The sequence below is a fragment of the Tachyglossus aculeatus genome, chromosome 3 (assembly GCF_015852505.1).
Source record: "Tachyglossus aculeatus isolate mTacAcu1 chromosome 3, mTacAcu1.pri, whole genome shotgun sequence".
Classification (NCBI taxonomy): domain Eukaryota; kingdom Metazoa; phylum Chordata; class Mammalia; order Monotremata; family Tachyglossidae; genus Tachyglossus; species Tachyglossus aculeatus.
Window position 1 is genome coordinate 76,618,125 of NC_052068.1, and position 62,132 is coordinate 76,680,256.

General features: G+C 43.7%; 1 protein-coding gene and 1 non-coding gene across 2 annotated transcripts; both read right to left on the reverse strand.

Annotated features, from left to right (window-relative positions):
• Positions 1-22,796: 22,796 nt before the first annotated feature.
• LOC119926024 lies at positions 22,797-22,967 on the reverse strand. Its single transcript, XR_005449943.1, has one exon. It is a non-coding gene; the product is annotated as a U1 spliceosomal RNA (small nuclear RNA).
• Positions 22,968-34,456: 11,489 nt separating this feature from the next.
• SUB1 (SUB1 regulator of transcription) lies at positions 34,457-60,605 on the reverse strand. Its single transcript, XM_038743862.1, has 5 exons — positions 60,530-60,605; positions 53,889-53,961; positions 51,042-51,158; positions 39,069-39,177; positions 34,457-35,422 (listed from the first exon to the last, which is right to left on the reverse strand). The coding sequence occupies exons 2-5, from the start codon at positions 53,958-53,960 to the stop codon at positions 35,343-35,345; spliced, it is 378 nt and encodes a 125-aa protein (XP_038599790.1). The 5' UTR covers position 53,961; positions 60,530-60,605; the 3' UTR covers positions 34,457-35,342.
• Between the last annotated feature and the right edge of the window lie 1,527 nt (positions 60,606-62,132).

A 62,132-nucleotide genomic window follows, 5' to 3' on the forward strand; every position in this document is an offset into this window, starting at 1 on the left:
ATTAGAGTCCCCTGATAGGGTGGCCACCTTCTCCTAGGAGCCATTTGGGGGATCAGAATGCCAACCTTGAGGACTACCTGAGATATAAGGCTGTGGCCCAAGTAGTGGTGTGGTTTAGTGGGTAGGCTTGGAATCAGAAGTACCTGGTTTCTAACCCCAGTTCTTTCCAATGGTCTGATGTGAGACCTTAGGCAAGTTGTTTCACTTCCCTGGGCCTCAGTTACTTCATCTGAAAAATGGGGATTATGACTGCAAGCCCTATGTAGGACAGGGACTGTGTCCAACCCAATTATCTTGTATCTACTCCTGTGCTTAATACAGTCCTGGCACATAGTAAGCACTTAAATACCACAACTATTATTATTATTATTCGGGCTGGAGCCCCATATCTCCCAGGACAAGGCGGGTATACATTCTGTACATTTGGGGATGGCCACTGCTGAATGAGAGCTTTTTTAATGGAATTTATAAGTGCTTATCATGTGCCAGGCACTGTACTAAGCGCTAGGGTAGATATGAGCTAATCAGGTTGGACATAGTTCATGTTTCACATGGGGCAGTCTTAATCCCCATTTTAGAGATGAGGAAACTGAAGCACAGAGAAATGAAGTGACCTGCCCAGACACACAGCAGACAAGTGACAAAGCCACAATTAGAACCCAGATCCTTAGACTCCCAAGTCCGTGCTCTATCCACTAGGCCGCACTGCTTCTTGCTGCTTTTCCCTGACAACTCACCTTTGCAAAACGTAGTCAATTCTACAACCTGGAGGTTATCGTCTCCAAATACCACACAGAAAAGAAAAATTGCACTGTAATCAATCAATCGATGGTATTTCTTGAGTGCTTACTGTAGGCAGAGCACTATGCTAAGTGCTTGAGAAGCAGCGTGGCTCAGTGGAAAGAGCACGGGCTTTGGAGTCAGAGGTCATGGGTTCAAATTCCGGCTCTGCCAACTGTCAGCTGTGTGACTTTGGGCAACTCACTTAACTTCTCTGTGCCTCAGTTACCTCATCTGTAAAATGGGGATGAAGACTGTGAGCCCCACGAGGGACAACCTGCTCACCCTGTAACCTCCCCAGCACTTAGAACAGTGCTTTGCACATAGTAAGTGCTTAACAAATACCATCATTATAATTATTATTATTATTATTATTGGGTGAGTACAATTTAACAGTGTTGGTAGACATGTTCTCTGCCCACAAGTTGACAATTTAGAGTACTCATGTCCGGACCTCTGTTTAATAATAATAATAATAAAAATGGCATTTATTAAGTGCTTACTATGTGCAAAGCACTGTTCTAAGCACTGGGGAGGTTACAAGGTGATCAGGTTGTCCCACGGGGGGCTCACAGTCTTAATCCCCATTTTACAGATGAAGTGAGGCCCAGAGAAGTTAAGTGACTTGCCCAAATTCACACAGCTGACAATTGGCAGAGCTGGGATTTGAACCCATGATCTCTGACTCCAAAGCCCAGGCTCTTTCCACTGAGCCACGCTGCTGTTTCTTCCATTGTGTCCAGACAAGCATCCATCGTGGGAAGAACTTTCCCTCATTTCCCAATAGCATTCTTGGCAAACTGTATAATGAAAATATGAGGCATGACAGAACCGACTATGCACTACTATTGCTAATTTCTTTTCTCATCCCCCTTTCTGCCTGCCGGCCTTCCCTCACCCCAGCTTCCTTGGAACTATAGAAGAGGCCAGCCTGAGGAAAGATGCCACAAGAATCCCAGGCTTCCTGAACCTTGGGTTGCTCTTTTTCTGGAGCCCCTTGGAGTGACCCTGAAGGCCCTAAAGCTCCCAGAGTCGGGCTTACCCTTTGAAACGGGAGCGGGGTTTGAAGATGTTCGGGCGACCCCAGCCAAAATCAATGGGAATCTTTGAGATGCTACAGGCCTGCCATTGAGGGCTGTCTGCCTCTCTGAGCCACGCGCTGATACGATCTCAGCAGAACCTGTGAGAAACAGGGTAGGGTCCTTCCAGCCTAGCTGGCATCCCTCCAGGAACTGATCTGATCAAGACAGAACTCTATAGGAAAGTACAACAGCTGATCTCCCCTTCTTGGAAGTCTGGAGAAAACTCATTCAATACCCCTCTGTTTTCCCCTTCAGAATCAACGTGCCCCAGAAACACTGGAGAGCACAGTGGGAAACTTATTGCAGGGGGGTCGGAGGAACAATTCAGTGTCTTCCTTAATGGAGATTGAATTCTCAAACTACTTTTACATTTCCAAACATGCAGTTCTGACTAACTGTCCAATAGTCTCTCGGTAAAATTCATTTGATTATTTTTCCACATTATAAGCATTTTGCATAAAACTTTGAAAGAGGATTCAGGCCCTTGGTGAGTATTTTAAACTGTGAACCCACTGTTTTAGACTGTGAACCCACTGTTGGGTAGGGACTGTCTCTATATGTTGCCAATTTGTACTTCCCAAGCGCTTAGCACAGTGCTCTGCACATAGTAAGTGCTCAATAAATACGATTGATGATGGAGATAAATGAAATTGAATTCTCAAACTACTTTTACATTTCCAAACATGCAGTTCTGACTAACTGTCCAATAGTCTCTCGTTAAAATTCATTTGATTATTTTTCCACATTATAAGCATTTTGCATAAAACTTTGAAAGAGGATTCAGGCCCTTGGTGAGTATTTTAGACTGTGAACCCACTGTTTTAGACTGTGAACCCACTGTTGGGTAGGGACTGTCTCTATATGTTGCCAATTTGTACTTCCCAAGCGCTTAGTACAGTGCTCTGCACATAGTAAGCGCTCAATAAATACGATTGATGATGTAGATAAATGAAATTGAATTCTCAAACTACTTTTACATTTCCAAACATGCAGTTCTGCGTAACTGTCCAATAGTCTCTCGTTAAAATTCATTTGATTATTTTTCCACATTATAAGCATTTTGCATAAAACTTTGAAAGAGGATTCAGGCCCTTGGTGAGTATTAAAAATCATAAAACAGGCTGGGAGGGATATTTAATTACCATCTCTATTGTCAGAGTTCTCATTCCAGCCGTGTTTTAAATACTAATTATTGTGATTCTGTTTCTCTTTTCTTTTGTTTTTAGTCTAAATGTTTTTGACACATTTAACCCAGGTAAATTAACAAGAACTAAAGCAACTTAAATCGTAAAATTGTTGGAGATTTTTTTTCAGGGATTACTGCTTTACTAGCTGTAATAAGAGGTAGGTAAAAGACTGATAACACTAAGCCTTGAACAAAGAAAATCGCTGTGTGCACTGGCACAGAAATAATAATAAAAATACCTTGAATTCGTAGAATCCTCTTAATTTTCCAAAGTGCTTTGGTATTTTTTAATGGTATTTGTTAAGCATTTATTGTGCGCCAAGCAATGTACTGAGAGCTGAAGTATACACAAAATAATCTGGTTGTACACAGTGTTCTCCCAGTTTACCCTCACAACATTCCCGTGAGGTAAGGAGGGGTGGGTATTATAATTTCTGTTTTCCAGGGGTGAAAATTGAGGCTCAAAGAGGTTATTCATTCATTCATTCAATCATATTTATTGAGCGCTTACTCTGTGCAAAACACTGTACTAAGCACTTGGGAGGACAATACAACAAAAAACAGCCTCGTTCCCTGCCCACAGAGAGCTCACAGTGACTTGCCCAAGGTCCCACAGGAGACAAGAGGCAGAGCTGGGATAAGAACTCAACGTGGCTCAGTGGAAAGAGCACGGGCTTTGGAGTCAGAGGTCATGGGTTCAAATGCCGGCTCCGCCACTTGTCAGCTGTGTGACTTTGGGCAAGTCATTTCACTTCTCTGTGCCTCAGTTCCCTCATCTGTAAAATGGGGATTAAGACTGTGAGCCCCCTGTGGGACAACCTGATCACCTTGTAACCTCCCCAGCGCTTAGAACAGTGCTTTGCACATAATAAGCACTTAATAAATGCCATTATTATTATTAAAGCTCTTGATTCCCTCAACCATGCCTTGTCCTCCAGGCCCGATGTCCTTGTAATCTCCCCCCCCCCGCCGCCCCCCAAATTCAATATCTGGGGTCCTCAGGGGGTGATTTGCTATTGCAGAAGGGAAGTCAACCTCTCCCAACAATTTTGAGCAGGATGCCATGGACTGGAGCGGTGAAGCGCTGTTTTCATTTAGTAGAATTGTAACCTGCTGTTTCCTGCATGCGTGTCTTCCTCCCTCCTCGCACTATGAACCAATGTGAGCTGCGGGCCAGGAGCCGTGCCTGAATCCCTGTCCAAGGATCCTCCAGAGGGCTGGATGGCACTGAACACACTCAAAGCTCGTAATGAATGTTATTAATGATTGATTAGCGGAGAGCGAAATGAGGGAAAAATTAATAGATGCATTTTTTGTCTTTCTACCCCACACCAAGACTGAAACAATCCTACCCACATTGAAGACCAAAGAAAAAATACTTTCTCCCAAGCTGCAAGTCTGTGTTCCGAGATTCGCAACCAAAAAGGAGGTTTGGGGACAAGTTATAGAAAATGTCATTCTTTTACTCACCAGCCAGTACCATCATTATTACTAAAACTTCACATTTTGGGTTTATTTTCATTGGTTGAATATGTTTCCTCCTTTTCCTCAAATGTAAAATGGGGATTCAAAACTTGTTTCCCCCACCCACCTGCCTTAGACTGTGAGACCTGTGAAGGAAAGAGTGTGTTCAACCTGATTATCTTGTGTTTACCCCTTGGCTTAGTACAGTGTTTGGCATATAGTAAGCACTTAATAAATACCGCAGTTACTACCATTATTATTAAATACTAAAATTACTATATCGGTATTAATTCTCCATCATCTCAATGAGAACATTTAATCTCCAAGATCCTTTCTAAATAAATCAGGAACTAGAACCCACAGAGCCTTTATATAACCATCAGTTATTTACCTCTGACCAAACATCGTCCATAACCGTGAGACCTTTGGCTTTCTCCACTGGAAATTATTTGCTCCTCTTGACACTTTCCAGAAGCAAAACACATTTCCCTCAGAATTTAAGGAAAGCCTTATCACATTTGTGAAAAATATTATCTTCTGGTAAATGACTCTGGGACTGAGAACAAGTTCCAGTCTTGAGGAAAATCTTTCACATCCAAGTTACCACAGCCTGACCAACAAAACACATAACCAGAATGCTGACATTACTATCCCCAAAAGAACATGAACAGTGCCACTCTAATGTAATCAAAGTATGAGGAGAAATAAAATGATAAAACGCATTGTTCCAGCAATAGACAAGAAAACATAAGATTCCCACATTGAAATAAACATTTACTGGTATTTACGAGGTTCCACTAACCAGAACGATTTTGCAAAAACATGAGGGGACCTGAGGGATTGTAGAAATTCAGTTTGGACTGAATGACTATGCAATTTTCCTCATTCAAATATGAGAAACACCAAGAGTCACAGGCCAAGGTAGCCAAGTTTTTGGCTCCTTTCCTTTCCTCCCTCTCTGAAACCCAAGTTCACAAAGGGGTTTGACATGAGGGTGACACTGATCAAATGGAGTCTGCATGAATCCCAAACAGTCATTTTCACCTCGCTATTAGTATCATAATTGAATCATTAAAAAGTCTCTCTCTAATTATATCCAGGAGCTCAAGAAAAATGGATCCATTGATTTTTATTTCTATTCTTAATCAAATGTACCAAGTTTCTTGTGGATCTATCCACACATGTAAAGATCTTCAGTAGGGCGATCCAAAGCTCATAATAATAATAATAGCAGCATTTGTCAAGTGCTTACTATGTGTGTAGCACTGTTCTAAGCGCTGGGAGTGATACAAGGTAATCAGGTTGTCCCACGTGGGGCTCACAATCTTAATCCCCATTTTACAGATGAGGGAATTGAGGCACAGAGAAATAAAGTGACTTGCCCAAAGTCACACAGCTGACAAGCGGTGGAGCAGGGATTTGAACCCATGACCTCTGACTCCAAAGCCCGTGCTCTTTCCACTGAGCCACGCTGGTTCTCTAATAATCTGCAACCTCATTTCCTAAGGTAGTGGGCCTAAATGCAAATAACACCACCACATGAAATACATCTCTGTCCAAAAAAGATAAGCACATCTACACTGATTACCTCATTTATCCACCTAACATCTCCAGGTAATAGGAAGGGTTACCTGTTGTTATCCTCATTTTTGCAAAATAAGACTGATGCATAGAGGGTTTAAGTAACTTACCCAGTAACACAGAGCCCCTTAACCCAGGTCTTCTGATTTCTGAGTCCTTGATATATAATGTTGGCATTCGTTAAGTGCTTACTATGTACCAAGCACTGTTCTAAGCACTGGGGAGGTTACAAGGTGATCAGGTTGTCCCACGTGGGGCTCAGTCTTAATCCCCATTTTACAGATGAGGTGACTGAGGCCCAGAGAAGTTAAGTGACTTGCCCAAAGTCATACAGCTGACAAGTGGCGGAGCCGGGATTTGAATTCATGACCTCTGACTCTGACTTGATATATTCACAAAAGTACACCTGTGTTGAAGGTGAAACCAATGGCCTCTAGAAATGGAGCATACTGTTATGAGGTTATTTAGATCCAATTAAAATATTCAAATGTTGCCGGAGCTAGATCATCCTGAAACAGTGTCCTCTTCTACTCTTATTTCTGAGCATTCATTCATTCATTCAACCGTATTTATTGAGTGCTTACTGTGTGCAGAGCACTGTACTAAGCGCTTGGTAAGTACAAATCGGTAACATACAGAGACAGTCCTTACCTAACAACCGCCTCCCAGTCATCACATACTAATCCCAGAACAGGCCAGGATTCTTTGGGGGTCTGATTCTTCCATTCTCGAAGAATCAGCAGTTTCTCTACCATGAAAAATAACCATAAGTTTAGCACTTTCTAGGTTATAGTTAGCTCAAACATAAGATTTAACCCTCCTAAAGTCTTGTTAGCAAACTATTTGGTACCAAGTAGAGCTTTAAATGTTATTTTCGTTTAAAATATCTGGGGCAATACTGACATCTAATGGCTTAAAAGTACAATATCTACAAGGGTATCTATCCTTCAATGCATGTCAACGTGAGTATTAAAAATCATCTGAAAAATGAAAAATCATCATTTTTAGACTGTGAGCCCACTGTCGGGTAGGGTCTGTCTCTATATGTTGCCAACTTGTACTTCCCAAGCGCTTAGTACAGTGCTCTGCACACAGTAAGCGCTCAATAAATACGATTGATGATGATCTGAATGTGATCTTTGTAAACAGCAAGAATGGAAGCGGCAGAGCCATAAGAGAACCAAAGTATTTTCAGTGACACAGAGATTATCAATTTATCATTTAGTTTGCCAAAGATACACTACATCATATTGATGACTGCTTTTTCAAAAGCAAAACTGTGAATCTCCCATACTCGTTGCAAAGAATGTTTCCATCACATACATGCCTTGTTAACGACTCGAACTTAAGTGAGGAGCATTGGAAATTTTTATTTGGGGGCTGTGGACAGTGGGTACTGTGCTGAGAAAAAACAGAGATCAAGCAGGATATAATTGCGGAATTTATTATCAGTCAATGGTATTTATTGCCTCCCCCTCCTCCCCCTTTCCATCCCCCCCCGCCTTACCTCCTTCCCTTCCCCACAGCACCTGTATATATGTATATATGTTTGTGTGTATTTATTACTGTATTTTACTTGTACATATTTATTCTGTTTATTTTATTCTGTTAATATGTTTTGTTTTGTTCTCTGTCTCCCCCTTCTAGACTGTGAGCCCACTGTTGGGTAGGGACCGTCTCTATATGTTGCCAACTTGTATTTCCCAAGCGCTTAGTACAGTGCTCTGTACACAGTAAGTGCTCAATAAATATGATTGAATGAATGAATGAATGAATTTATTGAGCGCTTATTGGGTGTAGAGCACCGTATTAAGCCCTGGGGAAACACAGCACAGAGTTGGAAGACACGTTCACTCCCAATAAGTAGCTTACAGTGTAAAGAACTATTATTCACTTAGTATGTGCTGAGCTCTGGAGTAGATATATGTTAATCTTATAGAACATAAGCCCTATCCCACAAAGGGTCTCGGACTAAGAAGGATGGAAAGCAGGTATTTTATCCCCATTTTGCAGATGAGAAAACTGAGGCACAGAGAGGGTAAGTGACTTTCCCTTGGTCAACTCACCAGGCAAGTGGCAGAGCAGGGATTGGAAGAGAGATTTCCTGACTCCCAATCTCGTGCCCTTTCTACTAGAACACCCTGTTCGCCGATTCAGTGTTAGATCTCCTCCTCTATGAAAAGGTGGTTTTAAATATCGCTCCAACAACTAGCTGAATGCAAAAATAAAAATTCCAGGTGTTCGTTATGATAGAATCTCAATTTATCAGCTGACCCAACAGAGTTTCATCTCCCAGTTGACTCCCTGGCTCACAGAGAAGGGGAAAGGCAATTTCCCCAGTTATGCAACTAGAGCTGAACTTGGAATCAGCTCTTAGGCAGCTCCAGAGAGTCACCTGAAGGCCCAGATGAGCTTTGTGACAGTGCCTATTCTTCTTATCCGCTCACTCTTTGCCTTCAAATATGTCCACGTCTTGCCTCCTCTGGATCCCATGGCACAATCCAGCTATCGCCCTCACCTCTCTCCTCCTATTCCTGCCCAAAATCCTCACACAGGCTGAAGATGCCCACTACTCCCAATTCCTTTCCTCTAGCTCTCTTATTCATCTTCTGCTATCCAGTTTCCAACCTCTTTACTCCACTGAGACTGTCCTCTCCAAAAATCACCAAATCAATCATATGTCAATCATATCAATCACCTTCTAGACTGTGAGCCCACTGTTGGGTAGGGACTGTCTCTATATGTTGCCAACTTGTACTTCCCAAGTGCTTAGTACAGTGCTCTGCACACAGTAAGTGCTCAATAAATACGATTGATTGATTGATTGATTAAGCATGCATGCAGTGCAGTGTAATTAATTAATCAATTGTGGTATTTGTTAAGCACTTACTATGTGCCAGCAATGTTCTAAGCACTGGGGTAGATACCAGGTAATCAGGTTGTCCCACTTGGGGCTCACGGCCTTAATCCCCATTTTACAGATGAAGTAAGTGAGGCACAGAAAAGTTAAGTGGTTTGCTCAAGGTCACACAGCAGACAAGTGACGGGGACAGAATTAGAACCCACATCCCCTGACTCCCAAGCCCATGCTCTTTCCACTAAGCCATGCTACTTCTCAGTGTACTTAGTGCTAGGGAGAGTTCAATATAACAGACAAATTCCCTACCCACAAGTCTTCAGCGCTTAGAACAGGGCTTCACACATAGTAAGTGCTTCACAAATGCCATTATTATTATTATTATTATTATTATTATTGACAGATCTAGTATACTCTACTCTGTCCTAATTCTCTTTGACCTCTTGACTACCTTTGACACTGAGGACCACTCCCTTCTTCTGGAAATGCTACCCAATCCTGATTTTTCTGATTTTCTCTCCTGGTTCCCTTACTTCTCTAGCCAATATTTCTTGATCTCTTTCACTGGCTTTTTCTCTGTTTCTCACTTCTTCATCTGTGGATGTCCCTCAGGATCTCTTCTGGGTCCCTTTCTGTTCTCAATTTACACTCACTCCCTTGGGGAGCTCGTCTGCTCTCATGGCTTCAACTACCACCTCTGTGCCGATGATTCCCACATCTATCTCGTCAGCCCTGACCCCTCCTCTCCTTTACAATTTCATATTGCATTTCCTTCTGCCTTCAGAACATCTACTACATGGGTGTCCCGCCTGCACCTCTAGCTTAGTATATCCAAAACTGAACTCATCCCCTCGTGCCCGACAAATCCTCTCCTCCACCTCACTTTCCCATCACAGTTGACACCACCACTATCCTAGGTTATGGGTTCTGATCCCGCTCTGCCACATGTCTGCTGTGTGACCTTAGGCAAGGCACTTCACTTCTCTCAGCCTCAGTTACCTCATCCCTAAAATGGGGATCCCTAGGTGGGACAAGGACTGTGTCCAACCTAACTTGTATCTACCCCAGCACTTAGAACAGTGCTTGGCATATAGTGAGTGTTCAACATGTATCATAATTATAATAATAATTATTATTACCACCACCATCCCCATCTCTCCAGGCTATAACCTTTATATTATCCTGCACTACTCCCTCTTTGTCAACCCCCATATACACACAATCCACTACCACAATATTTTTCACCACAATATTTCCAGGATCCACCCTCCCTCTTCAAGGAGAGGGAGGTACTTGTCAGCCTTTTCACTGATTTCCCCGTCTCCATCTCTCCTCTCCAGGACATACTTCACTCTGCTGCCTGAATCATTTCTCTAGAAAGACTAGAGAAGCAGCATGGTGTAGTGGATAGAGCACAGACCAGAGAGTCAGAAAGTCATGGGTTCTAAACCTGGCTCTGCCACCTGTCTGCTGTGTGTCCCTGGGGGAGTCACTTCACTTCCCTGGGCCTCAGTTACCTCATCAGTGGGATATAGACCGAGTCAAACCCAAATTGCTTGTATCCACCCCAACGCTTAGTACAGTGCCTGGCACATAGGAAGCACTTAAATACCACAATCATTATTATTATTATTACTATTAGATCATTCTGCACCCTCTTTCCACTCATCAAAAACCTCCAAATCTTGCCCATTCCTATCTGCATGAAGCAGAAAATCCTGACCAATGGCCATACAGCTCTCAAGCAGCTCTCTCCCTCCTATTTATCCACTCTTTTTTAATGGCATTTAAATGCTTACTATGTGCCAGGCACTGTACTTAGCGCTGGGATAGAGACAAGCTACTCAAATTGATACAGTCCATGTTCCACATTGGCTCGCAGCCTTAATCCCCACTTTAAAGATGAGGTAACAGGCACAGAGAAGTGAAGTGGCTTGTCTAAGGCCACACAGCAGACAAATGGTGGAACTGGGATTAGAACCCAGGTTCTTCCAACTCCCAGGCCCAGGCTTTACCCACTAGGCTACACTGCACTCTTCTCCCACTATAGCCCAAATCACAATCTTCATTCCTTTTCAGCTAACCTACCCACTGTGCCTCATTCTCACCTCTCACAATTAAGATCTCTTTCTCACATGCTTCCACCCTGGAGGTCTTCCCCGAGTATCCCTCATCTCCCCACTTCCTATTTCTCCGGTTGCCACTTTCAGCCTTTCTGGGCCACCGAGGTACTTAGGTATCATAAAACTTACATATTCTACTACTTCCCCTATCTGTACTTGATTTAATTGTCCTCCCCACTAGACTGTAAGTTCCCTGAGGGCAAGGATCATATCTTCTAACCCACTGGTATTCTTCCAAGGGCTTAGTGAAGCCCTCTGCACACAGTAGGAACTCAATAAAGGCAATTGATTGAAGAAATACAATTAAGAATTACATTGATGAAATAATGTTCCCCTGCTCCTGTCCCCAATATGGTTTGCCTGTGATGAAAAGCAGGGCTGTGGAAAGAAAAAGGTACAGAGAGGGAAGAAGCATTTTGAAAGGTTTCTATAGCATTTGTCTCCTTGGTTTTACTATGTTTTACAGAACTATCATATGGAAGACATTCAAATATAACATCTGTGGCATGTCAACTATGCATTACACTTCTACATTAAAACATTCCCCACCCTAGCCCAGGAGATGAACAAACAGAGACTGGGAAGTGGCGGGGGTAAGCTTCTAAGACAAATGGGAATCATTAAGAGGGTCTTCCGTGAACAAAATTTGGGTAAAATCTTGAGATAACAAGAGGTTACAACATTCAGAAAAATGTTGTCTGTAGGGAGTATTCACAGTTTCCAAAGATCACTGAAAGAAGGTTGGTTAAAGTTTGTGTGAAGTTAGTTTACGTTCTTGGTAATCCCCACTTGAAGAAAAACTCAAATGATAATATTTATATCTTGACTAACGCCACACACTTAATCACAACCATTTCTTCCAACATCACGTCATATTCTATCCAGATACACCTTGTCAAAAGAACGTTTTTCTAATTCCAAACCCATGGAAAACATTCTAGTACTGAAAATATACACTATAGGAGGACTGGGCACATAAAGGTTCTAGGACTCCCTATATCAGTAATTTATTATAGTGTCTCTCTCTCTCTAGACTCCCTATAGAGAAGCAGTGTGTCTTAGTGGATAGAGCACAGGCCTAGGAGTCAAAAGGACCTGGGTTCTAATCCCAGCTCCGCCACATGTCTGCTGTGTGGCCTAGGGTAAGTCACTTAACTTCCCTATGCCTCAGTTACCTCATCAGTAAAACGGGAATTAAGCATGTGAGCCCCACGTAGGATAGGGACTGCGTCAATCCCAATTTGCTTGTATCCACCCCACCATTTACTACAGTGCCTGGCACATAGTAAGTGCATAACAAATACCATAATATATTTATCGATATAGATATAGTAGACTAAGTACTTGTGTGTAGGAATCTTGTCTACCAACTCTATTGTAGTGTACTTTCCCAAGTTCTTAGTCCAGTGTTCTTCAAACAGTAAGTGTTCAATAAATACCTTTTGCTAAATTGATATCTAAAAAGAACTCTTTCCCCTCAACCCACTTTTCCATCTCAGTTGACATCACTGTCCTTCCCAGCCCAGAAGGCCGCAACATCAGTGTTGTCCTCGACTCTATTCTGTCATTCACCTCTATCACATCAGTCACCTCTCACATTCAAGCTACCAATTAATCCTGCTGCTTCATCCTCCAAGACATTTCCCACATCTGCCCAATCATTTCCACCCAAGCTTTTGACATACCTTCATATATTTGTTTAGCTCCCTCATGTCACGTAAGTAGTAGCAGTAGTCTCCCTCTCGTCCCCCTCTCCACACCCCCGTCTTACCTCCTTCCCTTCCCCACAGCACCTGTATATGTTTGTACATATTTATTACTCTATTTATTTATTTATTTTACTTGTACATATCTATTCTATTTATATTCTTTTGTTAATATGTTTGGTTTTGTTCTCTGTCTCCCCCTTCTAGACTGTGAGCCCACTGTTGGGTAGGGACTGTCTCTACATGTTGCCAACTTGTACTTCCCAAGCGCTTAGTACAGTGCTCTGCACACAGTAAGTGCTCAATAAATGCGATTGATTGATAGTAGTATCAATAGTTCAGTAGTATTTATCGAGCGCTTACTGTGTAGAGAACATGGTACTGAGCGCTTAGGGGAGCACAATGCAACATACTTGGTAGTCATGTTCCCTGCCCACAAGAAACTTACAGTCTAGAGGGGGAGACAGACATTAATATAAATACAGACTTGCATGGCCTAGTGGCTAGAGCATGAGAGTCAGAAGGTCATGGGTAAGTGTGGCTCAATGGAAAGAGCCCGGGCTTTGGAGTCAGAGGTCATGGGTTCAAATCTCAGCTCTGCCAATTGTCAGCTGTGTGACTTTGGGCAAGTCACTTAACTTCTCTGTGCCTCAGTTACCTCATCTGTAAAATGGGGATGAAGACTGTGAGCCCCCCGTGGGACAACCTGATCACCTTGTAACCTCTCCAGTGCTTAGAACAGTGCTTTGCACATAGTAAGCGCTTAATAAATGCCATTATTATTATTATTATTCTAATCCCAGCTCCAACACTTGTCTGCTGTACAACTTTGGGTAAGTCACTTCACTTCTCTGTGCCTCAGTTACTTCATCTGTAAAATGGGGATGAAGACTGTGAGCCCCACATGGGACAACCTGATTACCTTGTATCTACCCCAGCACTTAGAACAGTGCTTGGTACATAGTAAGGGCTTAATACCATAATTATTATTATTAATATATATTTTATAGAACTGTACATAAATGCTGTGGGGCCAAGGGTGAGGTGAATACCAGATGTCCAAAGGTCAGATCCAAGTGCATAGATGACAAAGGAGGAAGAGGGAGCAGCGGTAAAGAATGCTTAATCAGAGAAGACCTCTTGGAGGAGATGTTTCCTTAATAATGCTTTGAAGGTTGGGAGAGTGGTGGTCTGGCATATCTGAAAGGGGAGGGAGTACCAGGCCAGTGGGAGGATATGGGAAAGAGGTTGGCAGCAAGATAGAAGAATATTATAGTAATATTTATTAAGAACTTACTGTGTGCAGAGCATTCATTCAATCATATTTTTTGAGCAGTTACTGTGTGCAGAGCACTGTACTAAGTGTTGGAAGAGTGCAATACAACAATAGACAGTCCCTGCCAGCACCGTCTACACGCACTGCCTCGAATTCCTCAACACCAACTCTCTCCTCGACCCCCTCCAATCTGGCTTCCCTTCCCTACATTCCATGGAAACTGCCCTCTCAAAAGTCACCAATGACCTCCTGCTTGCCAAATCCAACTCTATCCTAATCCTCCTCGAACTCTCAGCTGCCTTCGACACTGTGGACCACCCCCTTCTCCTCAACACGCTATCCAACCTTGGCTTCACAGACTCTGTCCTCTCCTGGTTCTCCTCTTATCTCTCCAGCCATTCATTCTCAGTCTCTTTTGGGGGCTCCTCCTCCCCCTCCCATCCCCTTACTGTAGGGGTTCCTCCAGGGTCAGTTCTCGGTCCCCTTCTGTTCTCTATCTACACTCACTCCCTTGGTGAACTCATTCACTCCCATGGCTTCAGCTATCATCTCTACACTGATGACACCCAAATCTACATCTCTGCCCCTGCTCTCTCTCCCTCCCTTCAGGCTCGTGTCTCCTCCTGCCTTCAAGACATCTCCATCTGGATGTCTGCCCGCCATCTAACACTCAATATGTCCAAGACTGAACTCCTTATCTTCCCTCCCAAACCCTGCCCTCTCCCTGACTTTCCCATCACCGTTGATGGCACTACCATCCTTCCCGTCTCACAAACCCGCAAACTTGGTGTCATCCTCGACTCCGCTCTCTCATTCACCCCTCACATCCAATCCGTCACCAAAACCTGCCGGTCTCACCTCCGCAACATCGCCAAGATCCGCCCTTTCCTCTCCATCCAAACTGCTACCCTGCTGGTTCAGTCTCTCATCCTATCCTGACTGGATTACTGCATCAGCCTCCTCTCTGATCTCCCATCCTCCTGTCTTTCCCCACTTCAATCCATACTTCACGCTGCTGCCCGGATCATCTTTGTGCAGAAACTCTCTGGGCATGTTACTCCCCTCCTCAAAAATCTGCAGTGGCTACCAATCAACCTACGCATCAGGCAAAAACTCCTCACTCTCAGCTTCAAGGCTGTCCATTACCTCACCCCCTCCTACCTCACTTCCCTTCTTTCCTTCTCCAGCCCAGCCCGCACCCTCCGCTCCTCTGCCGCTAACCTCCTCACTGTGCCTCGTTCTTGCCTGTCCCGCTGTTGACCCCCAGCCCACGTCCTCCCCCTGGCCTGGAATGGCCTCCCTCTGCCCATCCACCAAGCTAGCTCTCTTCCTCCCTTCAAAGCCCTACTGAGAGCTCACCTCCTCCAGGAGGCCTTCCCAGACTGAGCCCCTTCCTTCCTCTCCCCCTCGTTCCCCTCCCCATCCCCCCGCCTTACCGCCTTCCCCTCCCCACAGCTCCTGTATATATGTTTGTACGTATATATTACTCTACTTTACTTGTACATATTTACTGTTCTATTTATTTTATTTTGTTAATATGTTTTGTTTTGTTGTCTGTCTCCCCCTTCTAGACTGTGATCCCGCTGTTGGGTAGGGACCGTCTCTATATGTTGCCAACTTGTACTTCCCAAGTGTTTAGTACAATGCTCTGCACGCAGTAAGTGCTCAATAAATATGAATGAATGAATGAACTAAGCACTGTGAAAAAATACACAGCTGGGAATTAGACTCGTATCTTGCCCCTCCAGGGGCTCACAGTTTATAAGAGCGGGAGAGAGATCTGGAAATAGACATCAGAAGTGATGAAACAAAGCACTAAAACAGCATAAAAGGCAAGGACAAGTACATGAGTTTGAAATTGAGAATACACGAGATTGAGAAGCAGCATGGCTTAGTGGAGAGACACGGGCCTGGAAGCCGATAGGATGTGGGTTCTAATCCTGGCTCCGACAACTTGTCTGCTGTGTGACTTTCTTGTAGTATTTTTTAAATGCTTACTATATGCTTACTATGCTTAGTACAGTGCTCTGCACATAGTAAGCGCTCAATAAATATGATTGAATGAATGAATTAGCTTTTATCTACCCCAGTGTCTAGTACAGCACCTGGCACATAGTAAATGCTTAACACCATTAATACAATAAAATAAATAAGATAATAAAGTAGATAGGGATATAGAATAAAGACACCTGGTCCCTGAAGTTGAGAAAGAAAGCTTTCTCAAACGGGCAAGTTGGAAAGTGGTGTGAAAAAGAATCCGAACATGGCCTTCTGTAAGAATTGTATAAATGAAAAAGACTACCACTTCCCTCAGCAAAAGGCACTGCCACCTGCAAAAAAATGACTGCAGCAGGCCTGCACTTCGAGCTGTGAGTTTGGGGCACAGTCTCTGCTTCCCGTCCTTCCATTTTCCTAACTTTCAATCTTCTGGCTTCACAGATCTCAATCACGTCCACGTTTTTCAACTTCTGTCTGAGAGACCCGTCGGCGAGCCCACAGGTCAATCGAATTCTCTGCGGCACATAGCAGTGTAGACATCACAGGAGTCTGGACCAGCTTCCTTGGTTTACATTCTTACGTTTAATGTCTACTAGGAAGACAATTTACAGCAGCGCATTCCGATCCCTGGTCTTCGTGTACTTTGGCCAATGGCCTAGAGCAGAAGGTGAACGGGGAGGCTCCCTACTACTTCAAACCAACCCGAATACCTGTTTTCCCTCCCCCAGATTGTGAGCCCCATGAGGGACAGAGACTGTGTCTCATCAGACTACCTTGAATAATAATGATGGCATTTGTTAAGCGCTTACTATGTGCAAAGCACTGTTCTAAGCGCTGGGGAGGTTTCGAGGTGATCAGGTTGTCCCACTTGGGGCTCACAGTCTTCATCCCCATTTTACAGATGAGGTAATTGAAGCCCAGAGAAGGAAGTGACTTGCCCAAAGTCACACAGCTGACAATTGGCAGAGCTGAGATTTGAACCCATGACCTCTGACTCCCAAGCCCGGGCTCTTTCCACCGAGCCACGCTGCTTCTCTGTGCCAGTTTTCAGCACATAGTAGCACTTGTTAGAAGCAGCGTGGCTCAGTGGTTACAGCACAACCCTGGGAGTCAGCAGGTCGTGAGTTCTACTCCCAGCTCTACCACTTGTCTGCTGTGTGACTTGAGGCAAGTCACTTAACTTCTCTGGGCCTCAGTTATTTCATCTGTAAAATGGGGATTAAGACTGTGAGCCCCAAGCAGGACAAGGACTGTGTTCAACCCGATTTGCTTGTACCCACCCCGGCACTTAGTAGAGCAATTGGCAGCTAGTAAGCGCTTAGAGAAGCAGCGTGGCTCAGTGGAAAGAGCCCGGGCTTGGGAGTCAGAGGTCATGGGTTCTAATTCCGACTCCGCCACTTATCGGCTGTGTGACTTATGTTGCCAACTTGTTGCCAACTTGTACTTCCCAAGCGCTTAGTACAGTGCTCTGCACACAGTAAACACTCAATAAATACAATTGATGATGATGATGATGTGTGACTTCGGGCAAGTCACTTCACTTCTCTGTGCTTCAGTTACCTCATCTGTAAAATGGGGGTTAAGACTGTGAGCCCCACATGGGGCAAACTGATTACCTTGTATCTCCCCCAGCACTTAGAACAGTGCTTTGCACATAGTAAGCGCTTAATAAATGCCATTATTGTTATAACTATTATTATTATTAGCACCTAAATACCACAGTAATTATTATTAATATTTTTCTTTGATACCTTCTCAGCTTGAGCGGGAAGCCAGGGCATTTCACTCAGCTTTGCTTTGCTGGCCTTCGTCTATACTGCTTTTGAGGGGAAGCTAGTGTAGGCCTCAGGAGAAATGAACCTCATTAGGTTAAATGGGAAAGGGGAGACAATCACTGGGATTTATTGAGTGCTTACTTTTTGCGAAACACTGGCTTAGTGGACAGAACACCAGCCTGAGAGTCAGAAGGACTTGGGTTGTAATCCCAGCTCTGCCACTTGTATGTTGCATTACCCTGGGCAAGTCACTTCACTGGACCTCAGTTACCTCATCTGTAAAATAGGGATTAAGACTGTGAGCCCCATGCTGGACAGGGATTGTGTCTGTCTGATTACTTTTGATCTCCCCCCCCCACCCCCTCCCCACCGTGCTTATAACAGTGCCTGGAGCATAGTAAGCACTTGACAGATACCATTAAAAAAAGTAAAAAAAACAAAACAAAACTAAGGACTTGGGAGAGTATATTACAGTTGCTAGACACAATCCCCGCCCTCAGGGACCTTACAGTCCAGTGGAAGAGATTCAGTCCAGTGGTACAATTGCTCCAAAAAAAAACTAAGGACTTGGTTGAGTATAATACAGTTGCTAGACACAATCCCTGCCCTCAGGGACCTTACAGTCCAGTGGAAGAGATTCAGTCTAGATGCTCCAGTGCTATTTGAATGGGTTCTGAAGTATTATTCAGCTATGGCATGAGAAAGTAGGATCATAGCTGATGGAGACCAGTTAATTCAACAACTGTTTGCCGATGAGTATATCTGGTTGGTGAAGGACTCATTCAATCAATCAATCAATCAATTGTATTTATTGAGCACTTACTGTGTGCAGAGCACTGTACTAAGCGCTTGGGAAGTACAAGTTGGCAACATATAGAGACAGACCCTACTCAACAGTGGGCTCACAGTCTAAAAGGGGGAGACAGAGAACAAAACCAAACATACTAACAAAATAAAATAAATAGAATAGATATTCATTCATCCATTTGGTCAATAGCATTTATTAAGCACTTCTGTGTAAGGAACAGTGCTTGGCACATAGTAAGTGCTTAACAAGTACAATAATAATAATAATAATAATGATAGGCACAGAACTAGGTGCTTGGAAAATTAAATAGAAGGAAAAGACACAATCCTTGCCCTCAAGGACACTGCAATATAATAGGAAAGACAGATAGTCACAAAGTCTACTTTCAGACAAGGAATAGGGGGAAAATAATTGGTAGTAGTAAGAAAATATAAAGAATAAGTATTTAAATGAACAGAATACACAGAGTAACATGCATATAAATGCTAATGATGTCTATGGGATAACACAATCCAGGGTGGTGGAAATCAATAAATACGATTGAGTGAATGAATGAATGAGTGAAGGGGGTGGAAGTTAGGTTGGAGAGGATCCGGGAGAGAATGTGGAGAGTATGGGGGTAAGACAACTTCCTCAAGGAGTTTGGAGAGAAATGTTATGAGGGAGATGGGGCAATAACTGGAGGGATTTTTTTTTCAGGTCAGTGGAAGATACGAGCCCATTTGAAAGCCATGAGGAAAAAGAGTGAACAGTTGATGACGGCAGTCAGGGAGGAAAGAAAGGAGTGGGCAAGAACTGTGCTAAGGTACAAAGCGATGGGGTTGGAGGCGAAGGTGGAAAGGGTGGATTCTGAGAGAAGACAGGAAATCTCTTGACATACTGCTGGGAAAGATGGGAGAGTTGAAGAAGGGGCAAGAGGGAGCGAGCAAGACTAAGCTAGTTGTGAGCAGGAAATATATCTGTTTACTGTTATATTGTACTTTCCCAAATGCTTAGTACAGTGCTCTGCACACAGTAAGCGCTCAATAAATACTATTGAATGAATGAATTGAAGGGAGGGACTGATCAAGAGCAGGGGAGATTTTAGGGAGATAATGCCTGATTTTCCTTGTACATATTTACTACTCTATTTGTTTTGTTAATGATGTGCATCTAGCTTTATTTCTATTTATTGTGATGACTTGACACCTGTCCACATGTTTTGTTTTATTGTCTGTCTCCCCCTTCTAGACTGTAAGCCTGTTGTTGGGTAGGGACCGTCTCTGTATGTTGCCAACTTGTACTTCCCAAGCACTTAGTACAGTGCTCTGCACACAGTAAGTGCTCAATAAATACGATTGAATGAATGATGGTTTCAATTTTCCCAAAGTATGTGGTTAGGTCATTAGGGGTAAGAGAAGGGGGAGATGAGGAGAAGGAGGTTTGAAGAGGGAGTTAAATATCTGAAATACCTGGCAAGGGCAATGTGCATCCAAGTCAGTAAGGCTAGAGAAATAATATTGCCAGATAGAGGAGAACCCAGAGTTAAAACAGACAAGGATGGATGTGAGGTGGACGAGGTTGGCCTGATCTCTGGATTTCTGCCAGCAGTGCTTTGTTGCTCACACACAGGAGCCAAAGAAGCAGACCGTATCGGATATGAAGAGGGAGAGCATTCCAGGCCAGAGGCAGGACATGGGAGAGAGGTCGGCGGCGAGATAGACAAGATCGAGGTACGGTGAGAAGGTTAGCATTAGAGGAGCCAGGTGTGTGGACACACACACTGGGTTGTAGTTAGGAGAGTAGCAAGGTGATGTAGGAGGGGACAAGGTGATTGAGTGCTTTAAAGTCAATAGTAAGGAGTTTCTGTTTGATGCAGAGGTGGATGGGCAACCGCTGGAGGTTCTTGAGGAGTGAATATGGACCTGAATGTTTTTGTAGGAAAATGGCCTTGGAAGCAGAGTGAAGTGGAGACTGGACTGGGGAGACAGGGGTCAGGGAGATCAGCAAGGATACAATAATCAAGGTGGGATAGGATAAGTGCTTGGATTAACGTGGTAGTGGTTTGGAAGGACGGATTTTAGGAAAGGACAGATTTTAGCGATGTGAGGGTTGAACGTGCAGACGGAATGAGTTGAATGAGAGAGAGGAATCAAGGATAATACCTCCCCATTAAACAGAATCTCCTAACCATAGGCTTTAACACTCGACTTTGCTCCCCCCACCCCCCACCCCCCATACACACCCCTTACTTCTCTGATTTCCTGCTACAGCCCAGCCCACACACTTCTTTCTCTCGTCTAATGCCAACCTACTAACTCCATTTCATCTACCTCACTGCTGACCTTGCCCAAGTCCTGTATCTGGCCTTGAACCTCCCTCTTTTTATGACAGACCATCACTTTCCCACCCTCGAAGCCTTATTGAAAGCATATCTCCTCCAAGAGGCCTTCCCTGACTAAGCCCTAATTTCCTCTTCTCTCCATTCCTTTCTCTGTTGCCCTTGTATTTGGATCTGCACCCTTCATTCACCCCTCCCTCAGTACTTATGAACACATCCAAAATTTATTTTCCTATTAATGTCTATCTCCCTATCTAGACTGTAAACTCATAATGGGCTGGAAAGATGTCTACCAACTCTGTTATAATGCCCTCTCCCAAGCTCTTAGTACAGTGCTCTGCACACAATAAGCACTCAAATATGATTGACTGATTGAATGAAGACCTCCTGGAAGGCTTTGAAGATAGGGAAAACAGTGGTCTTGGAGCAATAAAGAATGTGGGACTTCCAGAAATGAGGAATACATTTTAGCTGTAGCTTATATTTGGACAAATTCATTCATTCGATAGTATTTATTGAGTGCTTACTGTGTGCAGAGCACTGTACTTAACGCTTGGGAAGTACAGGTCGGCAACATATAGAGACGGTCCCAACCCAACAATGGGCTCACAGTCTAGAAGGGGAAGACAGAAAACAAAACAAACCAAAACATGTAGACGGGTGTCAAAATCGTCAGAACAAATAGAACTACAGCCATATGCACATCAACAACAAAATAAATAGAATAGTATCACACTACCCACCTGTTCTCTTGCTCTGGGCCTGTTAGACAGATAAGTGCTCATTTAGGAGCAAACAAACCTTCATAAAGCTGGACTGAGCTACATATATTTAAACATTTTACAACACCGAGTGCAGTCCATTTCAACAGCTGGCATTAAAAGGGGGGAAAGGTTGGCTACTCAAACATCCTGAAGTGGTCTGGGGATGTAAGTGCGATTGAATGATTACACAACCAGTTGCCCTTTATTAGCACACAAATTACAACTTTCATATATTAGTTTATTGCATCATCCCGATTGCTTCGCTGTTCCCCTAAAATTCTACGTCTAAATCGACTGTGATTTATGGAAATGTCATCGGGATTACAACAGCGATTCTGTACTTCATAAAAGTCGGGGTACCGAGGAACTGGACAGATGTACTTCCCAAGCGCTTAGGACAGTGCTCTGCACACTGTAAGTGCTCAATAAATACGATTGAATTTAGGTTACTTTGATGATGACAATAATAATAATAATTGTGATATTTGTTAAGCACTTATTCTGTGCCAAGCACTGGGGTATGTACAAGTTAAGTCAGACACTGTCCCTGTCCCAAACGGGGCTCCCAGGCTAAGTAGGAGGGAGAATAGGGATGGAATCCCCATTTCCCAGTTGAAGAAACTGAGGCCCAGAGTCTTTAAGTGATAAATGACAATTAAAGAAGCTATTGTCTGGACAAATTTGCAGAAATGTGAAATGTTTACAATAATACTAATAATGGTATTTGTTATCTGGGATGTTCAAAAAGAAAGGCACCACACATCATATACAGACCACATCATATACAGGGGAAGCAGAGTGGCTTAATAGAAAGAGAGTCAGGCTTGGGAGTCAGAGGTCACGGGTTCTTATCCCGCCTCTGCCACTTGTCAACCGTGTGACTTTGGGCAAGTCACTTAACTTCTCTGTGCCTCAGTTCCCTCATCTGTAAAATGGGGGTTAAGACTGTGAGCCCCAGGTGGGACAATCTGAGAACCTTGTATCTACCCCAGTGTTTAGAACAGTGCTTGGCACAGAGTAAGCGCTTAATACCATCATTATTATTATTGTTACCACTTTCCCTCAGACAGGAATGCCAGAGGAAACCGTGAACGTGGGGCCCCTCTATCACAAATTGCACAGCCCAGCCTCCTGCATTTGGAGAAATGGCAGAGGTGAGCGCATCCAGAGTGAAACAGATGAGTCTTTCCCTGAGAAAACCCCCTTCTCTGAGAAAAATCACCAGATCTCCTCTTTCGGGGAAGACACCAGGGAGCTGGAATGGAGCTATAACAAGTTCAATAGAATTTGCACAAAACTAACCATGCATACTAATCACGCATTGAATAGCTTGAAAATGTGGATGTGAAACAGTGCTGTTCAAATTAAAGTTAGCAGCCTTGAATGCCAGCCGAGGGGGAAGGGCAGAGTAGGGCCATGACAGCAGCATTCATTCATTCAATCACATTTACTGGGTGCTTACTGTGTGCAGAGCACTGTACTAAGCGCTTGGAAAGTATAATTCGGCAACAAATAGAGGCAGTCCCTACCCAACAACGGGCCCACAGTCTAGAAGGAACAGCTACTATTCATTCATATTTACTGAGTGTTTACTGTGTACAAAGCACTGTACTAAGTGCTTGGGAGAGTAGAATAGAACAATAAACGGACACATTCCCCACCCAGAACAAGCTTACAGTCTAGATGGGGGAGACAGACATTAATATAAATAAATTACACCATGAAGCAACCTTCCCAGATGTGACCCTGACATTCCCATGTTCACTGTAATAATAATTGTGGTATTTGTTAAGCACTTACCGTGTGCTAGGCACTGTACTAAGCATTCTGGGGACTCCAAGCAAATAGTCTGGGACACAGTCCCTGTTTCACATGGGGTTCACGGTCTAAATCCCCATTTTACAAATGAGGTAACTGAGGCACAGAGAAGTTAAGTCACTTGCCCAATGTCACAGCAGGTAGGTGGAACCAACCTTGATTTCCAAGATCAATTCCACTGTGCCCTGAGTCCAGACAACTCAGGGAGGCAATAACAGAAATAACCTCAGAAGTCAAGACCAGCAGTGGATGCAGGGATGTGGTAGCAGTAGATGAGAAGCAGAAGCAGCGTGGCTCAGTGCAAGAGCCTGCGCTTGGGAGTCAGAGGTCATGGGTTCTAATCCGGGCTCTGTCTCTTGTCAGCTGTGTGACTTTGGACAAGTCACTTAACTTCTCTGTGCCTCAGTTCCCTCATCTGTAAAATGGGGATTAAGACTGTGAGCCCCATGTGGGACAACCTTGATTACCTTGTATTCCCCCCCCCCCCCCCAGTGCTTAGAACAGTGCTTGGCATATAGTAAGTGCTTAACAAATACCAATATTATTATTATTATTATGAGAAGCAATAACAGATACCCCAGTTATGGATATTCAATTTTTCCTGCTACTACCACTGCCACTGCTCTGAAAAACAAGCTGTTGGTTACAGTAAGGATAGAGCTTTCTTCCTGTGGACCTTACAGGATTCCGTATAATAATAATAATAATGATAGCATTTATTAAGCGCTATGTGCCAAGCACTGTTCTAAGCACTGGGGGGGGATACAAGGTAATCAGGTTGTCCCACGTGGGGCTCACAGTCTTAATCCCCATTTTACAGATGAGGGAACTGAGGCACAGAGAAGTTAAGTGACTTGCCCAAAGTCACACATCTGACAATTGGCGGAGTCAGGATTTGAACCCATGACCTCTGACTCCAAAGCCCAGGCTCTTTCCACTGAGCCATGCTACTTCTCTATATAACATTCCTATATAACACTCCTATCGTGTTCTTTCTGTGAACTGTCAATAAACACTGCTGACTGATGGGGTAGTGGGAGTAATAGGCGTCTTTCCTAAAAAAAAAAAAAAATCTGTTCCCTAATGTTTATCTCTATGGCAAGCAACTCGACTTCTAATTTGTTTCAGCCTTCATTCATCTATTTGTTTTTTTTTCCCCCTTAGGTTAAAAGGAGAGTTTAGCTAAAAAGTCAGTACTTGAGGTTTTATTTGCGCTTTCATTTTTGATACACATACACCTGCATGACAAATATTTCTTCAGTAGCAGCATATTTCCAGATTTTGAAAATGACACAAATGACTAATCGAAAGATCAAAATCAGTTACCAGTTTCAGGCATCCAGCAGTGTTAACTTGCCCAAGCCCTGGTGTCAGACTCCAGCATCAATCCTAAACTTAACAATATCCCAATCCCGGTTTTAAGGTGAGGGCCCTATACCGGAGGGAGAAGAATGAATACAAATAGTATCAAAACACAAACTGGCAAAGCTCCTAGTGTGGCTCAGTGGAAAGAGCCCGGGCTTTGGAGTCAGAGGTCATGGGTTCAAATCCCATCTCTGCCAATTCTCATCTGTGTGACTTTGGGCTAACTTCTTTGTTACCTCATCTGTAAAATGGGGATTAAGACTGTGAGCCCGCCTTGGGACAACCTGATCACCTTGTAATCTCCCCAGTGCTTAGAACAGTGTTTTGCACATAGTAAGCGCTTAATAAATGCCATTATTATTATTATTATTACCTAAGGAAGCTCTAGGCACCTTGCGGAGTGGATAGGAAGGAAATCTCCGCGGGGGGGGGGGGGGGGGGGGGGGGGGGGAGTACAAAGCATTTGAAAATGTCTAAATCTTCCATTGTCCACACCATCAGTGTTGTATTGATCACCTACTGTGTGTGGAGTACTATACCAGTGCTTAGTACAGTGCTTTGCACACAGTAAGCACTCAATAAATGCAATTGAATGAATCATCATCATCATCAATCGTATTTATTGAGCGCTTACTATGTGCAGAGCACTGTACTAAGCGCTTGGGAAGTACAAATTGGCAACATATAGGGACAGTCCCTACCCAACAGTGGGCTCACAGTCTAAAAGGGGGAGACAGAGAACAAAACCAAACATACTAACAAAATAAAATAAATAGAATAGATATGTACAAGTAAAATAGAGTAATAAATATGTACAAACATATATACATATATACAGGTGCTGTGGGGAAGGGAAGGAGGTAAGATGGGGGGATGGAGAGGGGGACGAGGGGGAGAGGAAGGAAGGGGCTCAGTCTGGGAAGGCCTCCTGGAGGAGGTGAGCTCTCAGCAGGGCCTTGAAGGGAGGAAGAGAGCGAGCTTGGTGGACGGGCAGAGGGAGGGCATTCCAGGCCCGGGGGATGACGTGGGCCGGGGGTCGATGGCGGGACAGGCGAGAACGAGGTACGGTGAGGAGATTAGCGGCAGAGGAGCGGAGGGTGCGGGCTGGGCTGGAGAAGGAGAGAAGGGAGGTGAGGTAGGAGGGGGCGAGGTGATGGACAGCCTTGAAGCCCAGGGTGAGGAGTTTCTGCCTGATGCGCAGATTGATTGGTAGCCACTGGAGATTTTTGAGGAGGGGAGTAATATGCCCAGAGCATTTCTGGACAAAGATAAGCCGGGCAGCAGCATGAAGTATGGATTGAAGTGGAGAGAGACACGAGGATGGGAGATCAGAGAGAAGGCTGGTGCAGTAGTCCAGACGGGATAGGATGAGAGCTTGAATGAGCAGGGTAGCGGTTTGGAGGGAGAGGAAAGGGCGGATCTTGGCAATGTTGCGGAGCTGAGACCGGCAGGTTTTGGTGACGGCTTGGATGTGAGGGGTGAATGAGAGAGCGGAGTCGAGGATGACACCAAGGTTGCGGGCTTGTGAGACGGGAAGGATGGTAGTGCCGTCAACAGAGATGGGAAAGTCAGGGAGAGGACAAGGTTTGGGAGGGAAGACAAGGAGTTCAGTCTTCGACATGTTGAGCTTTAGGTGGCAGGCAGACATCCAGATGGAGATGTCCTGAAGGCAGGAGGAGATGCAAGCCTGGAGAGAGGGGGAGAGAGCAGGGGCAGAGATGTAGATCTGGGTGTCATCAGCGTAGAGATGATAGTTGAAGCCGTGGGAGCAAATGAGGTCACCAAGGGAGTGAGTGTAGATTGAATGAATGAATTGGGTGCCTATTATGTGTACAGCACTGCACAAGGCACTTGGGAGCAAACACAATTTCTGGCCCGATTCGTCCTCAGCTTCCTGATCATGTCATCACATTTGCAATTATTTTTTTAAAGTTTGTTAAATCCTTGCTGTGTCACACACTATACTGAACCCTGAGGTAGAGCCCTTAGAACAGTGCTTGAAGAGTTTGAAATCTACTGGATGAGTACGTTGACTGCATTAGCAAGAGCTAGTTGACAATTCATCACACAAATGAACTCCAACTCAAGAAGCAGTGTGGCCTACTGGAAGAGCACGGACCTGGGAACCAAAGCCCCCCCAAATCGACACCCTCATAAATTGTGTTGAGCAAGAATCCATCCATTCGCACTGCAGAGTTCTGAGCACATCTACAGCACTTAGAACAGTGCTTTGCACATAGTAAGTGCTTAATAAATGCCATTATTATTATTATTATTATTATTACAGCTGAGCGTTCCCAGAGGACCTGGGTCCTAATCCTGACTCAACTATGTGTCTGCTGTATGACCTTGGGCAAGTCACTTAGTTTCTCTGTGCCTCAGTTATTCCATCTGTAAAATGGGGATTAAGACTGTAAGCCCCATGTGGAACATGGATTGGGCTCAATCTGATTGTCTCCTATCTACCCCAGCTGTTAGTACAGTTCCTTCCAAATGGTAAGTGCTTAATACTATAAAAAAAAACAGGCTACATGCTAATTAGGATGGATTTGTAGTCAGTCAGTGGTATTTACTGAGTGCATACTATGTGCAGAGCATTGGAGTAAGCACTTGGGAGAGTACAATATAACAACAAACACATTCTCCACCCACAAGGAGCTAGGTTGTCAGTTGTCAGTAAAATAATAATAAAAGCTTAACAAAAGCACTCACAAAAAAATTAACTTTTGAAGGGGTGAGGGTTTAACCCTGATGTTTTAAAAAATAGGGGGTAGAAATCAAACCAGACCAGTTTAAACTGGGGAAAGCCCCCCCAAATCTACACCCTCATAAATTGTTGAGCAAGAATCCATCCATTCGCACTGCAGAGTCCTGAGCACATTTACAGCTGAGCGTTCCCATCTGAACCTACCTCTGTTGTGCAAAAAATGTCAAACATGCTTTCCCACTCCACCACGCAAGCATGCCTGGGAATGAAGCCATCTGGACTAAGATGACAAGTTCCAAGCAGAAAGAATCACAAACTATTCAAAACACTTTAAAAGCCCCTACAAGAAGCACTGCAAAAGAGGAATGAATAAATGATGTGTTCCCCATGTCATCCAGGCAACACGAGAGAGAAAAGGTGGCAGGAAGGAACAAGTAAACATTCTACAGGAGTCAGCCAAAGGGCATCCCACTAACTTGACAAATTAGGCCTCCTTAAATTAACTTTTTTGTTTTAAATGGGTAGGGTCACTGGGGGCATGGGTGGATTTTAAAACTTCAGGAAGAGATGAACAAGGCAGGAACATTAGAAAAACGATGGCCTTCAAACAACTGAAGGATCATTATTAGAGATGCATGACCCGCTGTCCTCCAACTTCACTGAAGGCAAAATGACAATTCATTCACTCCTTCAATCATCTTCTTTGAACATTTAATGTGTACAGGGCACTGTACCAAATGCTTGCGAGAGTACAGTTCAACAATACAAAACAAGAAAACAGTTGGGTTATACTTAGAGAAAATTTCCCCACTCTAAGGGTTGGGAAGCACGAAAGCAAGCAACTGCAGTTTCTGGCACCTCCTTTCCTGGAAATCTTTATGAATATGATAGTTTCTTATTCCGAATAGCTTAATGCTACCTTGCCTAGAGATTGAAAGTTGATCAAGATGACATTTGGCTTTTAGGGCAGAAGAATGGAAATTCTTAAAACAGCAGTGGGCTTTAGAAGGGAGCAGTCAATACTGCAGGTCTAAAATACATGTAAAAGAACGTTTTTAAGACTCCAAGAGTCTAACCAAAGTACTTGAGCAACTTGAGTTGTTAGATATAAATCAGTTGCTTCTAAAGAAAAGCTGCCTAAGGCCACTTGATTTTCTCTGACAGGGTAGACATCTCCTAAGCCTCCAAATTGGTTGAATCAAATTATTCTAGAGTTCTTCACACTTCATCACCACCTCCCTGAGGCATCCAAGACATTTTTTTATACTAAATGTTAAACTCTATAAAAACATGCAGGTTCACTTCCGATCTCCATTTAACTTGGAGGATAGTAAATTTTTTTCTTCATTGTGTTACTTCTTCTGGCCTATTTTAATCACCAAACCATTCCTGAACCACTCACAGCCACCTGCTTAGGATCAATTTAACTCTAAATTAAATGTGATCATTAACTGTATTATCTACTTATCCAAATGAAGTTTAAAAGGTTAAAGTATTATATGGCTCTCACCTAGCAAGTAAAACAACTTTAAAATGGAACATGAAACTTTCTAATCCCACACTGCTCACACCTCTCCCATCTGTAGGGGAGCCTCTCTCTCTACCCCCAAATCTGCCAAAGCACATCCTTCTATACCTTCAGAACCCTCTTAAAAAAGTCACTTCCCTCAAGAGGCATTGGCCTGATTCATCCTCAGCTTCCTGATCATGTCATCACATTTGCAATTATTTTTGCAATTTTTTTTTAAGTTTGTTAAATTCTTGCTGTGTCACACACTATACTAAACCCTGGGGTAGAGCCCTTAGAACAGTGCTTGGCACATAGTAAACGCCGAGAAGCAGCGTGGCTCAGTGGAACAGAGCCTGGGCTTTGGAGTCAGAGGTCATGGGTTCAAATCCCAGCTCCACCAATTGTCAACTGTGTGACTTTGGGCAAGTCACAACTTCTTTGTGCCTCAGTTACCTCATCTGTAAAATGGGGATTAAGACTGTGAGCCCCCCGTGGGACAACCTGATCACCTTGTAACCTCCCCAGCACTTAGAACAGTGCTTTGCACATAATAAGCGCTTAAATGCCATCATTATTATTATAATTATTATTAACAAGTGTCAATTATTATAATCTGGCTGGACACACTCCCTACCCCACTGGAGCTCAGTCTTAATCCCCCCTTTATAGATGAGGCAAGAGGCACGGAGAAGTGATTTATCCATGATCTGTCCATGATCATACAGCACACAGGTGGCAGTCAGGATTAGAAAACAGGTCCTGACTTCCGGCTCGATGCTTCTTTTGTATCTGTTCAGCTAATACGTCTATTTGTTTATATCATTTGTACCTATGCCCTTTTACCTTTTGTGTTATTTTGGATCTGCTTGTCTCCCACATTAGGCTGGTCAGTTCGTAAAGGGGAGGGACCTAGTCGTTAATTTCTATCATCCAAAGGGTCTACCTAGTTCAGTGCTTAGTACAGACACACAATACGCACCATTGTTGCTGATTTACCTGCTGTTTTCTGAAGCCAGGGAATAGGGCTTCTCCCTGCGCAGATAACCAGAAAATAAGTTGGAAGTGGCACCTCAGAAATTGAAAGCCTATGCCCATTCTCTCCCACTTGTCCACACCACCACTATGAAGTTGGTAGAGGAAGAATGTTTACGGTTGGGCAAGAGAACACAGAAAAGAGGCCACGAGAACCCATTGTTATTACTATTATATTTGTTAAGCACTTAATGTGTCAAACACTGGGATAGACAAATTAATCAGGTCGGACAGAGTCCCTGTTTCACATAAAGCTCACATTCTAAGTAGGAGAGAGAACAGGTATTAAATCCCCATTTCTTACAATTGAAGGAAATGTAGCATAGAGAAGTTAAGGGCTTGCCCAAAGTCACACAGCAGGCTAACAGAAGAGCCAGAATCAAAATGCAGTCTTCTGATTTCCAGGCCCCTACTCTATTAGGCCACACTGCTTCTCCCATTATTCATTGCACTTTGCTCAATCTGAAGTTATTTTCAGTGAAACTGCTTGTTCTCAGATTCCATGAGTGGAAACCTCTCTGACAAAGAGACAATCCAGCTATCAGTTTAAATTTTTACATTTTCCCCAAATTAAAGTGGCAACCTAGGAGCCACATTTTTCAAGCACCAAGGAAAGGTTCCAAAAAGGCAATAATAAAAGGAGAACGTTCAAAAGAAAACAAGGTTGAAATATCAGAAAAAAATATTGATGGAACAATGGAAAAGTCCCAAGGAAATTTCAGTGGATGCATTTCAGAGAAAAAAAGTTTTGTATGTATATGTACAAGTGGGAGGCAGACCTGATTCTATACAAGGGAACTACTTTACAGCTTTAACAATTTAACACTCCTCTCCATATTTCGCAGCTGTTATGCAAAACAGTACTCTATTCATTAATCAAGTCCATAAAACAGATGCCATCCATTCATTTTCAGATTGTGACACTGGGATCACACAAACAGCACATTTATCATTTTTATTTGAACGTTTAAAGAGTGTTATATTCAGTGACATCTCCAAGGCAGACAGTATCACATAAAACAGACATTACATAATGCTTAGCAAATTGACATCTTGCTTACCAGAAGTACATGTACTAGTTTGTAAATTTTTTGCACCAAAGATCATAAGAAAAAACAGTTTCAGGGCCCTTCTTTCACACTATAAATTTCTCTGCCTTTATTTCTATTGGCAGGAAGAACTAGCATGTATGATTCCTTAGTTCCAAATCACTAGGCCTCAAGTATACTGTCCACATTTATAATATTGATGAACCAAAACACAGACCTCCTTGTCATCCATCACAGCTTTGGACAAAATTTACAAAAGAAATGCTAGTGTTCTGACTTGCCGAATTCTAATTATGGAAAGTTTGGAATAGCCAGTAAACTTGTTAGATTCACTTTAGAACAACTGAAACTATTTGCATTTTGTTTAATACGGCCAAGAGCTTGCAGAGAGTTTTTAAAATCTATCATCCAGAGCGTTTTAAACCATCAGGGCATGAATTCATAAGTTATTGGAATCTTCAAGCTTAAAAATCAATTAAAACAATAGACTGTGAATCTGTAATCTCTTTATGACTTACAGTACTATGAACCTGTTCCAGTAACACTTTAATGAGCAGATTATTGTTTGTGCAACAATAAAATGTCAGAAAATGTAAAGGGGTAGGACAATTATATTGGTCTCCATCACTTCCAAGCATTCCCTTCCCCCATATAACCTATTCAAACAATCAATATAATTTACTGAGTACCTACTGAGTGCAAAGCACTATACCAAACATTTTGGAGAGAGGAGGTGAAAGACATAATCCCTCCCTCAAGCAGTTTAAAATCTAGCAGATTTGTAGTAGATGGCAGTAAATAACAGATGCTATGGAGTTGTATACACTTTTAGCCATTGGAATCCCACTTAGTGAACTCAACCACCCATATTCTAACTGGTAAGAATGTCATCTGAATTAGAGTTAATGTGTCTATTTCTAGAGTTACATAAAACTGTAAAAGGGATTGTGAACTAGGACATTTTGTACAATAAACGCTGCATCACTATTTGATAGAAAACGCAGCTGTTCCTCAAAGCCTTGCTGGGGGAAAATAATATTGCCTGGGAAGACAGTGCAGTGACTTTTAAACACTTTGCTAATAGTACCTTGAGAAAAAAAAATTACTTAAGGCTAGCTTGGGAACCCAAAAGTACTACTTGAAGTGGCCAGCTTCCTTACAGGAGTACCTTAATATTTTGATTTGAATAATAAAATCTTCATAAAATAGTGAAGCAGCGTGGCACAGTGGAAAGAACCCAGGCTTGGGACCCAGAGGTTGTGTGTTCTAATCCCGGCTCCGCCACTTATCAGCTATGTGACTTCGGGCAAGTCACGTCACTTCTCTGCACCTCAGTTACCTCATCTGGAAAATGGGGATGAAGACTGTGAGCCCCACGTGGGACAACCTGATTTATTACCTTGTATCTACCCCAGCACTTAGAACAGTGTTCTGCACACAGTAAGTGCTCAACACGATTGAATGAATAACACTGGACCTAAAGAAAAAGTAAAGGATAAGGCAGTATCTTTCTACCTTTATAAAAATAGTATGCATATACACAGCCACACATTATTACCAAATTAGCTGAACTATCAAGAATTCCCTGAATACCCACTTGTCTTGAGGTAAAATTTCAATCAAATAAATAAAATTAAGGTCAATATATTCACCATGTCTTCTTAAACCTAGCAACATTCTATTAGCATGTTACTTAATGTCTAGTTGAGAGATCCCAGCCCCATTAGCAAAAGACCGCCTAATTCTTATTAAAATGTGCTAAATTTACAAGTTCAAATTTTGTGCTTCTCTTTGTTTCCTTCCTACAATTCCCAAAAGTCTTTGTTCCATCTATAATCACCTCGAGGTTAATGAAAAACACAACGCTCTTGATTGATATCTAGTTAATAAGCTATCCCCTACTTCCCGACCAGAAACAAAATTTTAGCTGAACTTTAACCACCTTTAAACTTTAGTTATATGTAATTATATACATCAATGATATGCTCAATCACTATTATATAAACTTTCCCCACAGACCCCCCTCAGGGTCGTACCTGGAGAGTTTCCAGTATTCTACCAGTCTTGGCTACGGGCAATCTGCTACAAGTCAAAACTCACCCTTGCCGGGCAGCAGCGACATGGGAAATAGTCAATGGTGGAGACTCAAGTTTACCGCGCGGAAGGCAGCAATGTTACCACTTCCGTATTTTTACCAAGGAAACTCTGGATCCACTACCAGAACAACTGCAGATGGAGGGCGGGAATTCTGGGAGAGATGTGTCCGTGGTGTCGCTATGGGTCGGAAACAACTTGACGGCATCACGATACACACAATCCCCATAGATGATGGACTTCAGACCATTATAATTGGATTGTGATAAAAAATAAGCATTATCTGCAATTAGAAAAATTCTCACTAAAGCAGATCACCATTAGTCAGTAACTTTTCTTAAGAAAATTTAAAATAAATCCAAGGGTCAATCCTTACTAGGATGTATCCATCACTCAGGTGTTTGTAACGTAACGCAATGCCAAATACCTAAAATCACTCAATAGCAATAACCATTTTATGCTCGCTACACATTTCAGAAATTCAGTCTCAGGAGTATATCTTTAAATGGTTTTTGAGAAACTCCAATCATGCAATTACTTTACCTGGTAAAACATGAAAGATGAATTAAATGCTTGTTTTTCCTACTAAAATGGTTTGATTTGTAACACAAATATTAAGAGAATAAATATTAAAAAGCATTCTCTTTCCCATCCCTTTTGTGCTTCAATCTACTATTATTTCATTTGGTTTGGTCAGTCCGGAGATAATTTTTCCCTTTACATTTGCTTTCTCGCAATATTATAATACCCCTTTCTCCTCTATTCTAATTTCCCTTCATGCTTTCATATTTTTACTTGCTGAAACTTTGCCCATTATCTAAGCATTTGAACTTTCTTGGATTTATTTTTCCATTCTTACTGTGAAAGGCGAAGCGTTGAAAGACAAGGAAAATGAAATATCTGTACTAGCACTTTATTACAGCAAGACCTCGCATCTCCCCTCCACTACCCACCCACCCACCCCCAGCAAATAGACTAATACTCTCCAACAGAAATAATTTGACCAATGGCAATTAGGTAAATATAGCACGTATATCAACTCATCCATTTAAACTGTCACCATGTTAGAGCGGAGCTAAATTTTACGTTATATTGTGTCATATCTTATTTACTAGCCACATTTCACTCCCAAGATTTAAAATAAATGAGTGAGGACCAATAAACTTTCACAATTTTTATTAAATCCTAGTCTGAGGTAATTTAACAATATCTGATTTTACAGACATCATCCCATAATTCGTAAAACATTTTTCCAAGAATAAGGGCAAATCAGGCTTCCGTATCCTGATCTCCTGGAGGCAGAACTGAACAGAACTGAACCAATACTGAAGGGTAGTTGCATATGCTTATTTAGCGTTAATACCCCATATAAGCAATGTTACTTTTTAAAAGACAATGTCTTAATATTCATTACATTAAGTTTCTGAGTCAGTGGTTTTCGGATACAGAATTTCGAATTTCATTTTACGTATCGTTTTAACAAACAGGTACCTTAATGAGAGGAATATTTTAACATTTCAATGATTCCATTATGGCCAAGAAAACAACACAACATTTTTTGGGTGAGATGGTGAAATGGAAGTGTTAGAGAAACAAAATAGAAAAATTCAAGAAATCAATGTAAGTAAATCTGTCAGTTAAAAACATGTAGAAGTATGATGGGAAGATAGATGGTGAGCTCCAGCTTTCAAAAAGCAATTTTCTAATTCAATGCAATACAATTCCTTAATAAGTTGAGCTGAAATTAAAAGGACTACAAACGGCCATCTTAACCTTACCGACAATGAATACTTCTGATCAAAAAGGCCACAACAATTAAGAATTTGTTGCTTGATTTTATTTTACACCAGGCGGTGGATGCAAGGCATTCCTTATTAATAAAGTATAGACAAGTAGCTTCACTCAGAATACACTTTAATGCACATAAAAAAAATTTTACAAATTGTTTTGCAATCCAAATATACAATAGCTTGGAAAACCAATAAGTTTAGAAAACAAAAGCCAATGTAAAAAGACTAAAACATTAAAGTTTCATATGGCTCTGATTTTACAGTTTTCTTACTGCATCATCAATATCAGAAATCTGTTCCTTCAGCTGGCTCCACTGTTCTGGATTTAAAGAAATACCTAAAACACAACAACAAATTTTTATCAGTTATGAACTTCATCAAATCCTATTCAATTTTTTTATGTGCAACTACCATTAAGACTGACTCAATTTTGCTTTCAAGACACAATTGTAACAGTTCATAGTTGACGTCCATATCTTACACTCGTTGAGAGACTGGAGACAAGAGCTAGCAAGATTTCTCAATATTTCTCCTGGGTCAACAAAATAATTTGGGATGGAACCGCCATCTCCTCCCTTCCCTCACTCATCTTTTCCCTCCATTTGTATTCCTTTGGTGGCAGACATTCACTGGACCTCTGGATATTTTGCAGATAAAGACCCCTCTTTTACCTTTCTTTTCCACACACACACACAAAAAAAAAATAAAATAAAGGCTCCTTGTTCCTAGGGGATTTATTACTTTCTATTAAATACTTGCCATTGTTTTCTATATTTTGTTCCAGATTAGGCTAAATCCAATCAATGCAATTTATCAAGCTTTTTTACTTGTACATATCTATTCTATTTATTTTATTTTGTTAGTATGTTTGGTTTTGTTCTCCGTCTCCCCCTTTTAGACTGTGAGTCCACTGTTGGGTAGGGACTGTCTCTATCTGTTGCCAACTTGTACTTCCCAAGTGCTTAGCACAGTGCTCTGCACACAGTAAGTGCTCAATAAATACGATTGATTGATCCATCAAGCGTTATGTGAGCAAAGCACTTAGGAAAATACAACAGAATTAGTAAAAACAATTCCTGTCCTCAAGAAAAAAGACAATCGATCAGTGATAACGAGCACTTAATAGACACAGAACACTATTACATGCACGGGAAAGTACAATACAGTTGGTAAACAACAATCTCTGCCCACTACGAATTTATAGTCTAGAGGGGAGCCAGACATTACAGTAAATTACAGAGAGGGGAAACGGCAAAGTGTAAGGATATGTACATAAATGCTGTGGGACTGCGGTGAGGTAAATATCAAAATGCTACAACGGAATAGACCCAAGTAGGCAACACAGGTAAGAGGACAAATAGGGTGAGGAAATGAGTCAAGGATGGCTTCTTGGAGGAGGTATGATTTTAGCAGGGTTTTGAAGATGGGGGAATGGTGGTGTGTAGGATATGAAGGGGATGGAGTTCCAGGCCAGATGGACGATGCAAGTAACGGTTTGGCAGCAAGAGAGAAGAGACTGACGTACTCTACGTAGGTTAGAGGAGCTAAGTGTGTGGGCTGGGTTATAGTGGGAGATGAGCAAGAATACAGGTGGAGGAGAGCTGATTGAGGGTCTTAAAGACAATGGACAAAGACAAAGACAAGTCCATAGACTGTCCGTTTGATGAAAAGAAGGTTGGGCAAATGTGGAATACTTTTGAAGAGAAAGATGTGTACAAATTTTCTTTCTTTTTTTTTTAAAGGGAAAAATGAGTGAAGTACAGACAAGGGCGTGGGGGAAGGCTGGAGGCCACACTAGTCAAGAGAGAAGCAGCGTGGCTCAGTAGAAAGAGCACGGCCTTTGGAGTCAGAGGTCATGGGTTCGAATCCCAGCTCCGCCACATGTCTGCTGTGTGACCTTGGGCAAGTCACTTCTCTGAGCCTGTTACCTCATCTGGAAAATGGGGATTAAGACTGTGAGCCCCACATGGGACAACTTGATCACCTTGTACCCCCCACCCCCAGAGCTTAGAACAGTACTTTGCATGTAGAAAGTGCTTAACAAATGCCACCACCATCATTATTATTATTATTAAGTGGTGTGGAAGTCTCTTTAAGATACCCATAATTGTCCAAAGTATGGTAAAGTGAATTGAGTGAATGATGATAAATTGCACACACAACAAAATTTTGTTTAAGAACATTTTAGAGTGAGTTTGTCTTTAAGACAGAGTCACTTTCAGGATAATATTTTCAGATTCTCACACACAAGTCCCTGAATTTCCTAAAGGAACTCCAGTATGCAGTCAGTGTTTATATGCCAGGGAACCATCAGGCCCCGAAGGCAATAAAGTATCATCACAAGAATGCATGAAGTGGTATTTATTAAATGTTTACTAATATATCAAGCAGTGTACTAAGCACTGCGGAAGACACAAAAGAAACAAGTTGGACACGGTCCCTATCCCACATGCAGCTCACAATCAACCTAGAAGGGAGAATGGGTATTTAACCCCCATTTTTCAGATGAGGAAACTGAGGAATGGAGAAATTAAGTGTCTTGCCTAAGGTCATACAACTTGCAAACAGCAGAGCTGGGATTAAAACCCAGGTCCTCTAACTCCCAGAGTAAGTTTCTGAGTACGTTTCTGAACATTTCTGTAGAAAAATCATGTGGGCAGAGTGGGGAGAGACAAGGAGGCTGGGAGGTCAGCAAAGATGCTGATACAGTATTCATGGCAGGAGAGGATAAGTGATCGTATTAATGTGGTAACGGCGGGACAGTCAAGTAGAGACGTCTTGAAGTCAGAGGAGATGCGAGACGACAGAGAGGGAGAGCGATCAGGGCTGGAGATGTAGATTTGGGTAGTAGCCACATAGAGGTGGTAGTTGAAGCCATGGGAGGAAATGAGTTCTCCAAGGGAGAGGGTTTAGATGGAGAATAGAAGGGGACCCAGAACTGAACCTTGAGGAAACCACCACCCCCGCCGACCCCCAAATTTAGGGGGTATGAGGCAGAGGAGGAGTCCACGAAGGAGACAGACTGAAAGGTCAGAGAGACAAGAAAAGAAGTAGGAGAGGAGAGTGTCAATGAAGCCAAGGTTGGAGGAGAAGGGGATGGTCGACAGTATCGAAGGCAGCTTAGAGGTGGAGGAGGATGAGGATGGAGTAGAGGCCACTGTTATTTGGCAAAAAGGAGATCACTGATGACTTTTGAGAGGGCAGTTTCTGTGGAGTGAAGGGGACGGAAGCCAGATTAGAGGGGGTCAAGGAGAGATTGGAGGAGAGGAATTTGAGACAGTGGGTGTACATAACTCGCTCAAGGAGTCTGGAAAGGTGATAGCTGGAGGGAGTCAAGGGAGGGTTTTTATTTTTTTAGGATAGAGGAGACATGTTTAAAAGCAGTGGGGAAGAAGCCACTGGAGAGCAAACAGTTGGAGATGGCTTTTATCTACCTCAGCACTTAGTACAGTGCTTGGCATGTAGTAAACACCTAACAAATACCAATTGTAATTATAGATATCAGGCTTTAAATTTATTTTTAAATGTTAAGCCTGAAAGAATAAAACTGCACTGGAGAATGACAAATAATAAGTCCTATGGAAAGAGGAAGACTGACTAATTTTGATTATTTTTTAAAGAAAATTGTTTATGTTGTCAGCGTCAGAATAGTGTCGGCATCTCTGGTAGAGGAAATGATTGAAATTCTAATTCTTTTAAAGGCCTCACTAAAAAGGTTAGGAGCTCCACTAGCATTTGCCAGGGAAAACGCAACCAAATGCTATGAAATTATTCTATACTCCAAACTAGTGAAAATGCCCAGATGGGAGGTATTTTCTTAGCTTCTTATGCTGTTCTAAAGAACTTCTAACTGCTCTGAAAAAAAAATCAATTTATTTACTAGAGAGATCTGTGGTATTTTTATACTTAACTTCCTGTAGGAATTTAACAGAAGGTACATATATATTAATTATAACAACAATTAAGAGTAAAAAAAATCTCACCTTTTCTGCCAGGTTTCATTTCACCTTCCTGATCCATCCAATATTCCCTAATATCAATAAGGACTTTTCCTTTGAAGTCCCGAACACTGACATATCTCATTTTTCCAATCTGCAAGTGAAACAATGAAGCAGTTTGTGCACATTTAAACTCATTAAGTTTTACTGCCTTTCGCTTATAAAAAATACAATTTATTCCAGTTAAATAATTTCTTTCACCATCATCTCAACGGAATAACAATTCCAAGTAATATTGTAGTCTCCCAAGCTATTAGTACAGTGCCCTGCACATAGTAAGCACTCAAATACCACTGACTGACTGCTCCTCAAAATGAACAAAGCCTTAGTGCTATTTTCTCCAACACAGGGACTAAATGCGTACTGCATTTACAACCTTTATTCCTAGTGCAATGAGTATCAGTTTAAAAAAAAAAACCCTCTGCAAATAGAAATTACTACTAAAGGAGAGCCAATAGACTCTGTTCTAACAAGCTCGTTGTGGGCAGGGATTGTCTTTCTCTTACTGCTGTACTGCACTTCCCCAAGCACTTAGTACAGTGTTCTGCACACAGTTAAGTGCTCAATAAATACGACTGAATGAATAACAGACCCTTGAGTGCGATTCTTGGACGCTTGAACATTTTGGTGTTATACAGGGGATATGGCAAGGAGATTCATCTTCCATATATTCCTAGTCACGTATATTAACATTAGATTCAGTAAAGTGACAACACAGAATGTCAATGAGGCATTACAGAGCATTTTCCCTAAAATGTGCATTTTGAGAAGCAGTGTGGCCTAGTGGAAAGAGCAGGGGCCTAAGAGTCGGAGGACCTAGGTTCTAATCACAGCTCTGCCACTAATGTGCTTTGTGACCTTGGGCAATTCATTTAACTTTTGTGCCACAGTTCCCTTATCTGCAAAATGGGGACTCAATACTAGTTTTCCCTTCCTACTTACTACACAGTCCCACGTGGGACTGTGCACCTCAAGTGGGACTTGTTTATCTTGCATCTACTCCAGCGTTTATTACAGTGCTTGCCACACAGTAAACACTTAAATACCACAATTACCACCAGGGAGTTCTGGGGGGAGAGAAACTCAGCAATAATTATTGAGCATTTACTGTGTGACAGAGCACTGTACTAAGCACTTGAGAGAGTACAGTTTCACACATGTGCACAGCACTACAAGGTGAATACTATGAGAGTCTGTCAGAAAAACCTCTGTGATTAGGTGGAACAATCTGTACTCATTAAAAAGACTGACTTTTTTCCCCATGAATCCTTTCAGTAGCAGGAAGATGGCATGTGGAGACAGACTCTGAGGACCATCTACCAACACTACTGCACTACCTAATTAAGCGTTAAAATATTTAAAGCTAGCAAGGTATATTAGGTCTTTGGAACACAAGGCAGGTAAGCTGAAAATGTAATTCTTCGTTCGGAAGAACCAAGGACTTCAACATCTCTGGTCTGTTTACGTGTTACTAAAGTTGATCCCAGTCAGTCAGAGCTGAAGATGGTGCCACAGCCCCGGCACCTTCAAGGCAGCGTCCAAGACGTCTAGGTGCCAGGGCTGAGCAGAGAGGGAACTTTGTGTGCGACTATCTCTCGCCCTTAGCCACTCCCAGAGGCAAAGGACCTTCTACACTTTCTAGGCAAGGGAAGCTCCTCTTCCTAGTAAAGTCCAGGGAGGGATGCCGGTATTCAGCAGCCAGCATGTCTCCTTCCTTCCCCCTTTCTTTCAAGCATGCCCACGTATGTCCTACCCTAAAAAAGTCCTCCCTTGTCCCCACGGCTCCTTCCAGTTATCACTCAGCGTTGAGCGTGTTGTTTAAGCTTGCTGCCTCCAATTCCTCTCTTCAACTCCCGGAGATCGGGCTTTCACCTCTTTACCTCCAAGGAAACAGCCATCTTTAAGGTGACTAGTAACTGCTTTCTTGCCTTACCCTAAAGGACTCTACTCCACTGAAATCCTCCTCAATTTTTCTGCTGCCTTCGACACTGGATCACCCCTTTCTTGAAAGATTATCTAACCGTGGCTTCACTGACACTATCCTCGTTCTCCTTAACTGACCACTCCTCCTCAGTCTCTTCCACAGGCTCCATCTCTGCTTCCCACCCTCTAACTGTGGGGGACGAGAGGGGAGGGGAACCTGGAAGACGCTTTAGTTTTACTACTAGCTAATCCGGAAACACACCCGATTCTAGGCTGAGTGACACCCTTTGAGAGTAGATCCTGAATGAATAAAACGCGTAGTTGGAGTTTAGGAATTGTACAAGAGCTGTTAGAATTTGAGAAATGAATGTGAAACAAGTTTTAGGTTTCTATTTGAAGAAATTTTTTTAAAAAACACTTCACGCTTTATTATGAGTACTAGCTCCAGGATTGAATATACAGTACTTCTTGTACTGAATAAAGCTAGATTAGACAGTGTGTTAGTTTATATAACTTTTAAAGACTACAATGAGAATCACTTTTAAACAGATTCTGGTTGCCTTTAGGTGTATTTGATCTACCACACCAAATGAAATGAATATTCCATGCATGTCATATCTACTACCACAACTCAAATGACCTCATCTGCAAAATGGGGATTAAAAGTGTGCACCCCATGTGGAAAAGGAACTGTGTCCAACTTGATTAGCTTCTATAATAATAATAATAATAATAATGTTGGTATTTGTTAAGCGCTTACTATGTACAAAGCACTGTTCTAAGCGCTGGATCTACCCCAGAGGTTAGAACGGTGCTTGGCACATAGTCAGCACTTAAATACCATTTGGGGGGAAAAAATAAAAAAAACAGATTCACATATTGAAGGTGCATTTGATGAGTGTCTCCTTAGTTCCCCAAAAGCAGGGGTCAGGAACCTGTGGCTCTTCATGAATCCAGCTCTGGCTCCCAGTCCAGGTGCCCGTTTTTTTGAGATAACTTGGCACCAGGACGACGACACCACTGCTTTCTCCCTCACAGCTCCCTGATTAAGAAGTAGCTTGCCAGCTCTGACCCTTTAGGGTGAAAAGGCCCATGGGGGTATTACGATGGCAGACCACTCCTTGGCCTCAGTGGGCACGAAACAGTACCCAGCTGGGGCACCCCGATGGATGGCAGGGCAAGATGGCAATTCTCTTCTCTCTCAATTCTCTCCAGCCCTTGTGGAAGTGACAGGGGTGCCAAGGAGGAACAGCCAAGAGGAACATTCACCCCTGCCATTACCCATTAGTTCTGGTATAAAATTCCAAAGCTGAAAAGCAATCATTTAAACGGATCCTAAGGGCTCATCCACCAAAACCACTCAAATACAGGGGAGCAGGCAGAGAGACAAAAGGGGAGCTCCTCCTTCCCTACCTTTTCATCCTTCCAGGAGCACTGCCCCAGCCTGCCCAAGTCCCATTCCAAAATACAAAGCATTTTTAACAGTACCACGCTCAGAAACCTAGTGAAGAAACTCAATGTTTCTTCTACAATAGAGAGGCAGCGTGGCTCAGTGGAAAGAGCACGGGCTTGGGAGTCGGAGGTCATGGGTTCAAATCCCGGCTCCCCCAATTGTTAGCTGTGTGACTTTGGGCAAGCCACTTCTCCGTGCCTCAGTTACCTCATCTGTAAAATGGGGATTAAGACTGTGAGCCCCACGTGGGACAACCTGATCACCTTGTAACCTCCCCAGCGCTTAGCCCACTGTTGGGTAGGGACTGTCTCTATATGTTGCCAACTTGTACTTCCCAAGTGCTTAGTACAGTGCTCTGCACACAGTAAGCGCTCAATACGATTGATAGATTGATTAGAACAGTGCTTTGCACATAGTAAGCACTTAATAGATGCCATTAAAAAAAAGCGTTCTTTCAGATCCAAGGCTCCATTTGCAACAAAGTCTTCCCTGCATACTCCTCTATTACAAGGTCATGGATTTTGCGGAATAGGCTCAACTCTACCTTTGGCAAGACCCTATTGACGACAACGAATATGGATCCTCAGCGAGCCCCATCCTCACAGAAGAATTCCATCAGGGTTTCAGTCAGCTGGGCCAGCCCCTGGAGGCAGGCCCGAGCCCCCTGCAGCTCCCGCTCTGTCTCCTGCAGGCAGAAGTATCCAGCTGAGCTGGCCAGGGTAAGGCCAAGGTGCTACACAGCACCTGAAGATCCCAGAGCTCCTATGCTGTGCAGGGGGAGGAAGGAGGTGTGGTGGATGCGGGGTGGGGGTGAATGTATGGAGGGCAGGTGGAAACAGAGCCCCTGGGAGGAGTTAGGAGGGTGCCCGGCAGGGATGGTGCCCACCTGGAGAAAGGGCTCCATCTGGGCCCACACCGAATATGGATCCTCTTTATCCTAACAAGACTGCAACAGCAAATTTTCTCACTGAATCATTACCACCTAAAGAAAAAGAAACTTTAAAATCAGGAGACTGCAAAAACTGACTGCAAAAAAAAAAAAAAAAAAAAAAAACATTCATCCTAGGGCCGATTTCGGTTCATCATTAGGTAGCCCTGACTGCCTGCCTGCCTGGTTACCTTAACATCCATTCTTCCATGAGGTGATAATACTAAATGCTCCAACTCTCTTCTCCACACTCTCTCCCACTCCCTACAGGATATTCTATTGAATATTGACCAACTGACTGACCAATGGATGGGCATAAATGCTCAGCTACTAGGAGTGCACCTGTCCACCTGGAAACATGAAAGTTGAGGATGACAAAGCCCCAAAGGGAGGGATGTGGCACGGCCACATCCTGTGCTAAGCAGAGCTTTGGGCCAGTCAGTAAGTAATCAAATCCCCACTGTCCAACCCCAACCATCTTTTAGCCTAACAACCCAGGCCTGGGGCCTTTGATCTTTTTCATAAATAGTGCTACTGAAACATCTACACTGTATCCTCAAATACTGATGCTGATAACTTCCCCAACCTCAAGTCACTTCTAGTAAGTACGTATTTATTTCCACCCATCTTCAGTACCTGGGTCTGTGTACTCCTGGAGTGAGCTCCTGGAGGAGCTCACCTCCTCCAGGAGGCCTTCCCAGACTGAGCCCCTTCCCTCCTCTCCCCCTCGTCCCCCTCTCCATCCCCCCATCTTACCTCCTTCCCTTCCCCACAGCACCTGTATATATGTATATATGGTTGTACATATTTATTACTCTATTTATTTATTTACTTATTTTACTTGTACATTTCTATCCTATTTATTTTATTTTGTTGGTATGTTTGGTTCTGTTCTCTGTCTCCCCCTTTTAGACTGTGAGCCCACTGTTGGGTAGGGACTGTCTCTATGTGTTGCCAATTTGTACTTCCCAAACGCTTAGTACAGTGCTCTGCACATAGTAAGCGCTCAATAAATACGATTGATTGATTGATTGATTGATTGTGTGTACCTTCTATCATTTATTCTGATTTCACTCTTTGCAAATATTTTTAGCCCATCTCCCCAGTTAGAGTGTTAGGTTTCTTGACGACAGGAAGCAGGCATGGCGAAGTGCGAAGCAGTATGGCACAGTGGATAGAGCAAGGGTCTGGGAGTGAGAAGGTCATGGGTCCTAATCCCAGCCCTGGCACTTGTCTGCAGTTTGACCTTGGACAAGTCATATCACTTTTCTGCACCTCAGTCACCCCATCTGTAAAATGGGGAATGAGACTGAGCGCCACATGGGACAGGGACTGTGCCCAACTCAATACCCTTCTATCCACCCCAGCAGTTAGTACGGTGCCTGGCACATAGTAAGCACTTAAATGCCATCATCATCATCATTATTATTATGCTTCTGCTGTACTTTCCAGAGTCCCTAGAACAAAGCATTGCCCCCATCTCCAGTTCCCCATTCCTCCTCCCTTCTACACATGTGCGCATGCACACAAACACACATACACACTCCTTGAAGCCAAGGGAATAGAGCAGTAGCAACCGAAGTAGGTAAGATGAGAAACTTCCTAATGACACAGTTGCGAAGAGCTCCTCAGAGTTCCTGTTTTCCCAAACTGTGAGGCCACCTCTTGTACTTGTGACAGTAGCACCCAGTCTGGAGAGGTCACTGCTGCAGCAACAGAGCCACATTGGCTTTACTATTTAGAATACTTAAGTATCCCTGGTTGATAAACTCTAGTAAGCTCGGTGATCTGATCATTTATACAGTGGTCCTTGAGTCACCAACAACAGTTCGATACTCGACTCTATCCACAGAAGTGCTTGATTTCTCCAGAGAAGGGGGTTCTTTACCTTTATGAAACTGTTCTCTAGTAGCCTCAGTTTCATAGTGGTCATCTTATACAAGTCGGATTAGTAAGCGTCACAGCCGCTGCCCATCTCCCACCATCCCCGATTTTCTGTGTGGCCACCTCCCGCAGGACTCCAGTGTGACTTGTGCAGGCCTTCCCTTTCAGCCTGGACCCCCTTTCTCTCCTTCTCCCCACCCCCACCCCTCGCTCGCTTTTTTTCCCCATTGCCCAAGAACATACTCGAGAGTAGGGCAGAGGGCCACCGCTATTACTTATAAAACTGCTGTAGCAACTACATTCTTTGCTTAAGGAAGTTGTCTCCAGCTGCAAGTCCTAGTCACCTAATCCTCCCCGCTTCCAGAAAGATCTATCTTAACAGTAAGAAAATTCCACAACTTTCACGGGATAATATTCTAATACATATAATATCCCCCTTTATAACTCTCCTTTAGGAATTTTCCAATGCAGCGCTATTGAATTTTAATGTCACCATTACTTACAGTACTCCTGCACTCTGCAACAGCACTGTGGTTTCTCTAGACTGTAAACTCGTTGTGGGCAGGAAACACATCTGCTGACTCTGATGCACTGTACTCTCCCAAGCTCTCAGTACAGTGCTCTGCATATAGTAAGCGCTCTATAAATACTACTGATTGAGGACACAGATTCACAAAGGTCCACTGAACGGCACTAAAACCCCCAGCTCCTGCATTTTGCATTGGAGTTACTGTAACGATTCCTGAGATATAACTTGTGAAGTAATGAGGCCTAGAGAAATGAGCATGGGCCTGGGAATCAGAAGACCTGGGTTGAAAACCCGTCTGACACTTGCCTGCTGTGTGAAATTGGGCAAGTCACTTAGTGGGGGTTTTTTGCGTTTGCTTTTTGTTTTTGTTGTTTTAAATCATCTTAAGCACCTACTGCTATGTGCCAGGCACTGAACTAAGCACTGGAGTAGAAACAAACGAAACAGGTTGGACCCAGTCCATGTCCCACTTGGGGCTCAGAGTCTTAATCCCCATTTTACAGATGAGGTCATTCATTCAATCATATTTACTGAGCGCTGACTGTGTGCAGAACACTGTACTAAGCGCTTGGGAAATACCAGTCGGCAACATATAGAGACAGTCCCTACCCAACAAGGGGCTCACAGTCTAGAAGGGGGAGACAGACAACAAAACAAAACGTGTAGACCGGTGTCAAGATCGTCAGAACAACTGACTTGCCCAAGGTCCCATGGCAGATAAGGGGCAGAGGCGGGATTAGCACCCAGCTCCTTGACTCCTAAGCCTGTGCTCTACCCGCTAGGTCATACTGCTTCTCAACTCCACTTCTCTGTGTCTCAGTTTACCCATTTATAAAAAAATCAATTGCATTTATTGAACACCTCTTACATGCAGAGCACTGCTCTAAGCGCTTGGGAAAATACAAGACAAAGTCGGTAGACATGTTTCCTGCCCACAAGAATCTAGATGGGGAGAAAGACACTAATTGGGGATTAAACATCTGATCTCCCTTTAGACTGCTAGCCTTTGGTGGAACAGGGACAGTGTCTGACCTGCAAACTCTAAATCTACTCCAGAACTTAGCACAAAATAAGCACTTAAATATCAATTATTAATTATATAACACCTCATGATTTCTAAACAAACTTCAAAATAATGTAGGTCATTAGCACTATTCTGCTGGGAACTAAGAGGAAACAGTTTGGAATGCAGCAATCAGGTGAGTCTTTGAGGGGAATCAGATGTTGCAAGTACAAGCAATGTTAGAATATAAGACTGATAGCTAAATGCATAACTGTTTGTTCTAGATGTACTGCTGTTTGACTATCAAGTGTTACTTGTACTTGTACCACTTTTTTTTATAAAATGAATATTGCCTTGGTCAATTTTCTGAATCATGGGAACACATTAAGGCACTTATTTTCAGTATTTCTACAGGAAAACCATGGTCTTTTAGGGTTGGTTTTAACACTTTCATAGACCCATAGGGTTTTTCAGTAAAAAGAAAAATCAAGAAGTTCCCGCCTAACACAAAACTATTTTGATGCAATTTAAACCTATTCTGTCCTCTAGGATGACAAAACTACAAAAATGTTCCTCTTGGTCATCAAATCTTTTTTCAATAATCAATACATAAGTACGGAAATTTATAGAGCAGCTTGAAAGGACGATAAGCCTATTTTTAGCAATGTGTATCTAATAAACTACATCTATAAATCCTCGTAACCCAAGGTCTTGCAACAATTAACTACTACTAACCAAAATTCTATCACTGGATGGTTGCTCTTTTGGTAGGCACGAAAATTACTTCATATCACCAATTTGTAAAGAGAAGTCTACAGTTTTTCCAAAAGTTATCTAAGTTCAGTCAGTGTAACTAAGCTTAGTTCCTATTCTGTACACTTGTGTGCACAAAAACAGTTGCAAAACTCAGAACTGTGGCCAATGAGACTCTCTGCCTTATTTAGTTTCAAGAAAAATCTTAGGACAGCTTAGGAATTCAAACCTATAGCATCTCAAGGCAATGGTTAGAACCTATATGACAAGGCAATTAAACACCAGGGGGAAAAATTATGTCTCCCCCACAGGCAGATTCCAAAAGAGCAGGGAGACCAGTCAGCAATGCACTCCAAAATGACCCAAAAAAACCACACATGCATGTGATTTTGTTACTTCCCAGAGGCTCAGCATTCTCCAGCCTTTCATCAGTAACAGTATTTCCTACAGGTAGGCAATCCTCAATTTAGGACTTTTAAAGTTACGTCAAACCCCACCTGCACATAGTAAGCGCTCAAAACCACTGATGATGCCTTCACTCCAATGAGATCACCTTCTCCAAGGTCATGAGTGAACTCTTGCTAAATCTAACAGACTCTACTCTGACCTCTTGGCTGTCTTTGACCTCCCAAAAGACTCCCTTCTTCCAGAAACACTATCTAACCTGGGTTTTCCCACATGCACCTCTCTTGGCTCTCCTCTGACCACTCCTTCTCAGTCTCTTTGCCAGGTCTTCCTCTGCTTCCCACTCCCTGTCTGTGGGAGTTCCTAAAGGCTCTTCTCCAGTTTCCCCTTCTCTTCTCATTTTACACTCACTCCTATGACTTCTAAACAGAGGACTCCCAGATCTACCTCACAGGCTCTGACCTCTCCTCTGCAATCTCACCTCTCATCTCCAGCATAATTCTATGTAGATGTCCGTTACCTCGAGGTCAATATGTCCAAAACTGAATTCCTCATTTTCCCCCATCACGAAGCCTCTGACCCTGTCCCATTTGACATCATCCTGTCTCAAGACCAGAAGCTTGCCATTATCTTAGCTCTCCTCTCGGTGGACCCCTACATTCAGCCTGTCACCAAATCCTATCGGTTCCTCCTCCGCATTATGCATGCCTCCCGGCTCCAACAGCCACCACGTTGGTTTGGGCACTTGTCATAACACAGCTTGAGTACTTACTGCATGACTGCTCATTTATAGCTGCATTACACAAAAACTCCAGTCCACCGGCTTTAAGATACTGAATCAGCACCCTCCCTCCTCCTAGCCAGTGTTCTCCCACTGTATCCCTGCTGCTCTCTCTGTTCCTCTCAAATTCCCTTACTCACTGTGCCAGGTTCTCATCTCTCCTCCTGCTGGCCTCATGCTCACCCCTCCCCCTTCATATCCAACGGGTCACAGCTCTCCCATCATCAAAGCCCTTCTGAAGTCACATCTCTTCCAGTTATCCCCAAGTTATCACTAATCCACCCCCCACTCATCCAAATGCTACTTCAGCCCTTTCACATCAACTAAACACTTCTCACCAGCGCTCTTATGTACCTACCTTATACACTCTTACTTCCCCTCCAATCTGTCTCTCCCCACTAGATTACAAGTGCCTTGAGATCAGGGATATCTTCTCTTTTAAACTCTTCCAGGCACCTAACAGCGCTCTGCACACATTAGGCGCTCTAGTAAATGCTATTTATTGACTGGGGCAGGGCGCAAAGGTGAAGGGGATTTTACAGAGGTGGGACTAGAGAGGTCAGGGTAAGACGAAATGAAGGTATCCTGATTGCCGGGTGGAGTTACCACGAAGGGTCGACGTACCCATCTCAGACCCAATACAAGAACACTAATGTAGTTACATTACTCCTGATTGATTGTGCACACATTGCTGAGTAATTTTGATTTTTTTGAAATGGGTTCTGGAATCAATCCTGCATTTCTAACACCATTCCTATGATAAAATCGTTTCCGATTGTCTATTTAAACATTGGGTCCCAAGTCTCCTTTCCTTTTAGGAGAAATAAGCTATCAAATGAAGTATGTGGGTATTTTAAGTTTCCATGACGCCTCAACAAATTAGAGGATGCTTGGTATATCAACTCTTTGGGACTCTATTGGCAAGTCATGATGAGGATATCAACAGCCCAAATTCACTGCATTAATCTTAAAGTAGATCTGTGCTGTAACTATTTTTACATACCCTCACACACCCAGTTCTCCTCTGTAGCAGAGTTGGTGTTCTGAGAAAAGAACTGCATCACTCGCAATATTCACCCGTATGCACCCTGTGCAAAACCATTTCTTACAACACTACATTGCGCTGTAACCAAAATACACTAAGCTTGTCAGAAAAGCATTCTCTAATAGCAGTCTAGCCAAAATATTCCGTGAAAACATGTATTATGGTGGAATAGAAAAGATGACACCTATTTCCATGGACGGCTTTCAGGAGGGAGAGGGAGAGGGAGAGGGAGAGGGAGAGGGAGAGGGAGAGGGAGAGGGAGAGGGAGAGGGAGAGGGAGAGGGAGAGGGAGAGGGAGAGGGAGAGGGAGAGGGAGAGGGAGAGGGAGATCCAAAGCCAGGAAGGAAGCACTGGAAATCTGAATGGAGGTAAGGGGAAAGATGGGTGGGTTGCACAGTGAGTGTAGTGGAACAGGACCCTCCCAGAGAATCATGGAGCTGCTCCCCTGCACGTGCTCCAATTTTTCATCTGTCATACCACAACTTCAGTCACATGGTTAGGAAGGTGGAAAGCATCAACTGCAGATGCATGGGCAATAATCCCAACCAAGAAGAAAGAACCACCCAACTCCTGCAGCTGCCAAATGTGGGATTCTGGTTACAAACTGAGGGACTCCTCAGGTAGGGGGATAGTAAGGAACTGAAAACCAAAGGACAGTTTTGTCCCGGTTTCAAATATATGTCTGTAATACAGAAAATAAGACAACCGTGTTTTGTATTGCTTTGTAAGATTTATAAAGGAAAATTTCAAAATAGAGTAAGACATCCGGGAACTGGATAGTTAATACCAGGAAACAGTCCATTTTCCTGAGCTCTGAGGTTCCACTCTAAACAAACCCCACCTTAAGGAAAATTCACTCGCTATAATCACTGTCCCCCATGCCTTGCATAGGAACACAACCATTACTTCTGGCATTGCATCAAGTTCTCTAAAGATAGATGTGCCCTGTCTGATGAAGGACCCCTAATTCAGCTGTAGTATCTTCCCAAAACATGGAGTCCAAGCATGTGATATGGCAGAATTGCCTGTTCTTACATATTGCTCCTCAAATATCTTAGGGACGTTTGAAATTCCAATAAAAAGCTGCATACTCTTAGCCAAAAAGGGATTTATAAAAGAGCATAGTACCTGAAGACTATGAACAATTAGAATTCTCAGGAGAAGATTCTCAAAATATGCTCTTTTGATTATAGTAGTTACACCCAAACCACATAGGGATTTTCTGCTCTAAGGACACAGAATGGCCAATTTTACCTGAAACATATTGTCGTCTCTGCTGCTGCTTTGCTTGGAAGATGCTGCCCCTTTAGAACTTTCTCCAGTCTTTTGTTTCTTTACTGGTTTTTCTGAAGTAGGCTTTTTCCTCTTTGCCTTGGAAAAAAACACATCAAAAATAAGGACCTGAGAATTCAGCACGGCTACACCACACATGTAACTACAAAAGAACACCACTGTTTTATTCACTAGAGACGTAGCTTTCAGGCGAAAGACTTGGATTAAGAACGCTGGATGAATATCTAGCTAAAGAGGGTGGAGTACAGCTAAGAGACCTAAAGTCCCTAGTCTTCCATTTAGTCACTGGAGAGGCACACAAAATGTTTTCCACCTACCAGGTCACCTAGTTAATGAAAGGATACAGTTTAAATTGGCTAGTTGAAAGGAATTGCAATTTCTCCCTGATGGCTAGGCCAAGCCGAAACGGTAAATTGGGTTGTACGCCGCATGCAACTTGTTCTCTGTGGAGTAGCAATTTAAGCAAAATAAGCGTGGAGTTTTTCCACATAAAAAAACCTAGCCATTTGATCAAAATGGACCAGGACCTCATGTTAATCGAAGGTGCCTCCCCAAGTAAGGAGTGGGCAGTCATGCTCTTTTTTGTAAGGAACAGCATAAACTAATCATGTTATATTAATTTGGGCAGAACGTCCGTACTTTTAAAAATGCAAACCTTTGAGGAAAAATTGAAATTTTGACTAGCACAAACAAGATTAGGCAGAACTAGCTCTGTCCACTAAAGTTAATAAAAATTATTCAAAGGTTCCATAAGGAGCCATTTGAAAAAGTCCAAGTGTTTTCTTCAACTGTCTACATCCTACAATTAAGTGGATAGTACATTAGAAATCACAAAGAACCCAACTAAATTATTACTATTATTTATTGAGTGTTTACTGTGCGCAAAGCACTGCAGTGAGCCCTTGAGAGAGTATAAGGTTAACATCAGATATTCCCTGCCCACAATGAGCTCAATCAATTTACTTCCCCTCACATCTCTTTTATACCCTCCTCTTCTAAAATCAGCTATGAAGAGGGGAAACATTAAAAGATGGGACAAATAGCTATTGTATTTCACAAAGCTTATACAGGGAGCTGCAGACAGGTTCAGTCAGGTTGCCTTTGTTGTGAGAGATGTGCTTGCAAAAGGGTTTGGCAGCAAAAGGGCATTCCCATCTGATTTGGAAATTAATGTAGGGAGAGTTCATTATCTTGAAGGGTTGGGGAACAGGTTAATTGTTTCTGAATTCACACCCAGCAACTGGGTGTAGCTGGAACTGAGATCTAGTCAGAGTTTTAGAAAAAATGCAATGGCTGCATAAATTTTTAACAAATTCAGAGTAAATGTACTACCTGTAAGTACCCATTTAAAACGGACTAGTAAATACCAATATCCAACCTGACTACCTTCTATCTTGCCACAAGTCTTAGAACAGTGATTGGCACATGGTAAGTGCTTAACACTTACCATAATTATTAGTATAACTTCTTTGATGGCTTGACAGAATACTTGAGTTTCCTGGTGGGATTACCTCCCCCTATATCATTTTCCTTCCTTACAGCTATTTCCTTTCTTTACCTTTGTAGTACTCGTAAGGATGACGATTTTGGGTATTCAGCAGAATTTAAAAGTACATAAAAGAAAAATCTTAGAATATCTAAAATGGCCACCTGGGCTAGAAATCAAATTCCAAGTCTCAGCCGAGCAATGAGTTGGCTTGTGGCATTGTGAAAAGTCACTGGGCTTCTATTACGCAGCTCCTTAAAAATACCCTCCAAAATTGTACTTCATCCAAGAGTCAACCTCCTCCTCCCTCAAGCCTAAAAAGTCAAGGTAGCAAGTAGCAATATTGATTGATTAGCTGGAGAAGAAATGCATGGGTTCTAACGCCGGCTTCGCTACTTGTCTGCTGTGACCTTGGTCAGGTCACTTAACTTCTCTGTGCCTTAATGATCTCATTTGTAAATGGGCATTGAGATTGTGAGCCCCAAGTGGAACAGGGACTGTGTCTAGACTGTCAGCTTGTTGTAGGCAGGGAATGTGTCTTTTTATTGTTATACTGCACTTTCCGAAGCACTTAGTGCATGCTCTGCACATAGTAAGCGCTCAATAAATATGACTGAATGAATTTGCTTGTATCCACCCAGCCCTTAGTACAGTGCCTGGCACCCAGTGAGCACTTAAATTCCACAATTATCATTATTATTATTAAGCTCAGCTATAGGGCCATCACGTAGTCAGATGGGCTTGAAAACATCTGAGCTTCGGCGCAGAGGCGGTCCCCCTCCTAGCCCTTGCTTTCTTCTGGATGGACCTGACCCTAGGGAATAAACCTTTGAGATGAGAAATAACCCTAGCATTCAACCCAAGATGTTGAATTGAGGGAGCTTTCAGTAGTGTCGTTAGCCTCACTGCCAGACCTGCCGACTCTCAAGTGGCTAGGAATGGGACCTCCTCTGAGTGAAAAAGGCAAAATGTTTCCCACACTCACTTTCTAATCCATCTACTATCTGCTAAGCCCTAAAGCAGAGGCAACGGTAATGCTTATTAACCCAGGGACTGACTAGACGGTTTTGTGGAGGTTAGAGTGAAGCTCCTCAAGGGCAGGAGACGTCTCTTCATTCGGTTAAACCTTCCCAAGCACCTAGTATACTACTGCATTGCACCAACTGGGCCCTCCAATACCATTATGACCACTAGGTCCATTTCTCCATTATTCCTCTTCAAAAGATTGTAGGCTGTCCTTGACTACCCAGGCTTTTGGTTCAAAAACCGTACTCAATGCAAACGCTTTAAGGAAAAAAAATACGTGTACTTTCAGGATTCACCTTTTTGTCAACTTCACTGTCTGAATCACTTCCAGATGAGCTTGAAGAAACAAGTTCCTTTGATTTGGGCATTCTAGAGGGGGGAAAAGAAAATATTGCAGACATGGATAAGTAAAACGACCTGTACTCTAATCAAAATGAGCAAAATTTTAAAATGGTTTTACCATTTGTTCAATCACTGTGTGACTTTTAAACTTCAATAAAGACGGTTGGGTATGGCATTCCCCCGCACTCGGGTCACTTCGCTTTTCAGCCCATTAATGACAAAGTTCTAATCCAAAGCTTCTCGACAGTATTCTTTTCCACTCTCATTTTAATCTCTTTTCAAAATATTCCTTTCACAAATCACTGACTCACCACCGATGCCACCACCTCAAAGGATGGTTTTAGTGAACCTAACGTGAATTAGCCCAACCACCAGATCAGTGTTTTGAAATGCTTCCCCAGCCACGGGTATAAAAGGAAGGAATGTGCTGGAAGGTAAAAGATGATTTTTCAGTGTCCCAAGACTATCACAATTAAATGCATTTCTGCTACTGAAATTGCATCAGAGCTGGGTTTCTGTTCACTCCAGCACAAGAGATCAAGCTAAATAAAAATGGGATAATCTCTCCAAAAGTACTTGTTTTCTTACCCCTCAGCCCCAAACTAATTTTACCAATAACTTATGGAAGAGAGGAGCTGCATGGCATAGTGGACAGAGCACAGGCCTGGGAGTTAATAGGTCTTGGGTCCTAATCCCAGCTGCGCCACTTGTCTGCTGTGTGACCTTAGGCAAGTCACTTCACTTCTCTGTGACAGTTCCCTCATCTGTAAAATGGGGATTGAGACTGAGCCCCACATGGGACAGGGACTGTGTCCAACTTGATTTGCTTGTATCCATCCCAGGGCTTAGTACACACATAATAAGTGCTTAACAAACACCGTAACTATTGTAATTATCATTATTGTTCTTATCCCAGCTCTTCTGCTACTCATCTGCTGTGTGACCTTGGCAAAGTCACTTCACTTCTCTGTGCCTCAGTTACCTCCTCTGTAAAGTGGGGATTGAGACCGTGAGCCCCACATGGGACAAGGACTGTGTCTAACCCGTCAGCCTCCCCCCCAGGACTCAGTGCAGTGCCTGGCACACAGTAAGCACTTAACAGCGTGGCTCAGTGGGAAGAGCACGGGCTTGAGAGTCAAAGGTCGTGGGTTCTAATCATCATCATCAATCGTATTTATTGAGCGCTTACTATGTGCAGAGCACTGTACTAAGCGCTTGGGAAGTACAAACTGGCAACATATCCCACTTGTCAGCTGTATGTAACTTTGGGCAGGTCACTTAGCTTCTCTGTGCCTCAGTTACCTCATCTTTAAAGTGGAGATTAAGACTGTGAGCCCCACGTCGGCCAACCTTGTATCTACCCCAGCGCTTAGAACAGTGCTTGGCACGTAGTAAGTGCTTAATAAACACCGTTATTATTATACCACAATTTTTATTATCATCTCAAAATCAAAACCCTCAGAGCAGATTTGGCATGGGTCACCCTCTTCAAAAAACTAAAATGAAATGCGAGGAAGAAATGGAACACCGGCGGTTTCCCGTTCATTCAAATGAGAGGCTAGAACCCTAGACACCGGGTTCCTCAAAGTCGTGCGGCGCTTCGGTGTCGTCGTCCCAGAGGAATTCATCACCAAGCTACCACCCGGGGCCCCGCCTTTCCTCGCCACCATCATCACGGCAAGAGACAGAAAGACCAAAAAGAGCCCACTTCCTCTCGAAAACTCTGAGAAGCTTCCTTCCCTAGGTGGGGTGACTTTCTGAAACTAGAACTCGAGCCTTTTTTTTTTTTTCCTTCGATTGCGTGAGCTCGACATTAGAGGTGCTCGCTGCAAGTGGTGGCCTGCGTCTCTCGGGGAAGCCGGAAGGGGTGGGGGTTATTTAAGGAAATTAATTATTATTTTATTATTATTACGGTATCTGTTACACGCTTACTATGTGTCAAGCACCGTTCTAAGGGCCGGGGTAGATACAAGGTAATCAGGCAGTTCCAAGCGTCAGTCTTAATCCCCATTTTGGAGATGAGGTAGGTGAGGCCCAGAGAAGTTAGGTAATAATCAATCAATCGTATTTATTGAGCGCTTACGGTGTGCAGAGCACTGTACTAAGCGCTTGGGAAGTACAAGTCGGCAACATATAGAGACGGTCCCTACCCAACAGTGGGCTCACAGTCTAGAAGGGGGATAATAATAATGACGATGGTATTTGTTAAGCGCTTACTATGTGCCAAGAGCTGGAGGGGATACAGAGTAATCAGGCTGTCCCACATTGGGCTCACATCTTAATCCCCATTTTACAGAGGAGGTAACTGAGGCCCAGAGAAGTTAAACAGTTTGCCCAAAGTCATACAGCTAACAAGTGGCAGAGCCGGAATTAGAACCCATGACCTCTGACTCCCAAGCCCGGGCTCTTTCCACTGAGCCACACTGCTTCTGGTGGCTTTTAAGGAAATTAATGACTATTATTACAACATCTATTACCTCCTTCCCCACAGCACCTGTATATATGTATATATATGTTTGTACATATTTATTACTCTATTTATTTTACTTGTACATATCTATTCTATTTTATTTTGTTAGTATGTTTGGTTTTGTTCTGTCTCCCCCTTTTAGACTGTGAGCCCACTGTTGGGTAGGGGCTGTCTCTATACGTTGCCAACTTGTACTTCCCAAGTGCTTAGTACAGTGCTCTGCACACAGTAAGCGCTCAATAAATACGATTGATGATGATGATGATTAAGCGCCTACTACGTGTTAAGCACTGTTCTAAAGGCCGGGGTAGATACAAGGTAATCAGGTTGTTCCACGTGTCTGTCTTAATCCCCATTTTAGAGATGAGGTAGGTGAGGCCCAGCAAAATTAGGTGGCTTGCCCAAGGTCACACAGTAATGATATATATAAAAAAATATATATATATATAAAACAAAAAAAAAGAAAGAGGTTAAGGGGGAGCAGGAATTTCCTGGACTATGGGGAAGGGAGGGCAAGGCAGGAGGAATGAATGGGGGGATTGGGAGGACCCCGGTGGTGCCCCAGGAAGCCGAGGACCATGCGGTGAGGAAGGCGGGGGCGGGGAAAGCAGCGTGGTTTACTGGAAAGAGCAAGAGCTCGAGTTCCGGAATCAGAGGTCCTGAGTTCTAATCCCGCCTCTGCCACTTGTCAGCTGTTTGACTTTGGGCAACTCACTTCACTCCTCTGGGCCTGGTCCCTCATCCGTAAAATGGGAATGATGACTGTGAGCCCCACGTGGGGCAACTTGATGACCTTGCATCTACCCCGGCACTCAGAACAGTGCTTGGCACACAGTAAGTGCTTAAATACCTTTTTTTTTTTTTTAGAGAAGCAGCGTGGCTTAGTGGCAAGACCCTAAGCTTGGGAGTCAGAGGTCGTGGGTTCTAATCCCACCTCTGCCACTTAATAATTTAATAATTTTGGTATTTGTTAAGTGCTTGCGATGTGCAAAGCACTGTTCTAAGCGCTAGGTAGGATACAAGGTAATCAGGTTGTCCCATGTCCCATTAAGACTGTGAACCCCACGTGGGCCAACCTGATCACCGTGTATCCCCCCCAGCGCTTAGAACAGTGCTTTGCACATAGTAAGCGCTTAACAAATTCCATCATCATCATTATTATTGTTATTATTATTATTATATAGGGTTCACAGTAGTAATCCCCACTTTACAGATGATGAGGTAACTGAGGCACAGACAATTGAAGTGACTTGCTTAACGTCACAAAGCCGAGAAGTGGCAGACCTGGGATTTGAACCCATAATCTCTGACTCCAAAGCCTGAGCTCTTTCCACTAAGCCACCCTGTTTCCCACTGCTGTGTTACTTTGGGCCAGTCACTTCACTTCTCTGGGCCTCAGTTCCCTCATCTGTAAAATGGGGATTAAGTGTGGGAGCCCCACATGGGGCAACCTGATGACCTTGTACCTACCCCAGCACTTAGAACAGTGCTTGGCACATAGTACACGCTTAAATACCAATTTTTTTTTATAGAAGCAGCATGGCTTAGTGGCTAGACCCCAGGCTTGGGAGGCAGAGGTCATGGGTTCTAATCCCACCTCCACCACTTGTGTTCTGGGTGACCTTGGGCAGGCCAATTCACTTCTCTGGGCCTAAGTTTCCTCATCTGTAGAGAAGCAGCGTGGCTCAGTGGAAAGAGCACAGGCTTTGGAGTCAGAGGTCATGGGTTCAAATCCCAGCTCTGCCACCTGTCAGCCGTGTGACTTTGGGCAAGTTATTTCACGTCTCGGGGCCTCAGTTACCTCATCTGTAAAACGGGGATTAAAACCGTGAGCCCCCCTCCGTGGGACAACCTGATTACCCTGTATCCTCCCCAGCGCTTAGAACGGTGCTTTGCACATAGTAAGTGCTTAATAAATGCCATTATTATTAAAATGGGGGTGAAGACTGTGAGCCCCCCGTGGGACAACCTAATCAACTTGTAACCTCCCCAGCGCACAGAACGGTGCTTCGCACATAGTAAGTGCTTAATAAATGCCATTATCTTATTATTATTATTATTAAAATGGGGATGAAGACTGTGAGCCCCCCCCGTGGGACAACCTGATCACCTTGTAAACCTCCCCAGCGCATAGAACGGTGCTTTGCACATAGTAAGTGCTTAATAAATGCCATTATCGTTATTATTATTATTAAAATGGGGATGAAGACTGTGAGGCCCCCGTTGGACAACCTGATCACCTTGTAACCTCCCCAACGCTTAGAAGGGTGCTTTGCACATAGTAAGTGCTTAATAAATGCCATTATCATTATTATTATTATTAAAATGGGGGTGAAGACTGTGAGCCCCCCACCCCCACCCCGTGGGACAACCTAATCACCTTGTAACCTCCCCAGCGCATAGAAGGATGCTTTGCACATAGTAAGTGCTTAATAAATGTCATCATTATTATTATTAAAATGGAGACGAAGACTGTGAGCCCTCCCCGTGGGCCAACCTGATCACCCTGTAACCTCCCCGGCGCTTAGAAGGGCGCTTTGCACATAGTAAGTGCTGACTAAACGCCCTCGTTACCAGGGGGATGAAGACAGGGAGCCCCACGTGGGCCAGCCTGATGACCACGCGTCCTCCCCAGCGCTTAGGGCAGTGCTTGGCGCAGAGTGAGCGGTTTAACAAATACCATCGTTATTATTAAAGGGGGGGGGGGGTGAGATTAGGAGTCAGTCCTGGGGGAGGCGGGAGCAGGGAAGAGGAGGAGGAGGAGGAGAGGGAGTGTGCGGGCAGGGGAGGGCCTTTCTCCCAGCGCCATTTTCTCCGGCTCGATGCCGCTTCATTTCCCCCAAATACACACCCCACGCAGACACACAACCCCACACAGACACACAACCACACACAGACACACACACACGTGTCCTCCGGCAGGACAGAGGGAGAAAAGGGGCCCCGGGGGAAAGCGGGGGAGCCGGGCCGGGCCGCACTGGGCGTTCAGTCCATCGGCCGAGCACGAGGCGCGGCCGGGGGGCAGGGCGGGGGGCTGAGCGGAAAACCAGGGGAAGGGCACGGGCACCGGGCACCGGGCACCGGGCACCCCGACGGCTCGCGGGGTGGGCGGCCGGGGGGGGAAAGGGGAAAGAAGGGGCAGGGAGAGGGAAGGGCGAGGGAAGGGGGAGGGAAAGGGAAGGGGGAGGGAAAGGGGAGGGGAGGGAAGGGGAAGGGAAAAGAAGGGGGAGGGAAAAGAAGGGGGAGGGAAAAGAAAAGGGGATGGAAGAGGAAGGAACGGGGAGGGAAAGGGAAGGGGAAGGAAGAAAAGGAAGGGGAAGGAAGGAGGAGGAAGAGGGAAGGGGGAGGAAGAGGGAAGGGGGTAGGGGAAGGGGAAAGAGAAGGAAGAGGAAGAAAGGGGAAGGAAGAGGAAAGGGGAAGGAAAAGAATGGAAAGGGGAAAGAAAAGAAAGGGGAAGGAAAAGGGAAGGGGAAGGAAGGAAAGGAAGGGGGAGGAAGAGGGAAGGGGAAGGAAAAAGAATGGGAAGGGGAAAGAAAAGGAAGGGGAAGGAAGAGGAAGAAAAGGGAAGGAAAAGGGAAGGGGAAGGAAGAAAAGGAAGGGGGGGAAGAGGGAAGGGGAAGGAAAAAGAATGGGAAGGGGAAAGAAAAGGAAGGGGAAGGAAGAGGAAGAAAGGGGAAGGGGAAGGAAGAAAAGGAAAGGGGAAGGGAAAAGAAAGGAAAGGGGAAGGGGAAAGAAAGGAAAGGGGAAGGGGAAGGAAAGGGGAAGGGGAAAGAAAGGAAAGGGGAAGGGGAAGGAAAGGAAAGGGGAAGGGGAAAGAAAGGAGAGGGGAAGGAAGAAGAAGAAAGGGGAAGGGAAAAGAGATGGGGAAGAGGGAGGAATGGGGGAAGAGAAAGGAAAAGAAAAAAAGGGGAAGGAAAAGGGGAAGGAAAAGGGGAAGGGGTCCCCCAGGGAGGGAGGTAGGGAGGGAGGAGATCGGCCATTGCCTTCCCCGGGCCGCCCCGCCGCCGCCGGAGGAGGAGGAAGGAGAGACGGCGTCGCCGGGAGCAGGCTGCTGGGGAGGGACGGACGGACGGACGGGGAGAGGGGGGAAGGGGGCCCGGGTTCCGGGTTCCGGCCGGGACTCACGCTCCGCTCCCGTGGCCGCACGATCCCCCCGCACGCCGGACGCCCGCTGAACCGATCAGTGAATGAATGAATGAATGAATGACTGCCGACTGCCTGGCTGGCTGACGGGCGGGCGGGCGGGCGGGAGGCCGGAAATGACGCCGCACGGGGAGCCCCGCCCCGGCCAATCACGGCCGGGCCCGGGGGCGGGCTCCTCGGGACCCCGCCAATCGCCGCCAGGATAGGGGGCGGGGATCCTCGTGGTCCCGCCCCCCCCGCACCAGCCATTCATTCATTCATTCGATCGTATTTCTTGAGCGCTTAGTGTGTGCAGAGCACCGGACTGGGCGCTTGGGAAGTCCAAGTTGGCAACATAGAGAGACGGTCCCTATCATCATCATCATCAATCGTATTTATGGAGCGCTTACTATGTGCAGAGCACTGTACTAAGCGCTTGGGAAGTACAAATTGGCAACATATAGAGACAGTCCCTACCCAACAGCGGGCTCACAGTCTAAAAGGGGGAGACAGAACAAAACAAAACATATAAACCAAATAAAATAAATAGAATAAATATGTACAAGAAAAGTCGCTCAGTCATTCACTCAGCCCTTCATTCATTCAATCGTATTGATTGAGCGCCTACTGTGTGCAAAGCACCGTACTAAGCGCTTGGGAAGTCCAAGTCGGCAACATAGAGAGACGGTCCCTACCCAACAGCGGGCTCACAGTCTAAAAGGGGAAGACAGAACAAAACATAGTAAGAAAATAAAATAAATAGAATAAATACGTACAAATAAAGTATCTCAGTCATTCATTCAGCCCTTCATTCATTCAATCGTATTGAGCCCCTACTGTGTGCGGAGCACTGGACTAAGCGCTTGGGTTGTACAAGCTGATTGGGTGCTTAGCAGTGGGCTAAGCGCTGGGAGAGAACAAATCAGCAACAGAGAGACACGGTCCCATTCATTCATTCAATCGTATTTTTTTTAATCGTTTTTATTGAGCACTTACTGTGTGCTTTACTGTGAGCCCACCCTTTAGACTGTGAGCCCACTGTTGGGTAGGGACCGTCTTTATATGCTGCCAACTTGTACTTCCCAAGCGCTTAGTCCAGTGCTGTGCACACAGTAAGCGCTCAATAAATACGATTGATTGATTGTGCAGAGCACTGGACTAAGCGCTTGGGAAGGACAAGTTGGTAACATATAGAGACAATCCCTACCTAGCAGCAGGCTCACAGACAGTCAGTCATTCAATCATATTTATAAGAATAATAATAATGATGATGGCATTTGTTAAGCGCTTACTAGGTGCCCAGCACTGTTCTAAGCACTGGGGAAGATACAAAGTAATCAGGTTCATTCATTCATTCAATCATTCATATTTATTGAGCGCTTACTGTGTGCAGAGCACTGGACTAAGCGCTTGGGAAGTACAAGTTGGCAACATATAGAGACGGTCCCTACCCAAAAGTGATGAGGGAACTGAGGCCCAGAGAAGTGAAGTGACTGGCCCAAAGTTACACAGCAGCGGGAACAGGGTGGCTTAGTGGAAAGAGCCCGGACTTTGGAATCAGAGATCATGGGTTCAAATTCCAGGTCCGCCACTTCTCAGCTGTGTG

What these genes read in the sequence shown, in the direction of transcription:
- SUB1 (XM_038743862.1), bottom strand. Translation starts at nt 53,960, where the DNA reads ATGCCCAAATCAAAGGAACTTGTTTCTTCAAGCTCATCTGGAAGTGAT. An exon ending in ACAGTGAAGTTGACAAAAAG is followed by an intron (nt 51,159 to 53,888) that starts GTGAATCCTGAA and finishes TTTTTTTCCAAG; the next exon opens with GCAAAGAGGAAAAAGCCTAC. An exon ending in GAGACGACAATATGTTTCAG is followed by an intron (nt 39,178 to 51,041) that starts GTAAAATTGGCC and finishes TTTCACTTGCAG; the next exon opens with ATTGGAAAAATGAGATATGT.